We start from the raw sequence: 72089 nt of genomic DNA, 5'->3' as shown, positions 1-72089 counted from the left end.
GTTTAAGAAATTTCTTCAAAAATAAGTAAATGGGTCAAAAAAAGTCCTACTATATTAAACTTTTAGGGTTAGTTGCAAAATTACATGTTTTAGTTCTTTTCTGGATAGAAATTGGCTTTATGTTTTATAACCCCATTAGTTCATGTTTTCTTTTTCAGACCTTTTTTTAAATGTATTTGTTTATTTTTTATTGATTTTATTTTTTTAAATACACAACAGCAGAATGTATTACAATTCTTATTACACATATAGAGCAAAATTTTTCATATCTTTGTATAAAGTATATTCATGCCAATGCATGTCTTTATACATGCACTTGTTTTTTTTTAATTATAATTCTTATTACACATATTTATCACAATTTTTCATATCTCTGTTTGTATATAAAGTAGGTGGACACCCAATTTGTGTCTTTATACATGTACTTTGGATAATGATGTCCATCACATTCCACCATTCTTGCTAATCCCCTGCCTCCTCCCTTTCCCTCCCCTGCTCTTCCCTATCTAGAATTTATCTATTGATCCCATGTTCCCCCTCCCTACCCCAATATGAGTCAGCCTCCTTATATCGGAGAAAACATTTGGCATTTGTTTTTTTGCGGGGGGATTGGCTAACTTCACTTAGCATTATCTTCTCCAATGCCATCCATTTACCTGCAAATGCCATTTTATTCTCTTTTATTGCTGAGTAATATTCCATTGTGTATATATGCTACATTTTTTTTTTTTAGCCATTCATCCACTGAAGGGCATCTAGGTTGGTTCCACAGTTTATCTATTGTGAATTGTGCTGCTATAAACATTGATGTGGCTGTGTCCCTGTAGTATGCTGTTTTTAAGTCCTTTGGGTATAGTCCAAGGAGAGGGTTAGCTGGGTCAAAGAGTGGTTCCATTCCCAGATTTCCAAGGAATCTCCAAACTGCTTTCCATATTGGCTGCACCAATTTGCAGTCCCACCAGCAATGTATGCATGTACTTTTCCCCCCACATCCTCAACAACACTTATTGTTGTTTGTCTTCATAATAGCTGCTAATCTGACTGGAGTGAGATGATATCTTAGAGAAGTTTTGATTTGCATTTCTCTGATTGCTAGAGATGATGAGCATTTTTTTTTTATATATTTTTGATTGATTGTATATCCTCTTCTGAGAAGTATCTGTTCAGGTCCTTGGCCCATTTACTCATTGGGTTATTTGTTTTTTTGGTGCTTAGCTTTTTGAGTTCTTTATATACCCTAGATATTAGTGCTGTATCTGATGTGTGAGGGGTAAAGATTTGCTACCAGAATGTATGCTCTCTGTTCACCTCACAGATTGTTTCTTTTGCTGAGAAAAAAACCTTTTTAGTTTGATTCCATCCCATTTATTGATTCTTTGTTTTAATTCTTGCACTATAGGATTCTTATTAAGGAAGTTGGGGCCTGATCCCACATGATGAAGATCAGGGCCTACTTTTTCTTCTATTAGATGCAGAGTCTCTAGTTTAATTCCTAGGTCCTTGATCTATTTTGAGTCAAATTTTGTGCATGGTGAGAGATAGGGGTTTAATTTCATTTTGTTGCATATGGATTTCCAGTTTTCCCAGCACCATTTGTTGAATATGCTATCTTTTCTCCAATGCATGTTTTTGGCACCTTTGTCTAATATAAGATAATTGTAATTTGTGGGTTAGTTTCTGTGTTCTCTATTCTGTACCATTGGTCTACCAGTCTGTTTTTGTGCCAATACTATGCCATTTTTGTTACTATTGCTCTGTAGTATAGTTTAAGGACTGGTATAGTGATACTACCTGCTTCAATCTTCCTGCTAAGGATTGCTTTAGCTATTCTGGGTCTCTTATTTTTCCAGATGAATTTCATGAGTGCCTTTTCTATTTCTATGAGGAATGCCATTGGGATTTTGATCGGAATTGCATTAAATCTGTATAGTGCTTTTGGTAGTATGGTCATTTTGATAATATTAATTCTGCCTATCCAAGAGCAATGTAGATCTTTCCATCTTCTAAGGTCTTCTTTGATTTCTCTCTTTCGGGTTCTGTAGTTTTCATTGTAGAGATCTTTCACCTCTTTCGTTAAGTTGATTCCCAAGTATCTTTTTTGTTTTTTGAGGTTATTGTGAATGGGGTAGTTTTTCTCATTTCCTTCTCAGAGGTTTTTCACTGATATACAGAAATGCCTTTGATTTATGAGTGTTGATTTTATATCTTGCTACTTTGCTGAATTCATTTACTAGTTCTAGAAGTTTTCTGGTGAGGTTTTTTTGGGTCTTCTCGGTATAGAATCATATCATCAGCAAATAGTGCTAATTTAATTTCTTCTTTTCCTATACATATCCCTTTGATTTATTTCATCTGTCTAATTGCTCTGGCTAGTGTTTCAAGACATGTTGAATAGAAGTGGTGAAAGAGGGCATCCCTGTCTTGTTCCAGTTTTTAGAGGGAATGCCTTCAATTTTTCTCCGTTTAGAATGATGTTGGTCTGAGGCGTAGCACAGATAGGCTTTACGATGTTGAGATGTGTTCCTGTTATCCCTAATTTTTCTAGTGTTTTGAACATAAAGGTGTGCTGAATTTTGTCAAATGCTTTTTCTGCATCTATTGAGATGATCATATGATTCTTATTTTTAAGTCTATTGATGTGATGAATTACATTTCTTGATTTCCTTATGTTGAACCAACCTTGCAGCCCTGGGATGAATCTCACTTGATCATGGTACACAATCTTTTTGATATGTTTTTGTATTCAATTTGCCAGAATTTTATTGAGAATTCTTGCATCTATGTTCATTAGAGATATTGGTCTGAAGTTTTCTTTCTTTGATGTGTCTTTGATGTGTCTTTGTCTGGTTTTAGGATCAGGGTGATATTGACCTCATAGAATGAGTTACTCATAGAATTACTGCCTCTTTTTCTATTTCCTGAAATAAATTAAAGAGTGTTGGTATTATGTCTTCTTTAAAGGTCTTGTAGAACTCAGCTGTGTATCTATCTGGTCCTGGGCTTTTCTTGGTTGGTAAGCTTTTGATGGCTTCTTCTATTTCCTTGATATTGGTCTGTTTAAATTGTGTATATCTTCCTGTCTCAATCTGGGAAAATTTTATGACTTAAGAAATTTGTCAATGCCTTCAATGTCTTCTATTTTATTGGAGTATAAGATTTCAAAATAATTTCTAATTAACCTCTGCATTTCTGTAATGTCTGTTGTGGTATTACCTTTTTCATCATGTATGCTGGTAATTTGAGTTTTCTCTCTCCTTCTCTTTGTTATCGTGGCCAAGGTCTGTCAATTTTATTTATTTTTTCAAAGAACCAACTTTTTGTTTTGCCAATTTTTTTCAATTGTTTCTTTTGTTTCAAGTTCATTGATTTCAGCTCTAATTTTAATTATTTATTGCCTTCTACTTCTTTTGCTGCTGGTTTGTTCTTCTTTTTCTAGGGCTTTGAGATGTAGTATGAGGTCATTTATTTGTTGACCTTTTCTTTTTTCAAGGAATGAACTCCATGCAATGTATTTTCCTCTTTGTACTGCTTTCATAGTGTCCCAGAGATTTTGTTATATTGTGTCTATGTTCTCATTTACCTCTAGGAATTTTTTAATCTCCTCCTTGATGTCTTCTGTGACCCATTGTTTATTCAGTAGCATATTGTTTAGTCTCCAAGTGATGGAGAAATTTTTATTTTTTATTTTATCATTGATTTCCAATTTCATTCCATCATGATCTGATAAAATGCATGGTAGTATCTCTACTTTTTTGTATTTGCTAAGAGTTGCTTTGTGGCATAGTATATACTCTATTTTAGAGAAGGGTCCATGTGCTGCTAAGAAGAAAGTGTATCCACTTGATGCCGGCTGAAATATTCTATATATGTCAGTTAAGTCTAAGTTATTAATCGTGTTATTGAGCTCTATAGTTTCTTTATTCAACTTTTGTTTGGGAAATCTATCCAGTGGTGAGAGAGGTATGTTAAAGTCACCCAAGATTATTGTGTTGTAGTCAATTTGACTCTTGAACTTAAGAGTTTGTTTGATGAACATAGCTACACCATTGTTTGGGGGCATATATATTTAAGATTGTTATGTCTTGTTGGTGTATTGTTCCCTTGAGCAGTATGTAATGTCCATCTTTATTTTATATGAGTATGGAAATCCCTGCTTGCTTCCACAGTTCATGTGAGTGGTATGATTTTTCCCAACCTTTCACCTTCAGTCTGTGTATGTCTTTTCCCATCAGATAAGTCTCCTGGGGCAGCATATTATTGGGTCTTTTTAAAAAATCCAATCTGCTAGCCTATGTTTTTGATTGGTGAGTTTAAGTCATTAACATTTAGGGTTACTATTGAGACATGGTTTGTATTTCCAGCCATATTTGTTTATCTTTGTTATTTTACTTGAATTGGTTTTCCTCTTTGATTAGTTTTTCCTTTAGTGTACTACCTCCTACTGCTGGTTTTCATTGCTGTTTTTCATTTCCTCTTCATGAAATATTTTGCCAAGGATATTTTGTAGTGCCAGTTTTCTAGCTATAAATTCTTTTAAAATTTGTTTATTATGGAAGGTTTTTATTTCATCTTCAAATATAAAGCTTAATTTTGCTGGGTACAAGATTCTTGGTTGGCACCCATTATCTTTCAGAGCTTGATATATGTTGTTCCAGGATTTTCTAGCTTTCAGGGTCTGTGTTGAAAAATCTGCAATGATCCTAATTGGTTTTCCCTTATATGTAATATGATCCTTTCTCTTGTGGCTTTTAAAATTCTCTCCTCATTCTGTATGTTGGGCATTTTCATTATAATGTGCCTTGGTGTGGGTCTGTTGTGATTTTGTACATTTGGCATCCTGTAGGCTTCTTGAATTCGGATTTCCAATTCCTTCTTCACGTTTGGAAAGTTTTCTGGTATTACTTCATTGAATAGATTGTTCATTCCTTTGGTTTGGACCTCTAGGCCTTCCTCTATCCCAATAACTCTTAAGTTTGGTTTTTTTATGCTATCCCAAATTTCTTGAATGTTCCGTTTGTAGTTTCTTATTATTTTTGCTGTGTGATCTATGTTCTTTTCAAGATGATTTATTTGATCTTCGTTGTCTGATGTCCAATAATTTAAGTGGTCTACTCTGTTGGTGATGCTTTCATTTGAGTTTTTAATTTGGGTTACTATTTCTTTCATTTCAAGGATATCTGTTTGGTTTTTTCTATAACCTCTATCTCCCCATGGAGGTGATCTTTTGCTTCTTGGATTTGTTTATGTAGCTCATTATTGACATGATCTTTCACTGCCTGTATTTGTTCTCTTATGTCTACTTTGAGATCCCAAAACATTTTAACCATGTGTATCCTGAAATCTTTCTCTGTCGTTTTTTCTGCTGTAGCTGCCAATGCTTCTAATGTATGTTGTCTTGATTTGTTTGTAGCACTTTCTTCCCTTGTCTTTTCATGTTGCTCATGTGTCTTCCTTTCCAGCTCTGTGGATCTGGTGTGTTATTGTTTTTACCCTGTAGATTTGTAGTGCTCCTGTAGGGTTTCAAGATCTCTTCTTTGTGGGGAAGGACAATGTTAACTGATCCCAGTATCAACAATACATCACCTATGAACAAACAGTTGTCATTAAGACATTTACAGTTTACTCTCAATGTCCAGAAATGTTGGATTCAATTATTATTTAAAATATAATCAGTAGTTTCATAAAAAAAGTTTATAGTTTCTGGCGGTGGAAAATCAACTGGGGGTCAGGCGTAGGTGATATGTTGAGGGGAGAAGATGTGAGAATATATAGTTAATATATCTTAGGAAATGTGAAGGAGAAATCTAGTGAAGAGTATTAGTAGTAGGGGAATAGATAAGAGGTAATTTGGGGTAGACAATTACGTGGGAAGAGAGTAGAGTACATAAAACAAACACACATATGTTTTTAGAAAAATACAGGATGTTCAAATAGTATAATTTGGAGGGTGAAGGAAGAAGAAAGAGAAAAAAGGGAAATAAAGAAAAAAGAGAAGGAAAGAAAGAAAGAAAGAAAGAAAGAAAGAAAGAGAAATGAAAAAAAAGGGCTATGCAATTTCTCTATATTACATTATTTAGGTGATTCAGTCCTCAAAGTCCTATTTCATGCAACGTTCTTGGTTTTACATATGTTGGGGATATGAGGGCCAAAGGATAGAAAGGTAGAAGAGAAAGTAGAAGAGGAAAAAAAGTACTCTTAGAGATCCGTTTCTTTTTCTTCTCATCCAGTAGGTGGGGTTGGCTGATCCAGTAGGTGTCTCTGCCCTCAGGATGGTGTAGGTAACCAGGGTGTGAAGACTGGACCTGGTGTGGAGTGTCTGGAAGCAGGGAAATAGTGCCTCACGGTCTTTTTGTGTGACCACTCATCTGACTTGAGCCCCTGGTATCGTCACCCTCTCTTGCCTGGAGATTTCCCAAATCCTGATCTCTCTGCTATGCTCCAGTCTTTAGTCCCCTCCCCTCTCTTATTTATCAGGTCCCAACTGTGGGACCTCTCACCCCCAGGCTCACACCAGGAGGGCGGCACCCTGTTCGCATTGCACTCCTGCACAACTGAGAGCTGATCTTGTGTTGGGTGGCCCCTGTGCCGAGTTAAGGCTGTTGAGGAGGGGGAGGAATTGGAAATCAGGTACCTGCTCAAAAGGTGATTCGATCTGATAGCCACACCCACCACAAAATGGCTTGGAAGGTTTTCCAAGATGGAGTTGGTCTGCTCCAGCGCCGGGTGGGTGTCTGGTGATGTGAGGGGAGCTGGGTGACGGCCTTGTGCTGTGGACAGGTAGCAGCCAAGTGATCTGCATGGGAGGAGCGCAGTCTGGAGTTCTGCAGAGGTGCTGGTAGGTGGTGTTTCTACTAAGCCGCTTGTGAGCTGTGTGTGAGCTAGAACTGCAGGCTTTGGGTCCGGAGTCTGGAGACTTACGAGAGCCCAGAGGCTCTGATTTCTGTGCAGGTGGTCCCAGCGCTGGTGATTTCTGTAAAAATCCACTGGCCCCTGGAGATCCCATCTGGGAACCGCCCCCACCTAATTTGAAGAGAATATTGAGCCAAGATGGCAGCGGTCTGCTCTTTTTCAGACTTTTTAAAGAGAAGGGTACAGTAAGTAATCTAGAAATGAATTAAAGTAGACCAGAGGATGTGGGTAGGTCATAGGGAATTACTTTGCCATGTTATATAAGGAACTTGTGCATCTGCAGATATTCATACCTGTGGGGGTCGTGAAACCTGCCCTCTCATGGATATCAAGGGGCCATTGTATTTTATTTTCTTTTTCACTGCAGCCTAGCACAGCCTTGTCCAAATAGATACACAATAAATGCTGGTTGTATTCGTTGTACTCACCTACGTGTTAAGCTTTGAGAGGGCACCAGCAAAATTTCCCCGTCCCTGAATCCTCACCTAAATTCCTTCTAAATCAACTCTGCAATAGAAATTTTTCTTTAGAGCCTGGCCAGTTCATATTGAAGCAATCCGTTAAGAATCGTATTGGTAATAGTAGCAAATGAGTATTTTTTGAGTACTTGGTTTGTGCCAGGTGTTGTGCTAAGTCCTTTACTCACACTATGTAATCAATTCACATTAATGTAAAGCACCATTAATTAGATTTATTATTTAGAAGAGAAAATGAAAATTTGGACATCATGTTCGAGATTACTTGGAAGTTGCAGAGTCTGGGACTGACTGTCTCCAAACTTCCTTCTAATTTAAATATTGGTAGATGTAGGATGTGAGTGAGAGCCCAGGATGATGATAAGGGATAAAATTAAGTATCAAAGATGTGACTCTTTATTGTTCTGTTCACACCACCCTGGAATGTCTACCCACCATGTACCCTTGATGAGAGCTATGGATGGAAATCAACAGATCCATCCTTTTTTTCTTTCTTTTTAAATTTCAAAGAACTTTTTGTATTTGTTTATTTTTAGACATATATGACTGTACAATGTATCTTCATATATTATACAAACCCAATCTCAATAGAGTGTATTTTGACATATTATATATACGTGGAGTAAAATTTATTCCAATTAGGTTCCCAGTCTTGTGGTTTTACATGCTGTAAAGTTTCACTGGTAGTGTATTCATATGTGAATGTAGCAAAATTATGTGGAATTCATTCCACTATCTTTCCTATTCCTATCCCTCTTCCCTCCCCTTCATTCCCTTTTGTCTAATCCAATGAACTTCTATTTTCCCCTCCCCCACTTGTTGCGTGTTAGCATCCACATATCAGAGAAAACATTCAGCCATTGGTTTTTTGGGGGGACTGGCTTATTTAACTTACCATTTACTGGCAAATGTCATAATTTCATTCTTCTTTAAGGCTGAGTAATATTCCATTATGCATGTGTATCACATTTTCCTTATTCATTTATCTGTTGAAGGGCACCTAATTGGTTCCACAGCTTGGCTATTGTGAATTGAGCTGCTATAAATACTGATGTGGCTGCATTGCTATAGTATGATGATTTTAAATCCTTTGGATATATACTCAGGAATGGGATACTCGGGTCAAATGGTGGTTCCATTCCAAGTTTTCTGAGGAATTTCCATACTGCTTTCCAGAGCGGTTGCACCAATATGCAGTCCCACCAGCAGTGAATGTACCTTTCCCCCCACATCCTTAACAACATTTACTGTTCCTTGTATTCTTGAAAATTGCCATTCTGACTGGAGTGAGATGAAATTTCAATGTAGTTTTAATTTGCATTTCTCTAATTGCTAGAGATGTGAACATTTTCTCATGTATTTTTTGACCATTTATATTTCTTCTGTGAAATGCCTGTTCAGTTCTTATTGACTGGGTTATTTTTTGGGGGTGGGGGTGTTAAGCTTTTTGAAATTTTTTATTGATTTTATTTTTTTTAATACACAAAACTGGAATGCATTGCAAATCTTATTACACATATAGAGCACAATTTTTCATATCTTTATATATAAAGTATGTTCACGCCAATTCATGACTTTATTACATATACTTTGTTTGCGTTACAATTTGCATTACATTTATACCACAATTTTTCATATCTCTGTTTGTATATGAAGTATGTTGACACCCAATTCATGTCTTCATACATGTACTTTGGATAATGATGTCCACCACATTCCACCACCCTTGCTAATCCCCTGCCTGCTCCCCTTTCCCTCCCACCCCTCTTCCCTATCTAGAGTTCATCTAATCCATCCTTTCCTAGAGTTTTCCTCTCCCACCCTAGGATGTCCTATCTGGCTCCTTGTCTGCCTCAGGGCTTTGAGCTTCTGCCCCTGGACCTTTGCTCTGCCACTTCATGAAGGCAGTGCTGGGCCAGAGACTCCTGATGGTGCATGCTAGTCTGGATAGTTATTGAGCTCTAGAAAACGGTTATGTACCAGACTAGGCCAACTTTGAACTTCACATAGGAGTGGGTGTTCCCACTCGCTCTCTGCTGTAGGAAAGCAGTTTTTATTTTAGCTCTCTAGAGCTAAAATAAAACATCTATAGATGTTTCTCCTTCCTCTCTTGACTCACCGTTAAGCTTGAAGCCAGTGACTTTTCTGAACATGTTCCTCATCATGAACATGTGGATTCCTTTCTCCTTTCATACTGATGGATGCAATTTCCCATAGCAATTTCCAGGCTTGGAACTCTTTAGATGAGACCTCTGCAGGGGCAGTGGCTCAGGAAGCAGGCCACCTGAGTCTCCTAGTGAGTCACCTGCGGCAGTGTTGGCCTGGTTGGGGGAGCAGCAGAGGCCACTTTGGCTCTCCACGCAGTCTCTTTGCCAGGGCTTCCCCGGGGTCTCAGAAGTACAAATTCCCACCATATGAACCCTGGGAAGGGCAGCCACCTGACTTTTAAATGACTCAGTTTGATTGCACTGTATGTTTAGAACACCCGCCTTTCAGGAAAACGAACTTCATGAATATCCACCTCCAGTTTGCAGATTCGAATGCCTCCTTGAGCTGCTGTGAACTTGACTCTCGGAGAACACAAACAGCAACGGGTTGATGCGTTTTGTGGGGTTAGACCAGTTCTTTTGCTTTCTGTATTTAACCTGTCCTCCGCCGTCTCTCTCTGTCCTTATTCCTGCTCTCTCTGGCATTCTTCCTGGAATCAGACGCAGATCTGAAGTGATTCTAAATTTAGCTTTTCATACTGGGCCAAGCCAGATATTAAGTTTTTGCATGTATGAGGAAGAGCGAATGTCTCCGGAAGTCACCCGTGGAGTATGCACTGTCACATTAGGACCCAGGTGTCAGGTTGGCATCTATGACTTGTGTCACTGTCACGTTGCCTGTGAGGGTTCTGATGGCCCTTCTTAATGGTCTTCTGCACAACCCTGTCCCGTGAGATCCCTGCCTGGGGATTGAGGACGAGGCACTTTGTATTCTCAGGGTTATTCTTGACTTGCTTTCATCTCTACTATACTTTTCCATGGAAGGAATGAGATTATGATAACCACCATGAACAAGTGTAATAGAACCAGGAGATGCACAGAAGGTGGGCATATGGAAAGCAGCCTCTCTGCTTTGGTGTCAGGCAGGTCGAGTGGGTGACAGTGTCCACTGTATAGCTGGAAGCCCCAGGACTGGCCTAGTAAAAGTGGCTGCCTGGACATCTATAATTTCAATGGGCTCATGTCACTGCCCAGTTCTGGATGTGAGCTGTCCCCCTTGTTCTTGAAGACCTGCATGCCCTGGCCCCAGCTCTCTCTTTGCCGCCTTCTCCCCACCCTTCTGCATGCTCACACAACTCCTCCAACGTGCCGAATACGCTGTCACCACAGTGCCTTTGTAGGAGCTGCTGGTTCAGAACACTCTTCTCATTTCCCTGAGGCAGTTTCTCCAACAGCATTCCCTCAGAAGGCCTTTCTCAGCCACCACATCTAATGTAAGAACTACTCGGCACTCTTGGCTCTGTTGCTTTAGTGGTGTCAGACTCATTTGCAGGTCATTCATGGTAGGAAATGCAGTTCCTGCTGTGACCTCATGTTATGTATACAGGTAACTGCAGAAATTTCATGAAGTAGGACCTGTGTCTGCTCTAGGCAATACACAGTGATACATTCCATTCCCCCTCTCCATTTCGTCACATTCCACTCGAATTACTATAATTCATTAGAATCACACAAGCTATATCCCTGCATGTTGATTCTACCACCAACCTGCAGTTGGTTTTGATCATAAATACTGCCTTGCCCTGTGTTATTTTTTCCTTTACAATAGTTGTATTTTCATTTTCATATATATATATAATTTTTCCAGCTACATTGTAGGCTTTATAAGAGCAAAGTCTGCTTATTTTTTCATTGTTATATTCACAGGGATGAGAATCACATAATAGGAATCCAGTGTTTGTTGAATGGCTGAGTAAATGGATCAAGTTTTTATGGAAAAAAGATTTTGCTTTAAAATAATCGGGTAAAATCTTGTACATTATGTATCTCTAATTAAGACTCATAATACCCATTAGAATATTAAAAATTGAGATTTGGCTTTCTTAACCCCAGGATTTAAGAATCGAGTGGACTCCCTCCAAGCTCTCCTGTAGAATACATCTATTAATGCCTCTTGGGACATCAGTGATATTTAGATCACAGTTCAGAAGAAAGTAAATCTGTGCAAGTACAGCAGTCATAGATGCTGAGCACAGGTCTCTAATCCTTTAGCTACAGGTTATAACAGGGTCCTGGATGTATTGATTTCTCCCCCAAATGTGAGGCATTTTAATTATTCAGTTTCTGGCTGGAGGGAAGGCCCAGGGATCTCCAGAGAGAGTGGGTTCTTTGGCTCAGGAATCAGGGAACTTGGATGAACTGGAATGGCAGTGGCCATATTTGAACCCAAGGCAGATGTTCACACATTTGCAAAGTCTGAGCAAGCAGCACGGCTTCATTTCTCTAATCTTTTAGCTATAGGTCTGTGGGTAGAGTCTGAGGCCACTAGTAAGGTGGCCACGAAACTGGGGAGAACACAGAAGGCCAGCATCACCTCTTCCTTCCCTGGGCCTAGAGGAGGGAACAGGAAGGGTCTCTCAGGCTGCCGGAGGCAGAGGCAAGAAGTAGCCAGGAGCTGCTGTTCTGCCCAGCGTTTGTGTTCCAGAAGGGCTGAATCACCAGGAGGGTGATGAGAAGTTAGGTCCTGGGGGAACATCATGGTCATCATTATCATCATTATCATCATTTTGTTGTTGTTTTAAATCATTTTGTGCCCAGCCTGGGAGAGTACATGACTTATCTCAGAGGCCTCGAAATTCTGTATTTGCATTCTGAAAGTGGTATCTCACCGTTCATGGGTATGAATTTTTATTTTTTCCTAACCAACGTTTATTCTCTATTCCCTCTGTGTTGCTTTCCTCAAAGGCACACATTCCACAGTGGAGTTGTCTGTTTGCTGTCCCTGTTTCCCCAGTTCTGTGGGCCACAAGGAAGGACTGCACTTGTTTCTGTCACTTTGGACTGATGGGACAACTTGGTTTTATTTGCTGTGCTTCTGTAGTAGCATGTTAAGGACATTTGGGCAGCAATACGACACAGCCAATATTATTTTTGAGACAGAAGAATGTTTCAACAGTTCTGTTCAACAGTTCATCAGTTATGAAGAATAATGATTGCTGTAAGTGTGCCAAGATCATGACTGACCATCTTTACACGCTCCGTCTATTGTGGAATTAAAGGCATAAAGAGGGACAACTCCAGGAAGTACATTCTTTGAAAGGTGACACACTTAATCCTAAAAATATGGGATACACATTGTTTTTATGGATGGAAATATCATCTCCATGATGTCCCTAGTAAAGGGACATGTCTGAGAGTGGTAGGAGAAGTGTTTGAATATAATACCTCAAGCACACCTAAATAAATGAACCTGCTCCTCCTGCACCTGAGTTCATCTGCACTCCATTGCTGTGGCCGTAAGTCAGAAGGAGCAGGCTCTATGTCGACAGTCTGTGTTGAAATCTCATTTGGGCTACTGGTCAATTGTGCATGATATTGGCAGGCAGTTCCTGATGTTTGGTCTCCTTGTGTGCAGAAGAGAAATAATTAACATAGCTACATCATGATGTCCTTAGAAGGATAAAATTAAATAATGCTGTAAGCTTCTGAGCCCTGGAAATTTTTTAGAGTGGGTCCTTCATAAACATCAATTATCATTAATACAAATAATATTAGGACGAGGTTCATAGCAGGTGCTTAATAAATCTTAACTCTCTCATCTTGAAGATTTTCCCATCCAGGGGCTTGTTTACTTTGTTTTGCCTGCTTAAAAAAAAACTTTTCTGAATAAAATTCTCAGGGATGTTAACTTTGCCATTATTTTGGAAGCTACATACTTTTCTGCTTGAGACTTTGTGATCCTTTAGCTGTGAGAACCTCATGGGTCAGAGTCATTTTGGGATAAGTGACACTTTGTGTCTGATAATCTTGCTCAAAAAATAGAATAGGCCACGACTGATTTTTACCAGGAGTTAAGGATAATTGTGACTAAGATTTGGGAGCTGTGCAGGTAGGAGCACAGACTGAAATCAGAAGCCAGGGAAGAAAGCCCAGCTCAGCCTTTTTTAGCTGTATGGCCTTAAGCTAGGTTCCCCCACCCATCCCCTTTTCAAACCATCCTGGTCCTCCATCTCTTCATCTGGAAACCTGTAATGAAAATGATGCTTCTATGAAAGGTTGATCAAATGAGAAGGTTGATGTGAAAAATGCCTGTAGTTTGCAAACTATAAAGCATCATCCACAGACATTTGAGGACATAAAAATCAAAAGGAAGCTACTTCTATTACTTTAAATTTCTGGCATGGAATAATTTTCGAGATAAAAGGGAGAGTCCACATTATTGTTTTAATGGGTTGTTGTGGCACAGAAAATGATATGCTTGTTTAAAAGTTTTTTTCCCCCCATAATATAAGGTTAAAGATCAGAAGGCATTAAGATTCAAATTTGCTCCCTTCTAAAACTGCTTCTATATTTAACCTCATACTATGACATATTGCCTTTAAAGATAGAGCATGGGCAGGTATCTGGAATTTAATGCAAATTCAACTTTCCAAATAGGTCATAATATAAAACTTGAGGTACCTCAGACCAGACAGTGAGAAATGACATTTGGCGAGTCTTATTCCCTGTCCAGTGATTATATCATGGTTGTGGAAAAATGTTGCTAAATAACATTTCATTTCTTAATTTGAAAGTATACAGCATTTGCTTTTAATAGTGTGGGCTTTGGGAGTGCAGTAGACATTTTTGATGCTTGCCAAATATTTTCCACATCCTGGGTGCATGATTAGATTGCAGTTCCTGTTCCCTTTCCTTTTGCCCATGTGATTCATCTGGCCAATGAGATGTAAGCAGTAGCAACACTTCTTGCTTCAGGACCGCACTACTTTAATGACTGTTTGAGACCTTCAGAGGTCCACTTCTTGTCATATAGGTGATTGACAGAGTTGGAAATGGTGGCTGTTCTGTCTGCTTAGGCCCTGAATGACCAAGAAGAGTACCTTCCCTGACCTAGTTGATGTGAGAAGCATATTTTGTGTTATTCCCCTCTGAAGCCACAGGGGTTTGGAGAGTCAAAACCTTGCCCATCCTGACACAGAGATAGATTGGTATTTTAATGTTAACTTTCCCAAATACTGTGTGACCTGGGCACAACACAGTCTTTCCAAACCTCAATTTCCTCATCTGGTTTACTATTTTATTAGGAGATTATAATAATGCCAAATTAGTGAGGTAGTTGTAAATAAAGCAATGTAGGTAAAGTACTTAGGATAGGGCCTGTCATATGGCAAGCATTAATAAATATATTTCTTCTTCTTATTGATATTTCATTAGTTATAGGATCTTGGTACTTGAATGTAGTTTAGGTGCCTTCTTCCATGGTCATATGCTTTTTTATTTTTTCCATCATTGGCAGAGGATTGCAGTTAGACTAGTTGATCACTAACAGTCCTTACTACACCACACATGACTCCCTCTTAAATTGTATAAAAAGCTATGTGAACAGGGCTCCTGGCTCATCAGCTTTCAGTGGAGTTCACTTCCAGTCAAGTGTTGATTTTCACTTTTATAGGGTCTCTACTAATTCTCAGGTTTCATAGTTCTGATTGCCTGGTTTCAGTTGATCTACATCTACAATCTCCTTCTGATATCACTAACTAGAAAAAGGGAAAAAATTGGTTTCCCCAACATGTTGCAGCCTGCCCATTCCTTTTCCCAGTGGTTTTTCTGTGTCAGGAGCTGTCTGTCCCTTGGAGAGCCGCAGTCATACAGCTGCTCCTGTGTGATTGCCTCATGAGTGTCTCCAGCATGGGCTGTCATGAGGCAGCCAAGCTTACAGCATGCTGGGCCACTGTGGTAACAGCGTCTGTGAAAAACAAGAAGCAGAAATTTCACAAGAGCTGACCTTAGAGAAGGGTAGATAAACATGGAGAATATTATCAGTGGGGGTGGGAGAATGGTGATTCAGTTCTGGACTGGCATAAAACTCAAGAGTGGAAAGTAGCAAAAATTCCAGGGAGAGGTGTGATCGGTGGTGATGGAGGCTCATCAGGAGCAGACAGGGTTCAGCAGAGCCTAACAGTGCTCAATCACTCCCATGAAATGGAGCTAGAAGAAAAGAAGGTGCAGAGAACTAGTCAAGGCATATGATTGACATTCCATCCCAAAGGACGAAGATGGACAGATGCATGGACTTGGCCTTATTGACCATAGAGGGAGATGGAATGGCCTTCAATTTGCCATGTGAGTGTTATATACTGGAGGAGAAAATTAGCAGAGATGGGACAGTCACATGGTAGTGTTCTCGAAGAACTAGGCTTTTCAACTTTTTATTCCACAAATATTGACTAAGCATGATTTAAATGCCAAGCTTAAATTAATTACTCTATCCAAAGAAGAGAACAGAGACTACCTCATCCGGAAGGAACTCATTCTAGTTGGGGGATAAAATCAAAGTCATAGTGTCATTTCTTTTGGTAGGGCAGACAACAGAATTGACTAGTTCTGCTTTCTAACTGATAGGAGATAACATTACCCGATTTTTCCTCCCAAATAGTAGTGTTTCCTTATACCCATGCTTCTAGGATAACTCCTGGAGTTCTTTCCCGTTTTCCTAAGTGTGTGTTTGTAAGCTGGGATTACGTTACTCTCTAGGTGAAGTCACTCTTTAGGACCTAAGCTTGCTTATATGAGCTTCTGCTTCTATCTTTATTTTTTCTTGTCAAACAATTTCTAAGCTTATTAAGATAAACTAGAAAAAAATACTATTTCTTTAATGTCTCTATCTTCACTTTTGCTTGAAATTGTGAGTGATTATGTTACTTTTTTTTTAAGTCTTGAATTTATCCTCTCTGTTCCCTCTTTCTCTGACATTTTGCAAAGACCCACACAGATGGTCATGGTGGTTTAGCTCCCAACCAGAATATTGTCATTCTCCGTGTTCTTTAGATGACTTTCTATTTTCTTGAGTTTTATTATTTTTATGACATCTTAGGTAGGTCATTGTACAAAACAAAACAAAAACAACTTGAGGTCTGAGACTCAGACTTGACTTTGCTTTGTGGACAACAGTGTCATGCACTGCTCTGAGAGATCAAAGCTCAGCATCTATGATCTGTGCCCATTTCTCATCTATATTTATAAATATTCACTTCTCTGACACTTATGGAGGGTGGTGTTTTCAAGAACTTCCTGTGTATCCATTCAGCAATGGAGATGAGCAAAGAGAAATGAAGGACCTACTCAAGTATGTCTTCGTGGCTACAACGTTGGCGACAGAAGTAAAGCAGGCATGCTGGCACAGTCCACAGCAAGAACCATCATTGCTCCAGTAAACAGGCACATCTAAATAATCAGTAACACATTCCCATAGTTGCTTCCCGAATGTCAGAGGCATTTGGTTTTCTAAAACAGAATTCTGAAAACTCTAATATGTGTGCTCCATAACATAGATTTGCATCCATTTCCCTCCGTCCCTGCCTCATCTTTGAACTTCTGTACACAGAAAATGGATCTGTTTGCTCTCTTTGTTTCTTTGTTTGATTTGTAGCTTCCTCTCCTCTCTCCACCAACCTTTATACACCATGTCTCCCATTTTGGAGTTTCTAATTATCTTTGTCTTGCAGCTTTTCTGTTCAGACCTGCATCCTTGTACAACTGTGTGTCTGTTTGACCAAAGCCCTGAGATTTCTACAGACATAGGTATTATGTAAGGGTCCAGCAAGGAATCATCAGAACCTGTGGGCCTTGAGGTTTGAAATGACTTCGAACCTTTTGGGGACATATTGTGTGTGTGTGTGTGTGTGTGTGTGTGTGTGTGTGTGTGTGTGTGTGAGACTTGCCCAAAGAGGTTTTCTTTCTCTAAGGAGGGAAAAGCATTTCTTCATAAAAGCTCAAAAGACTGAGACATCAAATAAGTCTTACAAAACAACATTTTGATGAGTTAAGTGTAAATGAATCAGAAACATATGGATTGAATTTCCCTTAAAATACACATGGGTTTAAAAATTAAGGGGAAAAGTGCTTGGCAGAATTCTCTTTGGGTTTGGCCAAGTCTGATTCCTTTGAAAACTAGCTCAACACATGATGCCAATCTCAAAATGCTTCTGGGTTCACACATCTCTGGTTCAGAGTGCTCTCCTCCTCAGAATCCTCCGTGTTCCCCTTTGTTCACTGTTGTCAGGACTGTGTTCCCTCAGTCATCCTAATCAGAGTGACATCTAAGGACAGAGAGTGCATTCGCAAATCCTCTCCCATGCAGGAACTGCTAATGATCAGATCTTCATGGAGTTCATTGCACAGGCACAGTCTGACTAATTCACTTCTCAATCATTTATCGAATATCTGTGACGTGGTAGGCACCTAGATAACAAAGAGGCATCAAGTTCAGTCTTCCTTTTCAGAAAACCCCTCATCTGTGGATGAAGCAGATGCATGTGATGATAGAAGGCAAAGAGATAGATGAATGTCATATGGGCCAGAGTCCCTGGCAGGCCACAGAATTCACTCCAGATGGTTCATCTAGCTCTCTTTCCTTCTTAGTGGCATTTGGATAGTTGCTTTTTTGTTGCACAAGCTCCTGAATTTAATGTTGTGGCTGCTTAGACGCAGATAGGGTTAAAGAAGAATGAAAGCAAAAGTCTGTGGCAACCGTGGATCTCCTAGAGCTGAAAGAAGGGAAAAACAGAGTCAGCAGTGCCCCAGCAGAACTGGAACTATGAAGAGGTCAGCCTTGGGGACCTGTGGCCATGGGTGGATACAGCTACTGTCTGAGGCATAGCATTTGAGCAGGAAGGGAGCAGGAAGCAACTTTAGGGGAAGCTTGTGATGCACTCAGTAGCCTTGAGCAGGGCACAGAATTGGGCAGAAGAGGGTGGGGTGCAAATAGGGAAACTGGAGGTCATTGTTGGTATGTACCTGGAGAAGTCACTTCTGCCTCTGTGGTTTAGGATGACAGCGTGGAATACACGAATGTAGCGCCTCTTTACTGCACTTTGAAGACTGGTATATGATTTTTGTTAGTGACTATTGGGGAGTGGGAGCATTTTAGGCACAAGGTATGATGTAAAGAGAGCCCAAAGCACAAAGAATGTTGGGAAAGGGAATCAGTCCATATTTACAAAAGGACTGGTGTGAGGAAACGTTGCAACCCGACAGGGGAGATAACTGAAGGCAGGGAGGCCCAGCAGAAATTTGAATGCCAAGCTAAGGAAGTTTCTCTAATTCTCACTAGAGAAAGTGCAACCATGGATGGATGATTTTTGAGTAAGGTGGTAATAAAATCAAAGTCATGTTTTAGGAAAGTTAATCTGGTAGCTCAGTATAAACTAGTTGGAAAAGGGAGAGTTTGGTGATTAGGCAACTAGTAGGTACTTCTTATAGTTCAGGTATGAGATGATCAGGATTGGATTGGATGCCAGTTGGAAGATAAAAAAAGACCAGATCCTCCTTGACTTTATGCTTCAGAGGGCATTTACTACCAGGCCAGCAAATAGAAGCACTCAATCAATATTTATTATTATCATAGACATTATTATTAAACATTAAAATCTGTTCTATAATTTGTTAAAAGTATCACTTCCTCCATCCCTGACTCCTGGCATAACTTTAAAACTAAGAGAACATTCTAAAAGTTTTTATTTATTTATTTCTTCTATCAGTGCAATATATTTGTAATTCAAAATCAAACAATACCAAAAGGCTTATCCTGGACCCAGCTGCTGTTGGCCCAGTCCTTCCTCAGTTACTGGCTGCACCTTTCAGGGACTGACACCTTCATCTCCTCTCTGCTCCTTCTCAGTAGCACCCTCATGCAGCCTCCTGTCTCGAGTTATCTCCTTTGCACAGTGTTTATTGATTTCTTAATGAGAGATGGCATTTTAGTCATGTTAGCTCATAATCAGTGATTGTATCATCATGACTTATAAATATTGTTTACTGCTGAACTAAACAGCATACCAGGATTTCATATTTTTTTCTTAGTTTTGTTTTTCCTGGAGTTTCTAATTGGGTCAATGTTTTTACTTGCTAGCCACAAATTTTTAATTATTTTCAAATGTTCATCATCATCTTCGTTATTATCAAATTTCCCTTTCTCCTGGAGTCTTCCCTTTCAGAGAGTCCTGGGTCTTCCTCCTCCAATCAGGACTGCATAGTATTTATGGCTTCATCCTAAGAATTTGGTTTTGACTTTTCTGGAGTGGATTCTTTGCTTTCTTTCTTTATTTTTCTGTGAATAATCCTTCATTTTTTCTTTCTTTATTTAATTGCTGGATCACCCCTTTCAATGGAGTTACCAAAAAAAAAAAAAAATAGAACAGTTAGTTAAGTTCATCTTCTTCTTAGTAATATCTGGTCTCTCTGGTGTACATCTGGTTTATAGCCTGATTGACACTAGAATGTTTGGTCAATAACTTCCTCTCTAAAGCTTGAAGACAGCATTACTGTTGAAAAGTCTGTTGTCATTTTTATTCTTGGCCCTTTGTACTAAATCTGATTTATTTTTCTTCTAGGAGCTTCTTAGGTCTTTTCTTCAAGCCCAGGTGTTCTGAAATTCATAGTGATTTGCTTGGTGTAGGTGATTGTTCAGACATTGACCTGGGCATCCACCGGGTCTTTTTCAATCCTGACACTTTGTGCCCCTCAGTTCTATGATATTTGCATGTAATTTTCCTGTGACAATTTTCTTCTCTTTGTTTTTTTCATTTTCTCTTTCTGGAATTCATATTCACTGATCATTAGATCTGCTTTATTGATTCTTTAAATACTTTCCCCTTTAGATTTTTCTGTATTTTTATTTCTTGGAGATTTCTTTCACTTTACAAGGAGGAAAGGCCCAGAGGAGGAAAGCTGTTCAGCTCAGGGCAGGGTCACCAAGCAGAGAGGAAGAAATGGGGAAGGCTCCACAGAGAAGATATACCCTTCTAGGACACAACCCCCAGTGACCCACCTCCTCCAGCCATGTCCCACCATGTCAAACTAGAATGATTAACAGCCCACACAATATACTCATTTTACCTCTGAGTACTCTTGCATTAACAGAAGATTTGGAGGGACACCTATCCAAACCAAAACAAATGTCTATGTATTCTGGGGTACTAATCTTTAATCACATAGTTGGTTGCAAATATCTTATCTTAATCTCCTAGTCTGTGATTTTTTATTTTTTATGGTATTTTTGGTGAGTGGTTTTGGACTCAATATTGTGAGGTTTGTTTTTTTTTTGATACATGTGTATATGTGTAAATATACATATTTATATTTCAAAATTTTCTACTTTTACATTTTGCACCTTTAGTTTTTTATCTGGAATTATCTTTATTTATTGTATAAGGAAAGAAGCTCCTTTTTTTTTTTTCTTTATTTCCATTTGGGGAGGCAGTTACTGCATCTGTGACAGCCAAGTCTCCATTCATTTGTGCATCTGTTCCTGATATCTTTGTCCATTCTGTTGATCATTTGTCTACTCCAGAGCCACCTTTTTAATTACTTGAAATTTGTGGAAATTTCATTATCTTATAGGGAAAGGCTACTTGCCTGTTCTTCTTCAAAATAATTTCACCTCTCCTTGGTCCTTCTGGTATATAGCTTGACTTGTCTAGTTGGGTAGAAAATGAGTCCACATTTCTTTTAGTTGATGTTCTTTCTTTTTTTGGTATGGATTTTTTTCACTTGTAGTATCATGTGTGTTTATTTGGAACTCTTTCCTTTAGTAATAAAAACTTAAAGTGGATTCAAATAAATGAAGAAATAAATACCAACCAATGCAAATGGGGGTGGGGAGAGTTTGAAGGTATAGAGGAGAAAATTAATGCAATCATAAAAGTCATGAAATTATTGGTTTTAAACATAGAATTCTTTAAATTTTTTGCAGTGGTAAAGAGGTATGTGTAACAAATATTTGTCTCCTCTGGTAGAAGAAAACATTCAAGTTTTATGGTAGAAAATAGTATTTAACACCAAACAGTGTTAAAAAAAATCCTAAATAGAGCATTTCATAGGCAATATTGAAAAGCAATGTACTTAATAATAATTGATTGAAAGATGATATATCATGAGCTCTGTAATGTTTTGAACAATCATATAAAAATAATAATTGATTAACAAGTACAGAAATGCATTTCTTATAATGGTGGTGACTAACATATTGATGTTATAAACGCTGATAACAAATAGCTGATGTGATGTCAGCAGCCCATTCCAATGGGATTCAGAGATGGGAATATCTAGGCTTTTATGTAGATATCAGCCTTCTCTCAGCAGTTGGCAAACTAGGACTTGAGTCAACACCACCCTCCCACTACCTGATTTTGTAAATAAAATTCCACTGGAGGACAGCCACACCCATTTATCCACATGTTGTCTATGGCTGCTTTCTTGTTGCTAATGGCAAGAGTTGAGTAGTCATAAGAAAAACCATATGAACAGCAAAACTGAAAGATTTACAATCTGGTCTTTCCAAAATAAGTTTGCCACCCCCTAATCTCAATTACTATTCCTTAAGTTATTTTCTAAGTATTTACTTTGAATATATTTTAAAAATCTATCCCCCTTCTCCAATTCATTTTAGCACCTAGTGTCCAAATCTAAGAGGAGGAACTCTGGACACATGATATATTGCTGTCTTCATTCAGCCTGAGATTTCACTCTCATTCTGTACACTTTACCCAGGAATGTTATCAGCCCAAATAAACAAGTGGTGTACACACACACACACACACACACACACACACACACCCTGCATTCTGAATTATGGAGATACTCCATTAGCCTCAAGTGAAGACCTTCCTTTTATTCTGCCCAGAGAGCAGGTCTCTCTCGTGCTTTCCCTGTCTCACTGAGACACCAGCCATGGCAGGTCTTCCTGGACTCCCAGTGAGCCAGCCATGGCTATTCTGAGACGGCATCTTTCTCCACATCTGGACTTAAGTCCTGGTCAGCCCTGTAATTTTTTTGCAACTTCTTTTCCTAAAGTGCCGAATTCCTCTCTGCTCCCTGATGTTAAGTCAGCTTGGCTAAAATATCTTTTCTTAAGGACTGGTTAACTGAACTGTCACAACTCCAAACTGGCAATATGTTCCAGTGGAAAAAAGCACAGAAGTTAGAGCCAGAAGTTCTGTTTTTGAGTTCCCAACCTTGATGCTTACCAGATGAATGACCTTGGGCAGGTTGCTTAAACTCAGAGACTCAGTTTCTCATCTGCAAAGTGAGGATACTAATAATTCTTGTCACATCTACCTATTAGGATTATTGTGAGAAACAAATGAGAACATAATTTATAGATGACAAAATAGTGCACGCATGTTCATCATTATCACCAGCTCTCAGAGCCTCTGTCAGTGATTTTCCCCTAATCTCCAGAAGGCTTTCACTTGTGTTCAGGTACCTGTCCTGAGTTGTCCGTTCCAGTCTTCTTGACTTAGGGCCTCACTATTGCTTCAGCATCTTTGCTCCTTGGGAATGCACTGTGCCTCCAGGCACTGCCACTCCTCAGAGTCACTTCAGTAGGACCTGAGCATCTCAAAACTCTCACAGTTTGAGATGTGCATGGGAGAGGAGTGGCAGCTTAGACTCCTCCTCTTGTCTCTCCCTAGTTCCAAGTTATCTCATGGCCTTGGATCTCCAAGTAGTCCTGATTGTGCCCAGAGTCTCATATATTCTCAGGTGAACACTATAATTTCTTGTCCAACTTCTCTTGAATAAAGCTCATCAACAAGTAGGCCAGAGTAGGCATGGGGATGTAGGCAGAATGGCATTCCCAAGCAAATACTACCTATTATCCTCACTTCCTCCATTTCTCTCCTACAACTCAAATTTGTGCTCCAATCTCTTGCCTTCCCGAGTTTCTGCTATTCTCTCCACACCTTTGTCTCACCTTTTCCCCATCTCTTCCACTGTCTAGGAAGAAAAGTTGGTAATCGAATCCATCTCATTTCCAGACACGGGCAGCTCACCCAGAAGAGTAGGTAGGGTCATTCTGTATTCCTTATTTTCCTTCCTGGTACGTGCCATTTTAAGCGCATGCATTGTTTCTTCTATCACCAGTTTCATGGAGCCAGCTCAGGAATGGTCAGATTGTGAAATTTAGATTTGAGCTCCGGGGATGCTATAGGCCCTCACTGGCTTAGGGTAAATTTTCCATCTCAAGCCAGCTTTACCTAGAGCTCTGCATTGGAATGTTGGAGTATGATTAAATTAGATTAAAAATGAACAAAACTCATTTGCTTTTTGTTATTTCTCCTTCTATGGATCATTCATTCTCTCAGGGCCCTTATAAAGAAGGAGTAACTCAAGTGTGTTGGTTCCATCAGTAGCTCACATAGTTTTCTTCTGTGTCCTCATTTAAGCCAATGTCTAGAATCATCACTGGCTCACTGGTTTCTGAAAATGGCTACTTTCTATATCCTAGATTCAGCTCAACTAGGCACCATGTTGTAAACTGTAATCTAAATTTACTTCAATTTGAACAAACTGCTTTGTACAGAAAGGAAAAATGAAGATTACAAAAAATAAATTTTAAAAAAAGAGAGTGACCGCGATATCTTTGCCAGATAAAACATAATTTGCTTTATTTTTCCCCTTTGTACCATTAAGAGATTTATTGTCTTCTATTTATTTTCAGCACTTTTCTTCATTTCTGGGAAGTCTGACCTGCCTAAATCATTATTGCATCTGAACAGAGATTTGCAGACAGATTTCCAGTAATGGGTTCAAATAATGGGTTCTATTTGGCATTTCATAATGGCCCTTTATAGCACAGAGAGGGGCAGTATGTCTTATGTGTTTCCTGAGAAGCACACACGAGTGGCCCGAGGGTATAGTGGCATGGTCTGAAGCAGCCCACCACACATTTTGAGTTTCTGTGTAATCATACAGTATGGAAAATTTGCATTCCCATTAGAATGTATTTGTGATTTCTTATATTCAAGACTGTCTTTAAGTTTTAATTTATGTTTCAGGCAGATGTACCATTTTTATCCTACACACTTGTGCTGTTACTTTTTACTTTAATGGGTAAGTGCTCCCCCAGTTGTAGATATATATGACTTGGGAGATTCTCTAACTTTTAGACACCTGAACCTGGGCAAATCACTTAACCTCTTACAATGAAAATCCTCCTCTATAAAATAGACTACTAGAATGATTGAATCTACAACTGAGGATTCTTTTTTGTTGAGATTTTTTTCCATGCTGAGGGGAAGGACTGATGAGAACCAATGGGGAAGTTTGAACCACAGACAGCTTTGACGATGATTACGGATAATCGTTTTCATGAAACTTAAACTACGCTCATTTTGCAATAGCTCTACTTTCTCATATTAGTTCCTTGGGGATTTTTGTAGTGTTTTTCTTCATAGGAGTGAAAGAGCAATGTTAGGAATAATAATTCACATGATAATAGGAAACTTTTGAGACAGATACTGGCTCCAGGGTCCCAGGTTCACCCCTGGTGAACCCTGGCAGATTCTTATCAAAGATCGTTTCTCTGACCATCTTTCATCAGGCATTCTGAGCCATATGGAAAATTGCAAGAACTTGTCTTATTTGAAGAAACTTTTGAAGTAGTTATGGGAATTCTTCAATAAAAATACTTTGAAAAATAAAATATTTGAAAAGTAGTAGCACATATACATAAAGGACCGAATGAATAATTTAACACACTTATTAATAACAAAATAAGTAAAAAATAATAGTATGTATGTATCAAGAACCTACTGAATCATATAGCATCTTATTAGCGCATTTCTTCTAATTCTATTTTTATTTTTTTGTTTAGTATTATGAATTGAACTCAGGGGTGCATTCCACTGAACTACTTCCTCAGCTATTTTTATTTTGAGATGGCATGATGTCCCTAAGTTGCTTAGGGCCTCACTAAATTGCTGAGTCTGGCCTCAAACTTGTGATCCTCCTGTCTCAGCTTCCCAAGTCACAGGGATTACAGGCACACACCACTGTACACAGCCTCCCAGCTTCTTCTAATTCTCAAAACAACCCTGAAAGATTAAAACAAAATAAAACTATTTTGCCCTTATGGAAATCAGTACTCTAGTTCAAGGCTTTATGTTAAAGAGCCAAAAGGAAGTAGATTTAACAGTTGTACATCAACTACAATGTCTTACTTCACCAAGTTTTCTGAATAAATGGACTTTTCCTTAACTAATTATTGAATTGGAATATTTTGGGTAAAACAGAAGCAAGAATCATAATCTTGCAGCTTCTAGATGCAAAGCTGATATGAGATTTGCTCAGTATTTGTTGTGTTGGTCAAAGAGGCTGCTAAAATAACTTTAAACCCAGCATTAGGGCTTGTGTTCTTTGCACTCCTCCACTTCTTGCATGGTGTCTGTTCCATAGCCAGAAAGACAAACAATTAGTACTCACTACCTCCCATGTGCTCATTCACTTTCCTCAGTCTTTTGTAATTAGGTCATTCCTGTGACTTTCAGGCTGATGGGAAGACTGAGGTTGCTAACAATCCAAAATGCCTAGCCCATCCTCTCTTCTTCCTGTGTGTTAGACAGAATGACTGTGGCACCACAGATGGAAAACACTTGTGTATCTGCGTCCTTGCCTGGAGGAGAGCTCCCAGGGCAGCCATCCCAATAAGGACATCCACATTGGACTGTGTGCAAGCAGAATGCAAACTCTCAATGTGTCAGCCACTGAGATTTAGCTTGTTTGTGCAGCAGCTAACCTGTCTGACCAATACAGCAGGTCCTGGGTAAATATTTGCCATGTGAGAGACATTTATATGCTTCACATTAAAATAATTTGGGAAATTAAAAAAAAATCCTGGTGTACAGATTGCAGATCAACTAAGTAAAAATCTCTGCAATGTGGTATCTGATATTAGTCAATATTTCTTTTAACTTTCTGAGGATTCCTTTGTCAGTTTGAATAGCACTATGCTGTATCAGCACTATTCTAAAATGTGTGATCTATGGATCTTGTTAGAAATATAAATTATTAGATTTTCAGGACCATAGAATCAGATATTCTTGGGATTTGTGTTTTAGCAAGTTCTTGGTGGGGCAGGTTCTCAGGTATATTAAAGCTTCAGAAGTACCAAGCTACAATATTCTGTTCTAGTGATTCTCAAAGTGCTCTAGTGATTCTCCTACTACGCAATCTCATGGAAATCCTTCCTGAATGTAGATTTGTGGGCCCAATCCTAGGCCTACTAAATAAGATCGCATGAGAGAGTTGTCTTAATATCTATACATCTGAAGATTTTTCTAGATAATTCTGATTCACTACAATTCACTCTTATCAGTTATTATTGCCCTTTCCCTAGAATCTCCTACTTTCCCATGACTTTTCCTGACCACCTACCAACTTCCTCTGCATTTTGCCCACAAAATTCAGGGATTAGAAAGATGGTAATTTTTTATTTTCAATTTTACATCCAGTTTTCCTAGTAGTTTCTTTAAAAAGAAAACTCTTCTAGTGCTTTAAAGTGTTTTATAAATATTATATATTAAATATGGAAAGTCTGGAGCAGATAAACTTCAACTTAAAGGTTGAGAAAAGATGCTGGCAGATTTTCAAATCTGAAAATTAGAAATACCTAAAATGTCAACCTCTGATTCAACTAATCGAGTTTTGATTTCTACTGATTTTTTCAGGAACCATATCTACTGTGTGAAGAAAGATGATCATGGAACTAATTTAGATGAGGAATGGAGAGAACTTCAAAAAGAAATGGGAAATGCATTTCCAAAAGCAAGAGGTTGATTGAGAAAAGACGATAAGTCATGCACATGCATTAGGCAGGGCCTGGGGAGTGTTCTTTGGCCATGAATAAGGACTTTGCAGGTTTATAAAGAAAGAGTTTCTATAGCAGGACTATTTGATCAATGAGAAACACAATCTCAATCTCTCACTCTTTTTTTTTCTTGCTCTTCTATTTCTTGAAGGTAATTTATGTTAGTCTCTGGGAGGATACATTGGTAATTTACCTGGCTGGTAGAAGAAGGTGCTCTAATATTGTAGCCACCAGTAGACTTTGGTCTGCTGGGTTTGAGTCTATTTTGTTCTGCCCTTCTTCCTTCCTTCACTTCTATCTATGCAGTTGTTCAATACCAGTTCTGAGCTCGAGATCTGGAGGTGTGAGATATGAATAAAATCGTCTCTATATGGTACTAAGAAATTTACCTTTTAAAACAAATATGCACAGCAGCTCCAAGAACATAGGCTCTGAGTGGGGGCAGGCAGAGAGCCTGGTCTGAAAAAGGAGGTAAGCAGACTCACTTCTCTTTCTCTGTGAACTGAGGGGAAACACAGAGCCAACCCTTGACTTTCATTAGAATTCTCCCACTTGACTCCTTTGTCAGTTTGAATGAGGGGTTTGAGGAAGAAGGAGTCCTCCATATAAAAGATGTATGCAGGCAAAACTGAATAGAACAGAAGAGACTGTGGGTCTCCATGTTTGGTGGGACAGATCCTTGGGGCTCAGCCTTATCTGCAGATGTTGAAAGAAGCCTTCATCCGCTACACTATGGGTGGGACCTCGATGGTTTAGAATCCTGGTATATACTGGGCTGTGAAGCCTAAATCCTAGGAAGTAATTCCAAATTTAAGAGGTGAAGGAAACACCACAATGGGAAGTACTCAGGCTGTTAAGAAGGGGACCCAGGCCACTCTATTGGGAGTTAGAGGTCAATTTTCAACCCCTGGGAGCAAGCATGAGAAGAAGCTTATATAACATGGTAGCTGGAAGTTTGGAATTTGGAGTTAGGTGGACCTGAATAGAGATCTTCATCCTACCACTTCACCAATTGCTTGTCCTTGAACAAATTATTTGATCTGTTGAATCTTCTAATTCCTTTTCCCTGAAATAAGTACATACATGCATATGTATGCATTTTGCAAGGTACTTGTGAGGAGTAAAGAAAATATCTTTAAAGAACTCAGCAGGATCTCTGGCACAGAATGATAAAACCATCATCACTATTCTTTGGGACCACTGTAGTCCTTGGTGAGTAAAAATGGAGGACAAAGGCATGGAGAAAATGTGACTGAGGTGCTATGTGGATTGTAAGGAGAGTGGCCAGAATAGAGTCCTGATTTTCCCTAAGGGATGAAATCACAACACACAAATGAAACAGAAATTCAGTTACATTACATTGGCACCCAACTCTACCACGCGACCTGCGCAGTGGTTTCATTAATGAGGTTCTGGCATTAAGTTAGTTAGAAGAGATCAAAATAAAACACACAGACAGTACCTTATTTTAATGCTAGGTCCGAGACGGCTCGCCTCCCTGTTTCCCTGCCTCCAGCCGCCCAGCAGGGCAGCGAGGATTACTCTGGGCTAGCAGGAGAGAGAGAGAGAGCGAACACGCCGGGGATCAGCCTTTTATTTGGGGGAAACAAGAGATTCAGGGGAGAATTCCATCCAATGAAGGTTGAGGGGGGGCTGTACTCCAAGGTCAGGGTCAGTGATTGGGTCTCCGGGGTCAGTGGTCACACACACCCCCACACGGATGGGCTCTCTCATCAGGAAAGGGTCGGGATAACTCCGACACAGCCAGAGTGCCTCAGGCCCTTAACGGGAGTCACCCAATCACGTGTCAGAATGGCTCCCCACACCCAACTAGAGGCATAATGACAGCTGCAGTAAGTTATTGCTGATACTTGGCAGTGTGGGTGGGGCCCCTAATGTATCCCTCTGGAGGAAAGTGTAGAGAGCTGGAAAGTGCATTGGGTTTGCACCTAGGTACAAATTTCATCTTTATTCTGAATTAGCGTGTGACAAGTTCCAGTTACTTAACTTGTACTTGTGAAAAAGGAGGTGAAAATGCTTACCTTTCAGAACTAGAGAGGAGAGCCTGTTAGTATCAACACAGTTGAAAGTGGCAGTGATCACTGAGTAGAGTTGGGGTGGAGCCTTCACAGAGCCACCTGGTTGCTCAAAGTATGGGAAGAGGAGACACAGAAATCTGCACAGCGAGGAAGCCTGGCATTATTACTTAGGGATGCTTAGAAATTGGATGTAGTTTTTTTTACAATTTCCAGTGTGCCTTCCAAGGTTCTCAGTATTGGCAAAAATCACCAATAGCTGTATACATCTTCTTTGAGTATGCAAACAAGTTGGGTTCCACACTGTGAAGGCTGACCACTGCTTGCAGTTCTGATTAGGACTCCCTTGCTCTCTGCTTTATACAGAACTTCAAAGGCTATTCTTCATCCAAGTTCAAGTCCTAAATTCAAGTTCAGTTTCCAGTCTATCCTATTAAGGGCACTCCACTAAAGAATACCTTTCTTTATTTTCTTCTTTTTTTTTTCTTCCCCTAGCTGACACAGGGGCTTAACAGATTAATGCATTAGTCCTTAATACCTTCTCCTTCTAAGGTCTGGTTCAAGTCTGAATTCTTTGATTAGCGTTATCTCTTCTAGTGCTGTTTTGAGCTAGTTTGCTTCTCAGTTCTGCTGGTATTTTTTCCTGAGAGGGAGGTGAAAAGATAAAAAAGATTAAAACACACACACAAAGTTTGCAAGATCATATCATCTAGTGATAAACCATTTCAGATGTTCATGTTTTCTGTCTAAGCAAATGTGGTCAATTTCCTACAAAAGCAATTTATTTAAGAAGGGAAATATAAATGAATGTCCATAAATACAACTGCTGGAGGGTGCTAAACAGTATGGTTTATTTCATCTCTAGGTCCTTGAAACTTAGTAGTTTTGCAGAATTATTGGTGTAATAAACTTCAGCGGTTTGTTACAGCATTAACTGCCCACTATTTATTTTCAAGCCATTAATCAATATACCAGCCATCAGTTACCAGCTACTTAGGATATTTTAAGGATTATTACCAATGCTTTTTGTTACAATTTCCTTCTTTTCTTTCTTTCTTTTTAATTTTTCTTTTTCTTTTTTTTTCCTGGCTGTGTTTAGCAGAGAGATAGGAATCTGTAGCTGATGAGATGTGTTCTCACACACAAAGTGTCACTGGGATTTAATAAGCAGAAGAGATTTACTTAGAGAAAACATTTCTTGAAATCAACCAGCCAGAAAAACATCCTTCTAAACAGAGAAGAAGAAAAAATGAATTGTGAGTGTTTCATATAGTAACTCTGCTGCAAACATATGTTTTCTTCCTGGGTGCCTCATTTGTAAATGCCACTGGGAATGGTAAATGGATGACCATAAAACCACCTTCCATGAATGTCCACAGTATAATTTGAAGGCATGCCATTTCGTAGGAAGTATTCCCCAAAGACATGATCTTCTGAACCCTGGGAGTTTTTCTTGTTTTAATGTTTGCTTTTTTTATCTGTGAATATTTGTCTCTGTTTCTTTCCATATACTCTGGCATGGTCTCTGTTAGAATAACATGTAGTTTATGCTTAGCTTTGGGGTCAGGTTGACTATCAAACTGCAAATCAGCAGGCCGAGAAGAAATGCTGTACAGCCCTCTGCTTTTCAGAGAAGAACAGCCCAAGCTGGACTTCATGTCTAGGCACAGAAAGTATGTTGGTTATTTCTTAGCATGGGGAAATTTTCTCTTGAAGGCATGTTTGACTAATGCATGTGTACTAATTCTGTGCTGCAGAGTTCAGTCTCTAAGCCTGCTCCAGTAATTGAGTACTTGTTTTATGGCGGGCTTATTCCTTCTCTTCTCTCCTTTTTTATGCTAAGTTACCAGTTACTGCAGGACAATTCCTTCTTGCCATATTAGTAACAGCAGTGCCACTTCTTGAGATAATAATAGTGTCAGGCAGTGGCCAGACATGGTACACTCAAAATTTCTAAGTATTAGTGGTCTTTATGTCCAGAGGGAGTAAACTGCATTTTCTTAAAAAATGATTCCAAGATCAGCTCTCACATGCATTTGAGCATCCTCAGAATTAAAAATGAAGTTATCAGAAAAAAATAAGGTATTTTCATTTCCTAAGTAAATTATTGCAGCTTTTTCTCCATTACTAGGCTCCATGACCCAGGAATAACTTTTCTAATGTTCTAGAATTGAAAGTTTGGTTATCTCAATTGGCCATTAGTTTGAAAATATTAAATAAATATTAATGACAAATTAATAAGAAAGGAATCTTAAGCAGAATTAAATCGCTGCTAAAGTGTTTTTTTCCCCCTGGCTTTTAAATTTGGAGATAATGCTTTTACCAGTACATAAGATTAATAATAAAGGATGAGTACCAGGTGCTTAAGAAACTCCTGGTGACATGCAACATCATGCTGATAAAGGCATAGCATATCACAGATGCAAGGGTGGGGGAGGTGGATGGAGGCGAAAATTAGTGTCTCATATTTAGCTGTGAGTCCTGATGCAATAGCTATAGATCACAGCAAATTCCCCAATGTTCCTCTCATGGGATAGAATACTGACCCAATCCCCAAGACCTGACGGATGGACTGGATTGTCACAGTAATGGTAAATGGCTCATAAAGTGAGGCTGTCCATATTGCTAGATGTATTAGTCAGGGTTCTCCAGAGAAACAGAACCAACAGGCTATACTATATTAATGGATAGATAGAGATGATATAGAATAGATATAGAAATAGATGAACAGATTTACTATGGCAGTTGGCTTACATGATTATGGAAACAGAAACTTAACCCTTCATTACCTACAAACTGAAAACCAGAAAAGCCAATGGCATACATCAGAAGTCTGAGAACCAGGAGTGCCAATGCCCGAAGGCAGGAGAAAATGGATAATCAAGAAGAGAGAGAGAAAAAAAAATTCACCCTTTCTGCACATTTTTGTTTTACTAAGTTCCTCAATGAATAAGATGATACCAGTTCACATTGGTGAGGATGGAGTACCTTTACTCAATTCACCAATTCAAATGCTCATGTCTTCCAGAAACACCTTCCTGCATGCACTCAGAAACAATGTTTTACCAGCTCTCTGTGCTTCCCTTTTTTCATGTTGACACAAAAGTTAGCCATTACACTTAAGTTTGGTTCTCTGGGGAATCACTGGCCCAGTGCAACAATTTTGCAACTCTTTTGCATACTATACCTGAGTTTCTGTCTCCATTACAAGAGAATGTTCTCTCTTTGGTGGTTCTGAGTATGTTAATTCTATTGGCATTTAGTATATGATATTAGTTTTAAGTATTCATATTACTCAATCCCAAGCACCAAGACTAAGTTTTAGCCTTTTCATCCAATATCTTCTTATCATCCTGCATATTTTTTTCTGCCCAATGTGTATTTTTTAAAATTTTGGAATTAGAGTATCACATGTAATTTGTTCATGTGTAACATCTGCTTCATCTCTTTCCTATTCTTATTTATGTAGGTTCATCTAGATTCTATATTTATTGCATTTACCTTTTAGAGTCTGACAATCTAAGGAAGAGTTAGTTAGTTGTATCCTCTTTAAATCAACTAGAAATATGACCAGATTTAATTGAGACTCTCAGACTTTCAAGAAAGTTTTAAGAGAATTTGGGTAAATGTTAAAATATGTTTTCAATTATCTATTCTGAGCATGTGAGGTTTGTTATGCAAATTTCAACAATAAGTGGACATACAAACTAAGTATGTCCATACATTTAAATAATATTTTTATTTAAATGTCTATTTTGACCATATTAATAGTTCTGGCTGAGGAAGTTGAATGACTTATACTGAAAGGCTTGGAAACATATTTTTTAATCTTTCCTTGATCACAAATATTACTGCATCAGATGTTTGGTATTGTTTAGATTAATCTATTTTCACTTTTTATTTATTTATTTTTAACAACATAACCTTGTCTCTGTTCTTGTTCAGCTTCAATCAAGGATTATTTTTTTCTTGAAATAGTCTCCTGAACAGGAAAAATCATTCATCTTGATTAGCAAGAAATTAGTAGTCAGCTGCAATTAAATAGCCACTTTCAAACTTGAGTTTAATTAAGTTTTCTTACTTACTTTAAGATTTAGTGCATTTTTAGTTCCTTGGGTATTTTTTAAATTTTATGTTATTTTTCCCTTTGCTCCAGATCCTATTTTTCTATCACTGCTGTGTATCTGAATATGCAGGGTTTTTTTTCTTTGCATCAATAGAATTTCATTTTCTTTGACAGTGTCCCTCTCAAGCACCCTTTTCTTCATTCCTAATACGCAAGTCAACTTTTACTACAATCTCTTATCAAGAAATTGTTGATACTTTATATTTCTACTTTTACCTGTGGCATGTAAAACCGCTTGACATTTTCCTCCTATCTTAAGTGGATTATACATATAAAAGAAAGCTTGGATTTGAGTCTTCTTTTTTTTAGTTAGGATACACATAAGCTTTGTGAAAATTCTGATATGTTTTAAATGTGCTTTCCAGAACGGTTCGAAATGAGCTTCTATAAGCCTATTCCGATTAAATTAACTTTTCAGTGACTTCTTGTTTTAGACTAAGTTTTCTTTTAATAAAAGCACCAAATAAAACTAGAAATATCAACCAACTACTCTCTGAAAAGGAAAACAATAGAATTATAAAAATGGAACCATTAAGATGTCAGTTAGATGTGTTCAGGGACATTGGGAGCAAGGAGTGTTAGCTTCTCTTCTCCTTCCCTGAAGAAAAGCTCAGCCAGTGATAATAAAATGTTATAACCCCAGAGAAAAGATGAGAGGAGTACAAATGGTACCCTGGAAGTATAGTCCTATACTCCTCTGAATTCTCTGAGGAGTACTCTCAATATTTCATAAACTGATACACGATAGTGTGTTTTAATTTTTTTTAAGATTGAGAATAAAAGAAGAGAAAAAAAATAATATCTAATCAGAGCACCCCCAACTACTCATCTCAGTTAGGCTGCTTATTCAGTTGGCTCTGACTCCAGATCTTTGGAAGCAGTTCATTGTGGAATTCAGGAGCATGTCAAGATATAGGGATTCTCAGACCCCTCCTCTTGCTGTCTTCTTGGATTCAACAAATGCCATCTCTACTCTTCCAGTTGTTCTTGCCAAGACTTTTTATGTAATCCTGAACTCTATTCCTCCTCATATACAATCTATTATTTCATCCTATTTTTTACCCTGATCATCAAAGTAAATCCACAGTCCTCCCACAACTTCATGACTTTCCCCACTACTTGGAAAATTGAATCTAAGCCATCATCCTCTTTTCCTTACATATTGACAATAGTTTCCTTACTGCTGTTTTAGCTCCTACACTTGCCCCATTATCAAACTAGAAATATGAATAATGTGATTAAAATAACTCAGATCATCTTTCCTCAGCTTGAAACCTTCTGCTTCCTTTCATCTCGCTTAGAGTAGAAGTCAGTCTTTACAACAACCATCAGGCCCTCACTGCCTACATTTCTATGGCCTTTCTCACTTGTTTCCTATGAATGTCTCCCTCATTTGCTCTGCTCCATCTATTCTGGTCTCCTTGCTGTTCCTTTAACACGCCCTGCATGCTTCCTCCCAAGGCCTACACCATTGTTCTCTCAGTTTAGATAGCTCATCTGTCTGGTATTTGCAAGGTTTTCCCACCAAACTTTCTTTAGTTCTCTCTTCCTTCATTCAGAGGTCTTCCAGGATTGTTCTGAAATAGTCATTCTCATGCTCTCCCTATCTCAGATTGGGCTCTTCCTGGGGGCTGCTATAAGAAGAGAGTTCACATCAATCCTATTAAATAGAAACTGCCCCTACACATTTTCAAATGGGCATACAAAACAGGCCACAGTCCCAGTTCATCTTCAGCAGAGGGGCAGGGTCTTCAGATCATGTCAGCAACATTCACAGGCATTTCGTCAATCTGAGTGGAAATTTTCACTGCTTTGACTAAAGGATTTGAACAGAACAATTTTACGCAAAGAAAAATTTATTTGAGAGCTCACAGTTTCAGAAGTCTCAGTTCATAGAGACAGCAGGCTCCATTCCTTGGGGCTCAGGATGATGCAGAACATCATAGCAGAAGAGTATGGAGAAGAGAAACAGTTTACATGATGATCAGGAAGCAGGGAGGGACTCCATTCACCAGATACAAAATCCATACCCCAAAGCCACACCCCCAATGACTCACTCCTTCTAGCCATACCCTTGTAATCCAATCATTTCTACTCTAAACCGTTTTATATTGTCTCACACATGAGTTTTTTGGGGACACTTCACATCCAAACCATAACATCTCCATATCTCCCACAACAAACTTTATTTTTCTTCATAAAATATTATCAGTTCCTGATACCTTATGTATACATTTGTGCCTTGACTTTCTCTCCCTGTAGAATACAAACTCCAAGACTTTGTTGATTTGCTACTTCATTTACAGACACTAGACTAGTCAAAAAAAACTTACTGAAGCAACTTATATATGATTAATATATAATATTTTATTTTAGAACTTTGTATATTTAAGAACAAGATTTTCTAATCTGCAAAAAAAAATCAGTGAAATGGTGAATTTTGTATTATGTATTTGGGTTCTTTTTTAAGACACCTTAAAAGAAAGAGGTATTTATAGTATTAGCATGCATAGAGTTTAAGAGCAAAGAATCTTAAATATTTCTATCATTTTGTTAAATAACCATCATATGCTGGGCACTATAAGAGGTTTTGTGGTTTTTTTCCTTATATTTTATCTCATTCATTCACCAAAGGAATTATATGTGTATGTGTGTGTCTCTGTGTATGTGAGCACACATATCATATATATCTATAATTCCATTTTATAGATGAGAAAAACAAGAGGTTAAATAATTTGTTCCAAGTGATATATTTGGATTAGAACCAGATTTACTGGATTCCCAAAATTTCTACTGATTCCATTATACTATTATTCCTGTCAACCAAGAGAAATCATAATATTATAAAAACTCACCAATTTTAAGAGTAATCTCTTTATTCTTATTATTTCTTGCTGAGTTTTTTTTAAATAAAAGAATCATACTCTTCTCAATGGAGTATTGCTGTTTGCCTGAAATTTGACTCTACCATTTGCCTTGATGGTAATGTATTAATGGTCAAAAAATAAAAATCCCATGAGCCTTGTGTTCCCTGTTGGGAAAAGAGTAGCATGTAGGACAGTACCCCAAATACACAGGTCATGTGGCCCCCCTTTTTATGGATGTTGTGGTAACTAACTGTGATCATGAACCTGTGTTTTTTTTTTTTTATCTGAATATATGTTATAAGAGATCCTAGGTTGGAAAATCAGGTACCCTATAGGCCTCAGGCAGTGGTGGTATCAGAAGGTACCACTTACTGGAAAGATAAACTTATGAAGAGAATAGCTGTGAATTCCAGTGAGAATAACTTGTTGTCTCCTCTAGAGTGGGAGCAGTCTAACAAAATCAACCATTTGTCCACTGATTGACCATTTTTCTTGATAGATGGTGCCATATTGAAGATGCAACTGCTGAGCTATTGTATAATCACCAACAGCAATGCCTAAGTTTGTCTTGGTGTGAACTAATGAATCTGTGCATAGTCCACATCCCTGCCACCAGGGTATTTTGTTCATGGATTGATTGCACTAGCATTGGAGTGGGCAAAGAGAGGCCATGTGAGAGCCACAGGTAAGTCATCATGTTACCTGGTTATTGGGTACCTGCTTTGCAGTTATCATGGTCATTGTCAAAAGGCAAAAATACCTTTGTGCTTTGTGTGCATAAACAGAGTTTTATTTATGCACATCTTACCCACATTTCCCTGCCTGACAAATGATTCAGTTGTGCTATTTTTCAGGTCCCATACAAATCAGCTAAGCATTTTTCACACTCAGATTCTTGTATATCTGTGTGTTAAGTCACTTTTTCTTATATAAAAATTGAACAACAAAGTATTCTCCCATCCCCAAGCAGACTGTAATAAAAGGATTGACCAAATTAGCTTAGTATTAATACAGCATAGTCCAGGTCTATGTTTTTGTTCTGTCTGATTTAACTGGATTTAGCAAATCATCTATGAGGCTACAGGGAAAGGCAAGCTTCAGTATACTGCAGGTATGTGATAGGAGAATCTATTTAAACAATGGACTTGTGCATTCTGGATTTGCTAGGCTGCTGCTGCACTTATCTGAATGAAAGACTCACTAAATCTGATTTACTCAGGTCATGATGGGCATTGCATGATCATCATGATCATGTAGTGTCAAATGGTGAGGTATGCATTCTCCACTAGGTCTAGCACGATACCAGGAACTGTTTTTTAATTGGTAGAAAATTCTCTATTTGATTACATGAACTTGAGACATGGTGTCTGTATGATACCTGAATCAGGGTTTATCAGGGACTCTGCACAATATCCTAACCTACCTGCAGTGCCATCAGTTTGCCATGTCAAGCATCTTCAGTGGCAGAACACTTTGCCCCATAGTCTGGATCATGCTCAGCCCTGGAAGCTTTCTGAGTTACCCAATAAATAATTTTCTTCATGGCTTTTTGTTTCAAAACATCTCTATTTCAGACATTAGAGAACCATCTTGAGGATTCTGTCAGGTGCTAAGGATATTCATTTCAATTATCCACATAGGAACTAGGCAGGCACATATGGAACCAGTTATGATCAACACCATTCCAATACCACTACTGCCACATAAACCAGTCTGCTATCTGCATTTCAACCAACTCGCCATGATTGAGTGGTTTGCAGTTTTGATGCTCTGGCATGCCAGGTGTTACCATCAGTGAAAGGGGCTTTATCAATCTCTGGCCAGTGAGGGAAGCCATTTCTGAATACCATCCCAATGATTGTCTAATCTCCAGGGTAAGAATGGTCTCCTTGTCTAATCTCCTTGTAAGAATGGTCTTATCTTAAGTTTCTCTAAAAGAGAAAAGTTCAAGAAAAGGGTTTTGTCCAGTTGGTTTCTTTTGGGAGTGACCCTCAGAATGGAGTAAGGGAATACATCAAATGAAATAGAGAAAGGGAGAAAATGAATCTAAGAGTGTTCTGCCCATCTGATCACCACTGTGGGCGCCAGAGACTTCCGAGGAGCAGTGCAACACACCATGGCACAACATACCCGTTGAAAAGACTGGTAGGCTTTAAAGGTGATGTAAAAAAATTGATAAATTTTATCTTTTAATGGTATGGGGTTCACAAAGTAAGTGGAAGTCACAGAAATTTCGCATCTATCCCTTCCTGCTTAGCTTTTTCTATTATCAACCAACATCTCCTACTGGAGTGGTACTTTTGTTACAGTTGATAAATTTATGTTGTCACATCATTATCACTGTGAATCCATGGTTTATATCAAAGTTCACTTTTGGTGATGCACATTCTATGAGCCTGACATGTATTCACCATTATAGTATCATGCAGAGAAGTTTCACTGCCCTAGCAATCCTCTGTACTGCGTATTCATCTTCTCCCCCATTTAGGTCCTAGAAATCACTGATCTTGGCACTGCCTCATAAAGTTCGCCTTTCCCAGAATGTCCAGTAGTTAAAGACAGTGTACTTGGATTTGTAATAATTTGAAAGAAAGATAGACTGATGTCAATCATGAAAAAAGTAACCCATGATGGACCTTGAGACTTTACAGTACCAAATATTTTTCAATGTTATGTTTGAAAAGTATAATATATTTATTTGTTGAAAATGATTGATGCAAAGGAAGCATGATTGAGTCAAGAATTAGAATCTGGACTGGGGATATAGCTCAGTGGTAGGCTGCCTACCTAATATGCTCAAGGCCCTGGTTTCCATATTCAGCTCCACAAAAGAAAAACAAAACAAAAAAAATAAAGAATCAGAAAAGCCTAGCCTCTCCATTCCTTCTTTATTTTTTTCATCTTCTGTTGATTTTCATATTTTGTGCTTTATTTTTTTCATCTTTCTGCCTGTTCTTGCTTTCTAGAGCAACATTGTTCAACAAAAAAATAATATGAGTCACATAAGTAATTTCAAATATTCTAGTAGCCATGTTAAAACAAGTAAAAAGAAACAGATGGAATTAATTTTAACAATGTTCTTTATTTGATCCAAATATATCCAAAATACAACTTCAACATGTTACCAATATAAAAATTATTAATAAGACATTTTACATTCTTTTTTACTAAATCTTCAAAATCTAATGTGCATTTTATATTACACCGCACGTTGCAGTTTGGACTGGCTGCCTCACAAGGGCTCAAGAACTGTTTGTGGCTTGTGGCTAACACGATGGACACTGCAGTCCAGAATATCCTTAATCTGTCCTTGGCCTGGTTAATTTCCATTTACCTTCAAGCACACATCAATATCCCTTCTTCTGAGGAAGCTTTAGGGTCCTGCCTTTTTATTGATAGGCTTTTTTTTCCTACTTTCGTAGATTTACAATGAAAACAACAACAACAGAGAACAGAGTACATCCCTTCTCTGTGTTAATAATGAACTTTGTGCTCACCAATCACAGCACTTGACATCCTGATTTATAATTCTTTGTTAACTTATTCATCATTCTATTAGACTGGAGAGAAAATAATGTATCTTTCATCCATATAGCCCAGAATCTCACTGTTTAAAAATTGAACAATTAAGGGGAATTGATACAACAAGAAATTAGTACATATACATATAGTGAGACTAGGTTTCTTTCTTTCTTTTTTTAAGTACTCTTTTTTTAAAAAGATGTTGATGGACCTTTATTTTATTCATTTATTCATATGCGGTGCTGAGAATTGAACCCAGTGCCTCGCAAATGCTAGGCAAGCCCTCTGCCACTGAGCCATAACCCCAGCACCTAGTGAGGCTAGGTTTCTAAAACCATCCCCATAAATGCAAGAAAGGAGGATTGTGGTTTAGAAGCAGCTCATTTAAATAAGGTTTAAGGGGGGATCCAACATGGCCGCCGGCGAGGAAGCAGCGATTCCAATGTCTCCACATTAACGGGATCAGAAAGACCCATTGGAACAGCGGCAGTCTACCTACTGAGGAACTTCTAGCAAAATTCCATTAAGAGGGGACCTGCCGGGAATTGGTAGGTTTATTAGAAGTGTCAGTTTGTCCCAGACAAGTGGATCTTGGCCGGCCACGCAGGCGCGGAGGTCCAGTCCTGCAGCCACCAGCCGCTTCTGCAAGCGGCCGGTGGCCCAGAGCGGTGCGGCCTGCCCAAACCCGCAGACGGCACCCGCCATAACGCCGTCCCGGGGAGGCCCTGCTCTCACTCTGCGAACGGCCACCATGCCTGCCAGGCTCGTAGCCACGTGGCCGCAGCTGCCCGGCTCTACAGGCGGCCCCCCGGCGGGTGCAGAGGTACAATCCCGCGGGCACCAGCCGCTTCAGAAAGCGGCCGGCGGCCCCGAGTGGCACGGCCGGCCCGAACCCACAGACAGCACCCCCCATCCCACCATCCCGGGAGGCCCCGCTCTCGCTCAGCGAACGGCCACCCCGCCCGCCCGGATCTTAGCCACGCTGCCGCAGCTGCCCAGCTCTACAGGCAGCCCCTGGCGGCCTGGAGCAGGGAGAAGTGTCCCCGCCTGGCCCAGCAGACAGCCCGTGCCCTCCCGGCTCTACTAACAGCTCCGCCCACCCGGCGAACGGCTCCCCCCCCTGAGACAGCGTGAAGGGAATCTAACCAACCCTTTACGAAATAGCGAACTGGGAACTAAAACCAGAGATTGTGTCAGACCAGAGACAAGCCAGTTCCACCCCTCCCTTCTGACACTCTGGCAAGGAGCCAGGGGCCCGCCATAGCAGAGAGGGGAAGTCACCAAAGTTCGGCCAAAGAGATTCCTTCCCAGCGGAATCTAATTTAGCAGGTGTGTGACTCCCACCCACACCAGATACAAACAACCGGGAAACTTCAAAATCTCTCCGTGGGCATGACCGTAAGGGCCAAAGGACTCTCGACCCCCAACTCCCCCTACTGCCAGTGACGAGGGCGTGACTGTAGGGGCAGAGGGAAGCAGAGAAGACTCCCCACCCCAACTCCCCCAACCGCGAACTGAGAGGGTGTGACGGTAGGGGCGGAGGGAAACAGAGGACACTCCAGACCCCCAACTCCTCCTACCGCCAGCAGTGTGGTTGTGACTGTACGGGCTGAGGGAAGTAGAGGGGATCCTCGACCCCCAACTCCTATTACCAACAGCAGCGACACCAATGATCTTAGCTGCCAGATTCCGAAGGTGTGCCCACCAAAGGGGTCCGGAAAAATTAAACAATTGACTCCCAGACCACAGCTCCACAGCACTGGGGCTTAGATGAATGACAGCGAGAGTGCTCAGTAGTTAGGGAAATAGAGCACTCGGTGGGGCTGAAAGTGTAACCAAATCCTTGGGGAACTGCCTCCGGTGAGCAGGACCTGGCTGGCTGGCAGGAGGAAGGGGAGGAGGGTCCGTAGAAGTGAAACGGCTCTGGACCAACAGGATTGAGAGACTCCCAGGAACCGCCTTACAGGGATTGCTGTTGACACATTGAGGGCAAAACTCAGCCCGGAGGGCACAGCTTTGCCTATGGGAAGAGAAGAAAATGGATCTCTAAGACCTAATTTTATTTCCTATTTCATTTTAATTTTTTCTCTCCCTTTTCCCTCTCTCTCTCCCCTTCCAAGTTTTACTGCTCTTTCCATTCTCCTCTATGCTATCTATCTCCCTCTCCTTCTTTCTTTTCAAGAGCACCTACCTTCCCATTCCCCCCAACTTTCATCCCAAGCATTACGTCCTCCATTTCGCGTAACTGTCTAAATACAAATAGGTGTGTGCCCTCCCCCCGCGCCTGCAAGGTAGCCGGACCTGCAACCCACCAGCAGGTCAGGCCCAGCAACCTGGGAGTGGCAGAGCCGCCCCACGCGCCTGCAAGGTAGGCGCACCTGTTACCAACCAGCAGAATAGGCCCAGCGGCCTGCCGATGTGGTAGGCACAGTGCCCCAATTGGAGGAGGAGCAGAGCCCCTGCCCGTGCCTGCGCGGGAGACTTTGCAACTATACAAGAGTAATACAAATATATAGGGGGAAAATTCAATAACACAACAGTCTCAGTAAGCAGAAAGAAACACGAACAGTATGAAGAGACAAGGAAAGAAAGGACCACAAGCAATGCAGGTCAACTCAATGTTAGAAGAGGTAATATCTGCAGCAGATGGAATGTCAGATAAAGAATTCAGGAGATACATGCTTCAGATGATCTGGAGTCTCAAGGAAGACATTAGACAGCAAAATCAGACAATGAAAGATCTCTTCAACAATGAAATACATAAACAAATCCAGGAAGCAAAAGATCAACTATACAGGGAGATAGAGGTTATAAAAAACAAACAAACAGAAATCCTAGAAAGGCAGGAAGCAATAAACCAACTTAAAAACTCAATTGAGAATACTACCAGCAGAGTAGAACACTTAGAAGATAGAACATCAGACAATGAAGACAAAGTATTTCAACTTGAAAAGAACATAGACAGCTCAGAAAGACTGTTAAGAAACCATGAGCAGAACATCCAAGAAATATGGGATAACATTAAAAGACCAAACTTAAGAGTCATTGGGATACAGGAAGGCACAGAACTCCAAACCAAAGGAATGAGCAATCTATTCAATGAAATAATTTGAGAAAACTTCCCAGACTTGAAGAATGAGACAGAATCCCAAATCCTAGAAGCCTACAGGATGCCGAATGTGCAAAATCATAAGAGATCCACACCTAGACACATTATAATGAAGATGCCCAACATACAGAATAAGGAGAGAATTTTAAAAGCTACAAGAGAAAGGAAGCAGATTACATTTAGGGGTAAACCAATCAGGATAACAGCTGATCTCTCAACACAGACTCTGAAAGCTAGAAGATCCGGGAATAACATATTTCAAACACTGAAAGAAAATGGGTTGCAACCAAGAATTGTGTATCCAGCAAAATTGAGCTTCAAGATGGAGGATGAAATTAAAACCTTCGGGGGGAGGGGCAAGCAGAAAAAATCAAAACCATAGAGTGCCGGGGATCCCAAAAGCCAACGGTGTGACCCCGGAGATCCAGGCTGTCTGATACGCGCGGCCTGCCCCGAGGCTACAGAAGGCGTGGCGCCGCAGAGAAGGGGTTAACCAGTCAGCAGGGAATTAAGTGGCTGCGACACGGTGGTATCCCACCAGCCAAGCCCAAGCCCGCACTGACCCCCGGGCTGAGTTCGGGATTGCAGTCGGGGAAGGAAGCCGGTAAGGCCCGGCCCCCCACAGGGGACACTCCGCTAAGGCAAACAGCGGCCACCATCTTAGAGGGCTGAAGTACCCACCGCCACTCTCCGACAGATTGCAGCAACAAAACAGGTGTGTGTGACCCAGCCCAGCCCCCAAACTTAGGGGGATTTCGCATAAAATCTCTCCTAGACTTTCAGGGGGAGGCAGTATCAGAGTGAGCCTGCATAAAGACTAAAGGGGAGCTAGAGGCACCTGACCCTCAACCCCCCCTCTCATCAGCGGACAAAACAAAGGCAAACAGCGGCCACCATCTTAGAGAGCTGAAGTATCCACTGCCACTCTCCCACAGATTGCAACAAAACAGGCCCAGAGTATAGCTTGAACTGCCGAGAACCATCACTGAGGGGAAATCTGGTCTAGCAGGAGAACCCAAGCCTAGCAGGAGAGAACAGGAGACTAGAGGCAAGGCTCTCGTGACTGGGCAGCTGTAAACTGCAGGCCCGCCGGCGACAGTTCATCCACTGCCAGGGTAACTGGGCGGTAGGAGAACGCCCTCCCGCTGGCGATGGATCACCTGCCCACGGCCTGAGATACTGGGCGGCGGGAGTCTGCCTGCCTGCCACGACCGGGTGCTGAAACCAAACAGAGACAGTCCACTCACACCCCCCCATTAGGGCACCCCGGCAAGGAGACTGGGGCACGGCATAGCAGAGTAGTGTCGTCACTGGAGCTCGGACGTCGGAATTCCTTCCCAGCAGAATCCACGTTAGCAGGCATAGTTCAACAACACAAAGGAGAGACATCAGAGTAATACAGAAACAAAACAAATCTATAGAAGAGAGCAGAAACACGACAATCAAAAAGAACTGGAAAGTAACGTGGACAACATGAGAAAACAAGGGAAAAAAGGATTTCAAACAATGCAAGACAACTCAATTCTACAAGAGGACATAGAAACTTCAGAAACAGGGATATGGAAAGAACTCAGGGGATACCTAACTCGAATGGAAAGGAATATTAGAGAAGACATGAGACAGCAAGTCCAAGAAATAAAAGTATATTTTGAAAATGAATTAAACAAACAAATTCAAATGGCAAAGAACGAGATCTACCAGGAGATAGAGATCTTAAAAAAAAATCAAACAATAATCCTAGAATTGCAGGAAACTATAAGCCAAATTAAAAACTCAAACGAGAATATTACAAATAGACTTGATCAAGTAGAAGTCAGAACATCAGATAATGAAGACAAGGTTTATCAACTTGAAAAGAATATAGTCAACACAGAAAAGATGCTTAAATCCCACGAACAATCTATTCAAGAGTTATGGGATGTCATAAAAAAACCAAATCTGAGAGTCATAGGGATAGAAGAAGGCACAGAGTTTCAAACCAAAGGAATGGACAACATATTAAATGAAATAATTCTAGAAAACTTCCCAGAGATGAAAGATGGAATGGATTGCCAAATCCTGGAAGCCTACAGGACCCCAAACATTCAAAACCATAATAGACCAACCCCAAGACATATAATTATGAAGATAGCCAACGTACAGAACAAGGAGAGAATATTAAAAGCTACGAGAGAAAAGAGGCAGATTACTTTCAGGGGTAAACCAATTAGGTTAACGACCGATTTCTCATCACAAACTTTGAAAGCGAGAAGATCCTGGAATAATGTATTTCAAACGCTGAAAAATAATGGATTCCAACCAAGAATACTATATCCAGCAAAATTGAGCTTCAAATTTGACAATGAAATTAAAATCTTTCATGATAAACAAAAGCTAAAAGAATTTGCAGCAAGAAAACCAGCTCTGCAAAGCATTTTGAACAAAACACTACAAGAAGAGGATTTGATAAATAGTGCCCAAAACTAACAGCAGGAGGTATCTCAGTAAAGGGGGAGGAAAACAACCAAAAAGCAAAACTAGCCAAACTAAAATAAATAAATAAAGAAGCATGACTGGAAATACAAATCATATCTCAATTGTAACCTTAAATGTTAATGGCCTAAATTCACCAATCAAGAGACATAGGCTAGTAACCTGGATCAAAAAAACAAATCCAACAATATGCTGCCTTCAGGAGACTCATATGATAGGAAAAGATATACACAGGCTGAAGGTAAAAGGTTGGGAAAAATCATACCACTCATATGGCCCTCGGAAGCAAGCAGGAGTGGCCATACTCATATCGAATAAAATCAACTTCAAACCTAAGTTAATCAAGAAGGATAAAGAAGGTCACTATATACTGTTAAAAGGAACCATCCACCAACAAGACATAACAATCATCAATTTGTATGCACCAAACAATGGAGCTGCAACGTTCATAAAACAAACTCTCCTCAAGTTCAAGAGTCAAATAGACCACAACACAATAATTATGGGTGACTTCAACACACCGCTCTCGCCATTAGACAGATCCTCTAGACAAAAGCTGAATAAAGAAACTATAGAACTCAACAGCACAATCAATAACCTAGACTTAACCGACATATATAGAATATATCAACCATCATCAAGTGGATACACGTTCTTCTCAGCAGCACATGGATCCTACTCAAAGATAGACCATATATTATGCCATAAGGCAACTCTTAGTAATTATAAGGGTGTGGAGATAATACCATGCACCATATCTGACCATAATGGAATGAAATTGGAAATCAATGATAAAAGAAGGAAGGAAAAATCCTACATCACATGGAAAATGAACAATATATTATTGAAGGATCAATGGGTTGTAGAAGACATAAAGGAGGAGATGAAAAAATTCTTAGAGTCAAATGACAACACAGACACAACATACCAGAATCTATGGGACACAATGAAAGCAGTTTTAAGAGGGAAATTCATTTCTTGGAGTTCTTACCTCAAAAAAAGAAAAAACCAACAGATAAATGAACTCACACAACACCTCAAAAACCTAGGAAAGGAAGAGCAAAACAACAGCAAATATAGTAGAAGACAAGAAATAATTAAAATTAGAGCAGAAATCAACGAAATTGAAACAAAAGAAACCATTGAAAAGATAGATAAAACTAAAAGTTGGTTCTTTGAAAAAATAAATAAGATAGACAAGCCCTTAGCCATGCTAACGAAAAGAAGAAGAGAGAGAACTCAAATTACTAACATACGGGATGAAAAAGGCAATATCACAACAGACACTACAGAAATACAGAAGATAATTAGAAAGTATTTTGAAACCCTATATTCCAATAAAATAGAAGATAATGAAGATATCGATAAATTTCTTAAGGCATATGATTTGCCCAGATTGAGACAGGAAGACACACACAATTTAAACAGACCAATAACAATAGAAGAAATAGAAGAAGCCATCAAAAGACTAAGAAAAGCCCTGGACCAGATGGCTATACAGCGGAGTTCTACAAAACCTTCAAAGAAGAATTAATACCAATACTTTTCAAGCTATTTCAAGAAATAGAAAAAGAAGGAGCTCTTCCAAATTCATTCTATGAGGCCAACATCACTTTGATCCCAAAACCAGACAAAGATACTTCAAAGAAAGAAAACTACAGACCAATATCTCTAATGAACTTGGATGCAAAAATTCTCAATAAAATTCTGGCGAATCGAATACAAAAACATATCAGAAAACTTGTGCACCATGATCAAGTAGGATTCATTCCTGGGATGCAAGGATGGTTCAATATACGGAAATCAATAAATGCTATTCACCACATCAATAGACTTAAAGACAAGAACCACATGATCATCTCGATGGATGCAGAAAAAGCATTTGACAAAGTACAGCATCCCTTTATGTTCAAAACACTAGAAAAACTAGGGATAACAGGAACTTACCTCAACATTGTAAAAGCTGTATATGCTAAACCTCAGGCTAGCATCATCCTAAACGGAGAAAAACTGAAGGCATTTCCTCTAAAATCTGGAACAAGACAGGGATGCCCTCTATCACCACTTCTATTCAATTTAGTTCTCGAAGTACTAGCCAGAGCAATTAGACAGACAAAAGAAATTAAAGGCATAAAAATAGGAAAAGAAGAAATTAAACTATCGCTATTTGCGGATGACATGATAATATACTTAACAGACCCAAAAGAGTCTACAAAGAAGCTGCTAGAGTTAATAAATGAATTCAGCAAAGTGGCAGGGTATAAAATCAACACGCATAAATCAAAGGCATTCCTGTATATCAGCAACAAAACCTCGGAAATGGAAATAAGGAAAACCACTCCATTCACAATATCCTCAAAGAAAATAAGATACTTGGGAATCAACCTAACAAAAGAGGTGAAAGATTTATACAATGAAAACTACAGAACCATAAAGAGAGAGATAGAAGAAGATCTCAGAAGATGGAAAAATGTACCCTGTTCATGGATAGGCAGAACTAACATCGTCAAAATGGCAATATTACCCAAACTTCTCTACAGATTTAATGCGATGCCAATCAAAATCCCAATGGCATTTCTTGTAGAAATAGACAAAGCAATCATGAAATTCATATGGAAAAACAAAAGACCCAGAATAGCAAAAGCAATTCTAAGCAGGAAGTGTGAATCTGGAGGCATAGCGATACCAGAGGTCAAACTGTACTACAAAGCAATAGTAACAAAAACAGCATGGTACTGGTACCAAAACAGGTGGGTAGACCAATGGTACAGAATAGAAGACACAGAGACTAATCCACAAAGTTACAACTATCTTATATTTGATAAAGGGGCTAAAAGCATGCAATGGAGGAAGGATAGCATTTTCAACAAATGGTGCTGGGAAAATTGGAAATCCATATGCAACAAAATGAAATTGAATCCCTTTCTCTCGCCATCCACAAAAATTAACTCAAAATGGATCAGGGAGCTAGGTATCAAATCAGAGACACTGCGTCTGATAGAAGAAAAAGTTGGCTACGATCTACAAATTGTGGGGTCAGGCTCCAAATTCCTCAATAGGACACCCATAGCCCAAGAGTTAACAACAAGAATAAACAAATGGGACTTAATTAAACTAAAAAGTTTTTTCTCAGCAAGAGAAACAATAAAAGAGGTAAATAGAGAGCCTACATCCTGGGAACAAATCTTTACCCCCCACACCTCCGATAGAGCCCTAATATCCAGAATGTACAAAGAACTCAAAAAATTAAACAATAAGATAACAAATAACCCAATTAACAAATGGGCCAAGGACCTCAACAGACACTTCTCAGAGGAGGACATACAATCAATCAACAAGTACATGAAAAAATGCTCACCATCTCTAGCAATCAGAGAAATGCAAATCAAAACCACCCTAAGATACCATCTCACTCCAGTAAGATTGGCAGCCATTATGAAGTCAAACAACAACAAGTGTTGGCGGGGATGTGGGGAAAAGGGTACACTTGTACACTGCTGGTGGGACTGCAAAATGGTGAGGCCAATTTGGAAAGCAGTATGGAGATTCCTGGGAAAGCTGGGAATGGAACCACCATTTGACCCAGCTATCGCAGTTCTCGGACTATTCCCTGAGGACCTTAAAAGAGCGCACTATAGGGATACGGCTGCATCAATGATTATAGCGGCACAATTCACAATAGCTAGACTGTGGAACCAACCTAGATGCCCTTCAATTGATGAATGGATAAAAAAAATGTGGCATCTATACACAATGGAGTATTATGCAGCACTAAGAAATGACAAAATCATAGAATTTGCGGGGAAATGGATGGCATTAGAGCAGATTATGCTAAGCGAAGCTAGCCAAGCCCTAAAAAACAAATGCCAAATGTCTGCTTTGATATAAAGAGAAAAACTAAGAACAGAACAGGAAGAAAGAGCATGAGGAAAAGACTACAGTAAACAAAGACGAATGGGGGGAGAGAAACGGAGAGAGAAGGGAAAGCATATGGAAATGGTAGGAGACCTTCAAGGATACATAAAATTATAAGAGGTTATGAGGGGCAAGGGGGAGGGAAAAAAAAAAGGGGAGAGAATTGAACAACAGCAGGGGAGGTAGAGAGGGAAGATGGGAGGGGAGGGGAGGGGAGGGGGGATAGTAGGGGATAGGAAAGGTAGCAGAATACAACAGTCACTAATATGGCATTATGTAAAAATGCGAATATGTAACAGATGTGATTCTGCAATCTGTATTTGGGGTGAAAATGGGAGTTCAAAGCACAATTTGAGTCTAATGTATGAAAGATGATATATCATGAACTATGTAATGCGATAAATAATCAATAAAAAAAAAAGAAATTAAAACCTTCCACGATAAACAAAAGTTAAAAGAATTTGCAGCTAGAAAACCATCTCTCCAAAAAATCCTCAGCAAAACATTACAGGAAGAGGAAATGGAAAATAACAATGAAAACCAACAGTGGGACGTAGGACAGTAAAGGGGGGAAAATAATCAAAGAGGAAAACAAACCATATTCAGTAACATAAATAAACAAATATGTCTGGAAGGATAACCCATATCTCAATAATAACCCTAAATGTTAATGGCATAAACTCACCAATTAAGAGACACAGGCTAGTAGAATGGATCACAAAACATGACCCAACAATATGCTGCCTACAGGAGACGCATTTGATAGGAAAAGACATACATAGACTGAAGGTGAAAAGTTGGGAAAAATCATATCACTCATATGGACTTCGGAAACAAGCAGGAGTGTCCATACTCATATCAAATAAAATAGATTTCAAGCCAATGTTAATCAAAAGGGATAAAGAGGGACACTACATACTGCTCAAGGGAACCATACACCAACAAGACATAACAATCATAAATATATATGCCCCAAACAATGGTGCAGCTATGTTCATCAAGCAAACTCTTCTCAAGTTCAAGAGTCTAATAGACCACCATACAATAATCATGGGAGACTTCAACACACCTCTCTCACCACTGGACAGATCTTCCAAACAAAAGTTGAATAAGGAAACTATAGAACTCAATAACACAATTAATAACCTAGACTTAATTGACATATATAGAATACACCACCCAACATCAAGCAGTTACACTTTTTTCTCAGCAGCACATGGATCCTTCTCAAAAATAGATCATATATTATGTCACAGGGCAACTCTTAGACAATATAAAGGAGTAGAGATAATACCATGCATCTTATCTGATCATAATGGAATGAAACTGAAAATCAACGACAAAAGAAGGAAGGAAAAATCAGGCATCACTTGGAGAATGAACAATAGGTTACTGAATGATCAATGGGTTATAGAAGACATTAAGGAGGAAATTAAAAAATTCTTAGAGATAAATGAAAACACAGACACAACATATCAGAATCTATGGGACACATTGAAAGCAGTTCTAAGAGGAAAATTCATTGCATGGAGTTCATTCCTTAAAAAGAGAAAAAAACCAACAAATAAATGATCTCATACTTCATCTCAAAATCCTAGAAAAAGAAGAGCAAAATAACAGCAAAAGAAGTAGAAGGCAAGAAATAATTAAAATCAGAGCTGAAATTAATGAAATCGAAATAAAAGAAACAATTGAAAAAATTGATAAAACTAAAAGTTGGTTCTTTGAAAAAATAAATAAGATCGAGAGACCCTTAGCCATGCTAACGAAGAGAAGAAGAGAGAGAACTCAAATTACTAGCATACAGGATGAAAAAGGCAATATCACAACAGACACTTCAGAAATACAGAAGATAATCAGAAATTATTTTGAATCCTTATACTCCAATAAAATAGAAGATAGTGAAGGCATCGATAAATTTCTTAAGTCATATGATCTGCCCAGATTGAGACAGGAGGATATAGACAACCTAAACAGACCAATATCAATTGAGGAAATAGAAGAAACCATCAAAAGATTACCAACTAAGAAAAGCCCAGGACCGGATGGGTATACAGCAGAGTTTTACAAAACCTTTAAAGAGGAACTAATACCAATACTTTTCAAGCTATTTCAGGAAATAGAAAAAGAGGGAGAACTTCCAAATTCATTCTACGAGGCCAATATCACCCTGATTCCTAAACCAGACAAAGACACTTCAAAGAAAGAAAACTACAGACCTATATCTCTAATGAACCTAGAGGCAAAAATCCTCAATAAAATTCTGGCGAATCGGATACAAAATCATATCAAAAAAATTGTACACCATGATCAAGTAGGATTCATCCCTGGGATGCAAGGCTGGTTCAATATACGGAAATCAATAAATGTTATTCACCACATCAATAGACTTAAAAATAAGAACCATATGATCATCTCGATAGATGCGGAAAAAGCATTGGACAAAGTACAGCATCCCTTTTTGTTCAAGACTCTCGAAAAAATAGGGATAACAGGAACATACCTCAACATTGTAAAAGCAATCTACGGTAAGCCCCAGGCTAGCATCATTCTGAATGGAGAAAAATTGAAGGCATTCCCTCTAAAATCTGGAACAAGACAGGGATGCCCTCTCTTACCACTTCTGTTAAACATAGTTCTTGAAACACTGGCCAAAGCAATTAGACAGACGAAAGAAATTAAAAGCATAAAAATAGGAAAAGAAGAACTTAAATTATCACTATTTGCAGATGACATGATTCTATACCTAGCAGACCCAAAAGGGTCTACAAAGAAACTATTAGAGCTAATAAATGAATTCAGCAAAGTGGCAGGATATAAAATCAACATGCATAAATCAAAGGTATTCCTGTATATCAGCGACAAACCCTCTGAAATGGAAATGAGGACAACCACTCCATTCACAATATCCTCAAAAATAATAAAATACTTGGGAATCAACCTAACAAAAGAGGTAAAAGACTTATACAATGAAAACTACAGAACCCGAAAGAGAGAAATTGAAGAAGATCTTAGAAGATGGAAAAGTATACCCTGTTCATGGATAGGCAGAACTAACATCATCAAAATGGCGATATTACCAAAAGTTCTCTATAGGTTTAATGCAATGCCAATCAAAAACCCAATGGCATTTCTTGTAGAAATAGAGAAAGCAATCATGAAATTCATATGGAAAAATAAAAGACCCAGAATAGCAAAAACAATGCTAAGCAGGAAGTGTGAATCAGGTGGTATAGTGATACCAGACTTCAAACTATACTACAGAGCAATAGTAACAAAAACAGCATGTCATTGGTACCAAAACAGGCAGGTGGACCAATGGTACAGAATAGAGGACACAGAAACTAACCCACAAAACTACAACTTTCTTATATTTGATAAAGGGGCTAAAAGCATGCAATGGAGGAAGGATAGCATCTTCATCAAATGGTGCTGGGAAAACTGGAAATCCATATGCAACAAAATGAAACTGAATCCCTTTCTCTCGCCATGCACAAAAGTTAACTCAAAATGGATAAAGGAGCTTGATATCAAACCAGAGACAAGGCATCTGATAGAAGAAAAAGTTGGCTACGACCTACATACTGTGGGGTCCGGCTCCAAATTCCTCAATAGGACACCCATAGCACAAGAATTAATATCTAGAATCAACAAATGGGACTTGCTCAAACTAAAAAGTTTTTTCTCAGCAAAAGAAAGAATAAGAGAGGTAAATAGGGAGCCTACATCATGGGAACAAATCTTTACTCCTCACACTTCAGATAGAGCCCTAATATCCAGAGTATATAAAGAACTCAAAAAATTAGACAATAAGATAACAAATAACCCAATCAACAAATGGGCCAAGGACCTGAACAGACACTTCTCAGAGGAGGACATACAATCAATCAACAAGTACATGAAAAAATGCTCACTATCGCTAGCAGCCAGAGAAATGCAAATCAAAACCACCCTAAGATATCATCTCACTCCAGTAAGATTGGCAGCCATTATGAAGTCAAACAACAACAAGTGCTGGCGAGGATGTGGGGAAAAGGGTACACTTGTACATTGTTGGTGGGACTGCAAATTGGTGCAACCAATTTGGAAAGCAGTATGGAGATTTCTTGGAAAGCTGGGAATGGAACCACCATTTGATCCAGCTATTCCCCTTCTGGGTCTATTCCCTAAAGACCTAAAAACAGCATGCTACAGGGACACTGCTACATCGATGTTCAGAGCAGCACAATTCACAATAGCAAGACTGTGGAAGCAACCTAGATGCCCTTCAATAGACGAATGGATAAAGAAAATGTGGCATTTATACACAATGGAGTATTACTCTGCATTAAAAAATGACAAAATTATAGAATTTGGAGGGAAATGGATGGCATTAGAGCAGATTATGCTAAGTGAAGCTAGCCAATCCCTAAAAAACAAATGCCAAATGTCTTCTTTGATATAAGGAGAGTAACTAAGAACAGAGTAGGGAAGAAGAGCATGAGAAGATGACTAACATTAAACAGGGATGAGAGGTGGGAAGGACAGGGAGAGAGAAGGGAAATTGCTTGGAAATGGAAGGAGACCCTTAGGGTTATACAAAATTACATACAAGAGGAAGTGAGGGGAAAGGGAAAAATAATACAAGGGGGAGAAATGAATTACAGTAGAGGGGGTAGAGAGAGAAGAGGGGAGGGGAGGGGAGGGGAGGGGGGATAGTAGAGGATAGGAAAGGCAGCAGAATACAACAGACATGAGTATGTCAATATGTAAATCATTGGAAGTGTAACTGATGTGACTCTGCAATCTGTATACGGGGTAAAAATGGGAGTTCATAACCCACTTGAATCAAAGTGTGAAATATGATGTACCAAGAACTATGTAATATTTTGAACAACCAATAAAAAAATAAATAAATAAATAAGATTTAAGGACCTTAGATTTAACTATTAGTTCAGTTGGAACAAATATCATAATTTTACTGCTAAAAATAGGGTTTTCCACCTAATGCACTTTAATAAATGTGGTAAGGAAAAGAGAGGAGCTAGACTTCCCTTTCAATTGGTCAAACCATGTACAAAACAATACTTTTGGTCATCCCATTTTGGGAAGACATTAAACAAACTGGGATGGAAGGGGAAATATAAAGCCGGGTCACCTGAGCAATGGGTATAAGGATGGGATATATTTAGACAGAGGTGAGAATGATCCAGGAAGGTAGCATTCCTGTCAGACACTTAAAAAAACTATTATATAGAAGATAAATGAGATGAATGGGCTTCTAAGAAATTTAAATCAAATTTACTAATATAAGCTATAAAGATGCTGATTTCACCTTTATATAAGCAAATCACTTTTTTATAAAAGTCCCAAATGATGCCTGAATATCTTGGAGGAACTTTAAAATGCTTGAATGAAATGAATTTATGAATGAAATCAAATGAGAATTGATTCCTTTGGTATATGGGTGGGGGGATTCTTTCTCTGCATGTTATCCAAATACACACTGGATAATGACTAGGGAATGTGGTAATGGAGATCAATGGTGAGAATTGATATATTCTATGCTTCCTTCCAAGCCATGAATTCTTCTTTTCAATAACTCTATTCACTTTAGAGAAAAACAATATTGCTTTTATATAAGCCAGTGTACATAGCTGATTATATATCATTCATAAGGGACGGTCCAACAAAAACAATAATGTCATTTTCCCTGGAGTAGTTCTTAGTAGGTTTCCACTTTTTGAAGAACCATTTGGTTAAAGAAAGTTTATATTCAGTGTTTTCAGAATACATTTTGGGACATGAAGCAAACCTCATACCAACAATGCATTATTACTCATTTATTTTTAGCTATTAGTCATGGAACAACACAGGTGCCCAGAAGAATTTCCTGGGCATATAAACATGTAGCCTCTGCCTCTGAGAGCTTCCAGTCTACATTGAGACAAAAGCATAACAGAAAATCTGAGCTTTACCACAAGAAGATGAATGGGCATCATTGATGTCTTAATGTGAGTCTTCTTCCAAAAAAATTGTGCTTTATTTATTAAGAAAGCTTCAACTAAAATGCAGCTCAGAGCATATTTAATCTTCTAAAAAATTAATAACCAGTGTCACTTCAGTTGTTTAGAATGAATGGAATTTGCTCTGAGAATTATAAGTGGTCCTTTCACCTTTATCTTTATTGTCATCAATCAAAAAATTTAAGTGCTTCTTATGTTCCAGGCATATGGGATATGCAGATGATCAAGACATTGTTCTTGCTCTAAGTAGAGTTTGCATCTAGGAAAAGAAAAATGTAACATGAAAAGTTGATTCAACACTAGCCACAACGCCTGTATCTAGTATTAACCTCCAAATCTCTAAATGTTATTGAAGTTTATATTCTTCCTAGTTGTTTTTTTTAGCATATTCCTATTGGTTTCAGACAGATCTTAGTTTGAAACTCAATTCCACCTCTTATTTGACCTTGATCAGTATATTTTCTTTAACTGTTGTTGTTTCATTGGTAACAAGATATCACCTAACTAACGTGGTTGCCCTAAGATTCAAGTGAGATCTATCAAGAAGGAAAAAAAAATATATATATATATATATATATTTAAGTGATAAATGGGTGAACATGATCAGGAGTTAGCAAGCTGTTTTGATAAAGGGACTGGTAACAAACATTTTAGGTTTGGCAGATTGTACGATCTTTATCACAACTCTGCTGTCACAGTGTGGGAGCAGCCATGGACAATATGTGAATGATTGGCACGACTGAAGTCTAATAATTTTGTTTATCAAAACAAATGAGCAGGACTATAATTTACCAACCCTGGGATAGAGAGCAAGGGCTCTAAAAGTCAAGAAGGAAAAATTATGATTAAAAAACTGTGAATGTTTCTTCAAGGAGAAGAGGGGATGTTTTTGTTATTTGTTTATTGTGGATTTCATTTTTCATCCAAGTTAAACTTGCCCAAAATATGAAGAGTCAATATGTTCTGCAAGATTTACTGTGAAAAAGTATCCATCTCCCATTCACTTGTCTGAGAACCAATCATTTTCAACTTCTTTAGCTCAATCTTTCTGGGCTAACTTTCATATCTTTAAATATTATAGATATATATTGCTCTTAATGAATGTTTCAGATACTATCTTCCGAGTTTCTACTGTGTATGATGGAGAATCTCCATGCCCTCCCAACCCTCTAAACCCCACCAAGTAAGCCCACTTCTTGTCACTCACCCTGTCTCCCAGCATAGTTACATCTCAGTTTCGTTAGGTCAATATTTGGTATTTACATGATTGTGACTAAGTGTGTGAGTGAAACTTGAGTCACAAGGTAGACCAAGGTTACTTAGTCTTTTTGTTAGAACATTTGCTTTAGCTGAATTTACTTATTTTCATTTCTTATCCTTTTCTTGGTATCTTTCATATTGCACTTATGAATTCATTCCTAAACTCGTATACAATTTCCTAATTTTCTTCATAAGATGTTCACATGTATCAGATGCTGTAAGGATTTTATCTCCTTGAAGAATGACCTAAAGCAGTAACTTCCAAGCTTGAGGAATGGCTCTTCACTTACTTGGATGGCTCATTATGGCACTGTTTCCTTGGTTCCAATCCTAAAGGTTCAGGTGTTTTGAGATAGGAATTTGTATTTGTAACCAATTTTAGATAATGATGATATTGGTTCCCCTATCACAATTAAAGAAGTATTGAAAAGCCAAATCAAGAGCCTACATCCTGCTACAATCTGGATTGGATGCCTTTGACATTGGCTTCAGCTGCTAACCCTGAGACTGCTGTCCACCAACACCTTGGAATTTCTATGGCTTTCCTCTGGTGTTGCTATTGGGAAGTCCAAAGCCATTCTGAATTCTGATGCCTTGTGTGTGATATTCAGATAACAATGCTTAGCATTGTGGAATCACTTTATCATAATGTAACTTCTTTAACTTTCCTATATGTGAGCTCATTTTAGGAAAAGAACAATGTCTTACTCATCTTTTTATCTCTTATGTCTGAAAATAGAAACACTCTGACCAATTGTGTTTGGCTAATGATTTAAAACAGAAATCTCTTTTTTCTCAGTAGTTTGAGGAGGGGATCTGTTAACAAGTATCCCATGTATAGAAAACAGATTTGCTTAAGTTTTCTATCTTCCTTCTGACCCATAAAGCCTTTCTTATTTAAATTTATCCTGTGTTCTTCCTTCTTCAGAATTTCCTTCTTAGTGGACTTCATTGTTGAAAATATAGGTAATTGATAAGTATTCATTGATTGCTTTGATAGACCCGTGTTCTTTAAGAGCATTGGCACCAAGTTTTCTATCTCGTCAGAGACTCCTATAAAGAGTTCATTTTCTCCTAAGAGATGGTTTACATGTTTGTATGAAGTTGCTATGGTAAATCAACTTTTCTGATTTCTAATTGCATATACTCTAAATGCCACAGTCTCTGGCCAGATAAAATTTCTCTCATCTCTACATGGACACTGAATTGTGTTCTAACTTAAGCGAAACTTCATACATTTTCCTATGCCAAACCATGGTTTTCTACTGGTAGCCATGCAGTGAGATATACATACCATTGGCATTTTAGGGCAAAAAGTAAAATAAAAATGTTATCAAATAACTCATTTTTTTCTATAATGAAATTAATGGCAAGATCCACTGGTACTACATGAATCAGCACTGAGTTTCATAAGGGATTTCTAGCTTTCATCCAATCACATCAATATCCAAGTGCCCTGTCACACATAAATTATTATCCATTGAGGAAAAAAAAAAACAGCAGAAGTAGATTAATTGTATACAACATCAACTTTAAGATATCATCCCGGGAACAAGTTACTTTACTTGCTTTTCTTTTCAAGTAAAGTTTATGGACCTGTCAAACCCACTTTGCATATGGGATGATAAAATCTTATACACCTAGCATCGAGGGAGTGGACCTGTATGCAGAAGATAACTGAGGCAAGTAAATGATAAACATGGTGATAGAACTGTCATTACTTTCCTCAAATGGAAGATAAATCTATGAGAGCAAATGTCATATGTTGAATCAGTGAACAATCATTCTGTCATCCATCACTGCCAGTTCCTTCCATGTTATCTGGATTGTTTTGCAGCTGAGTACATCGTATGAGTTATATAGCAGTTTCTTAAAGATGAAATTATGTGTTGCAACAGGCCAAATGTGTTTGTTGTAGGCCCATCTGTCTCAGTAGTTCTTGTTCACACACTAGCTATTTTTTCATATTTAAAGATATTTATTGCATATAAACACCCCAAAGCACAAATAACAGGCAGGAATATTTTAGACAAATCCATGACATATATCAAAGTATTAAAAGAGAATCAAACAAGAGGGTAGTATGTCTCTGTTGAGTGTCAATAATGACTCTTTCCAAGTCACTTCCACAATATTTAGTAGATGGCCATCAGGGTTTTCAGTTCTTTAAGAAAAAAATGGTGTTGGCAAGATGGATTGGAGATAAATCTGAATGTGAAATTCTTTCCAATGGGGACACGATACTTTTCCTCAGAAAGTATGAAATCCCAAATTTATCCAAATTGTATCTGAATCTGAACTGAAAGCACAGGGACCTCAGAGTTCATTGCACACGGACCTCCTGCTGTTTTGAAACCCTGCAAAGCACTGAGGTTTACCATTTGCCTAGGCTTGCTTAAATATTGCCTGTGGTAGAGGGACCTTCCTGCCACCATGCTAGGCTGTCTATGCTCTGGTTGAACCATTTGATCATTCCTGCCATTAATATTTATCACATGCTCACTGTTCTCACGACGTGTTCTGAGAACTGGAATTCATATGGTTCTGTATCATTCAGTTATCATTTATTTACAAGTACCAAAACCCATTACAATCAACCCAAATACATTATTTAAATAAAGAAAGGGGTTGGGGTGTGTGAATAAAAACACTCATGTTGGTGAAAAACTCACAGGTAGTTGACTTTTGGATATCTCTGTTATTTACTAATCATTTGTGAAATAGACACATGAATGAATGCATGATTAACCAGATGAAGAATCTGGAGGTCAACCTCAGTTTTGAATAATTCCAAAGTTCACAATCTTTTCACTCCTTCAATATCTCTAGTTATTTCCTACTATTCTGTGTACAGTTAAGTGACAGACAAGCAAAACACACCAAAAACAAATCACAAATTCAGTGTGTCAGGGCTGTAATAGGTGATATGGGAAAGCCTTTTAATGCTTTTATTAAAAAACTAAATATTTCAGAGGTTTTATGATAAGAGTATGCCATGACTATATACTAGTAACAGGCTGTGTTGAAAGAGCTTATACAAAATTTGGGAAAATTGTTGGCAAAGTTACGTTTTCATCAGTTGTTTATGTTTCAAAAGTTATGTCCTTAATAAACTGAGAAGAACTAAGCAATGGTATAGTGAATCAATTAAATTTTTGTTCATTTTCTTTGACTTCTTTTTTTAAAAAAGTGATTGAAATCATAGCAGGTACTGGAGCTATGTCATAAAATTCATGACTCTTCCCTCAAAGAGTATCATGAATCAGATAAATGAAGAGCCCATGGCTTGGTATGGGCTTGCATACCTGTAATCCCAGCAACTCAGATGGCTGATGCAGGAGGATTGCAAGTTTAAGGCCAGCCTCAGCAATTTAACAAGATCCTTAGCAGCTTAGCAAGACCCTGTCTTGAAATAAAAAGTGAAAATGGATAAAAAGATCCTGTTATGGTACAATATTGTTAACAATAAAGCATAATTTATTATGGGGGTTTCTTACATAGTCTCTGGGGATTGGGGATAGAGAAGAGGGTTTGGAGGACTTGACAGACTAGTTGAACACTTGAGTCCTGCTGTGCTTGTGAAGCAAGCTCAGAGTTTGAGATTTGTAAAGGTACCATCTAATATATTTATTGTCGTTCTTGATCCAGTTTCAGTTGGGTGCCTGTCACATGTAACTAAAATATCCTGCTCAATACACTTGATTACTTTGGATCTGGTCTCGACCTAGTTAGTGCTCAGGAATACAAGGATAATTAACCCTGTTTTATTGTGGCAAATGATGGGATAAAAATAGCAGAGCAATTAGATACTTCTTGGGCTGGCTCTGTGTTCAACTGGACTGGATAGAACAATGGAAATGTATGGACTTCCAAGCATGATCACAGGGCTTTGAATACTAGTTCTATAATTTGTTTTAGTGTTACTTTGGGCAAGTAATTTAGAATTTGCAGTTTGTTAACATAAAATCAATGGCTCTATGCATTAGATTTGTGATGTGAGATTTTTGTGAACATAAATATGATGGGATTATATCAATAATGCTGCCTCTTGTGATCATTCATTCATCAAGAAACTTTAGCACCCAGGAAGTTGGGTCAAAAGAACTACTGGAGTCCTCCAGGGTACAATTTACTAACTTCCTGAGAAGTCCCTGAGAATACTGAGATACTCCAAAGGCACTAAAGAGAAGAGATTCCAGTGGTGGAATAAGCAAGAACTATCTACTATCTTTTTTGTTACCCTCCATTGGAAGAAATCTAAACAGTATAGTTGACACTAAAATATTATAAAGAAATTCTAGTACATCAGATAATTTAATCTCTAGTATACCTCTTTTTTTCTAAACACTAATTAGCTAGGTTTTACTGAGTGCTTATACTGTGTCAAGCACTGTAAATTAGCCCTTTATGTCAATTAATGCATTTAATCCTTATGACAATTTATTAACTAATTTTCACAGTTGAAGGCTCAGAAAACCTAAGTAATTTGTCCAAGGTTACATAGCTCATAAGAAGTGGAATTGGAATATGAATCCTGGCACCTGATCCCTGGGTTGTGCTTTTAGCTTCTATTGGATACTCGTTTCTGAGAATGGTTTCGTGATATAATGGGGTTGGGTTTGACTGGATTTGAATCCAAGGTGTTGTGGACATTATCACTCATCATTGGCCTTCAGTGTTTGAGGCTTTTTTAAGTGAATCAAGCCAGTTGGGTCTAGCTCCCTTCGGTTACATTCCCTTCAGAGAGGATCTGTAGGAACACACGAAAAGGGATTTCTAGTAAAGGAGGGTGTTGTAATCAGATTACCTGCTCATTACACATGACCTGGAATGTCTAAATCTTGCTAGGAGCCACAAGCATATATACGATGTATGGCACCTTTGGTTGTAAAGTGACGCCAGCTAGCCACTGAGATGATTATGTTAAAATTTACATTCATATGCAAACTGGACTCCCGCTGTTCACCTTGGCCTGCTACCGGACTCAAGTTACGGGACTTTACGGGACTGCTGGAGAGTTCCCATTGGTTGGGGAAGGATAGTAGGAGGGAATTCCGGAGGAGGTGGGAGGAGACGGGGGGGGGTTCCGGTCGGCGCGCGGTTCCGGTCGGACACCCTCGTGGGAGGACCGGTTTTTGACTTGCTGGCGCTGAGAGTGTTAGCGGCTTTTTCAAAATAAAGTTTTGTTCCTGCTTGATTGGCTCGTGATTCTGTGCCCAGCCAAGACTGCGGCATTTGGCGGCCCGTGCGGGGAACGCCTGAAGCTTAGAGGTGAGTAAATTGCTCGCCCCTGAGGGAAGGCGACAGGATGGATGACCTTCTCAGAAAACAATGTGTTCTTGTTTTGATTTATTTTGTTTTCATTTCGAGCTCCCTAGCCCTAGAATTTTCTCAGGCGAACTGGAAAAAATGGTTGGCTCAAGGTTTGAAGTTATTCAGCCCTGAGAAAGAGAAAATTGATACAACCATTGTCTGCTCCGTCTTTGTTTCATTCTGCTTCGGCTTTGTTTTATCCTACCTTATTGGGTTAGGTTATAGTAGATTAGAATCCAATAAAAAACAAACCGAAAAACTGTTAAGTAAATTGTTAGAGGTCCAGACTATGGTAGAAAAAACGCTAGGTCAAGCAAAAGAGAAGGTCTCTCAAGCTAGTCAGACAGAGGAGAATTTAAAGAAAGCAAGCTTAGAGGACAAGCAGCCATCAGGTGGAGAATTACAACAGGAGGTTGCTACCAACTCCGTTCTATCACCAGAGGGCGTAACTCAGCCAACAGCTCCATCTACCGCTGAGCGGCCCTCAACTCCCGTAGTTGATGGACGGAATTCTGAGGCAGGACCCCAAAGATTAGCATGCCCTGTACTTGAGCAGGCAGGAGGGCAACGAATTCACCGTGCTTTAGATTTCAAAACAATAAAGCAATTAAAGGAGGCTGTAACGACCTATGGGCCGCAAGCTCCCTTCACAATAAGCATGGTTGAATCTGTTACCAACTTGGACATGACACCAGCAGATTGGGCTAACATGTGTCGATCTGTGCTAAACGGAGGACAATATTTGTTATGGAAGGTTGCCAATGAGGAATTTTGCATGGAGACAGCTAGGCGAAATGCAGAAGCTGGGTACCCTCAAAGAAATATGGACATGCTTTTGGGGAAGGGACCTTATGAGGGTCAAAGACAACAAATTGAATATGACCCTGGTGTGTACGCACAAATTGCTGTAGATGCAGTTAGGGCATGGAAAACTTTACAGGGGCATGGAGACTTACAAGGTCAATTATCTAAGGTAATACAAGGAACTAATGAACCTTATGCTGAATTTGTAGATAGACTTATTCAGTCAGCCTCTAGGATATTTGGAAATACAGAACAGGTAATGCCATTTATAAAACAACTGGCTTATGACCAAGCAAATCGTTGCTGCAGAGAGGTCATTAGACCATGGAGACATGAGGATTTAAACACATATATTAAATTATGTAGAGACATTAATGAACAGGGGCAAGTCTTAGCAGCAGTACAACAGGCTTTAGATGCCAGGCCAAGAACATGCTATAATTGTAATCAAACAGGACATTTTAAAAGGAGTTGCCCCATAAGAGGAGGGTTTAACAAAGCTGGATATCAAAGGAATAGAATACCAGGTATTTGCCCACGATGCCGTAGAGGGAGACATTGGGCTAATGAATGCCGTTCTCAAACCACCATAGAGGGTATTCCGTTATCAAAAAACGGACAAGGACCAAGTGTTTACCCACGATATCGTGGAGAAAGGTATCAAGCTCCATTGCCAAAAAACGGACTAGAGGGCCCAATGCCCCGGGGCCCCAAACCACAAATATATGGGGCAATGGAGGAACCCAACAGCCCCATCAAGGTAGTGCCCAGGACGCATTATCCATTAAATCCCTCATCAGACAAACTAGAGGGAGCGCAGGGCTGGACATCTGCGCCTCTGCCAGAGCAGTACTAACCCCAGAGATGGGAATTCAAATCATTCCCACAGGAGTAAAAGGACCTCTTCCCCAGGGAACAGTAGGCTTATTATTGGGACGCAGTTCTTCTACACTAAAAGGACTTATGATAAGTCCTGGGGTAATTGATCCCGATTATGAAGGTGAAATAAAAATTATAGCTAGTTCTCCAAGAGGTATATCAGTAATTTCACCAGGAGATAGAATAGCACAGTTATTAATAATACCCAGCCTGCATGATAAATTTTCCAGTTGTAATGTAGAAAGAGGTTCCAAGGGATTAGGCTCCACAGGTGTAGATTGGGCTATGCTGTCTTTAAATTTAGATTCTCGCCCAATGCTAAAATTAAAAATTCAAGGACATGACTTTAATGGGCTGCTGGACACAGGAGCTGACCTCAGCATCATATCTCGTCAAGAATGGCCAGAACATTGGCCATTACAACAAGCCACTCAAACGCTTCGAGGCCTAGGAGTGGCAACAAATCCCCATAGAAGTGCTATGGTATTAGATTGGAGGGATCCTGAAGGATGTGAAGGAACTATACAGCCCTATGTATTGGATCATCTTCCTGTAAATTTATGGGGACGAGATGTCCTAGATCAATTAGGATTGACATTAACAAATAACATCAATCCTAACGCGCCCACTACTAGGGCTAAACAAGGCTTTAGGAAAGAAAAAAGATTAAGAGAACAAGAACAAGGTATGACAGCACCTATTCAAATAGATCAAGAAATAAATAGACATGAATTGGGTTTTCAGAAAGGGCCACTGAGACAATCAAAATTACTTGGAAATCAGAAAGACCAGTGTGGGTTCCTCAGTGGCCCTTGACTAAAGAAAAGATACAAGTAGCCCATGACTTGGTCAGACAACAGTTAGCGGAAGGACATATACAACCTTCCGTATCCCCCTATAATACTCCCATTTTTGTCATTAAAAAGAAATCTGGTAAATGGAGATTATTACAAGATTTAAGAGCCATTAATAATGAGATGGTTATTATGGGACCTGCTCAATCAGGGATTCCTCAATTGTCTGCTTTACCAAAAACCTGGCATGTTTTAGTTATAGATATTAAAGATTGTTTCTTTTCAATTCCAATTCATCCCGAGGATAGTCCACATTTTGCATTTACTATCCCTGCACTGAATCATGAAGGTCCTGATCAGAGATATGAATGGAAAGTACTCCCTCAAGGGATGGCTAACAGCCCAACTATGTGTCAAATTTATGTTAATAAAGCAATCCAGCCACTTAGAAACCAAAATCCTGAACTACAAATATTTCACTATATGGATGATGTGTTACTGGCACATAAAGATAAAAACACATTACTAGAATGTTATGCCACACTTACAAATTTATTGAAAAATTATAATCTAGAGATAGCAATAGATAAAGTACAATTAAATCTTCCAATTAATTATTTAGGAGTTCTATTATCCTCAACCATGGTCCGTCCACCAAAAATTCAAATACGAGTAGATCAACTCAAATCACTTAATGACTTTCAAAAGTTATTGGGAGACATAAATTGGATAAGGCCTTATCTAGGCATACCAACAGGAGAGTTAGGACCTTTATTTGATATTCTAAAAGGTCCATCAGATCCAAATTCACCCCGCATGTTAACGCCTGAAGCAAGAAAAGTATTAAAAATCATTGAAACATATATGGAAAATATGCATTTGGATAGAATTGATATAAGTTTGCCTTTATTATTTATTGTACTACCAACAAAAAATATTCCTACAGGAGTATTTTGGCAAGAAGGTCCATTATTGTGGATACATTTATCTTATTCCCCTAACACTATTCTTACTAGATATCCTGAGGCTGTAGGACAATTAATACTCAAAGGAATAAAAGCAGCTAAGGGAGTGTTTGGGATTTCTCCCAATAAAATTATTACTCCATATACTATGGATCAAATTGATGAGTTAGCTAATGAGTTAAATACTTGGGCAATAATCCTGTGTAAAACTAGTGTTTCATTTGATAATCACTTACCATCTAATCCTTTGTTGTCTTTTTGGTCTAAGCATCCTGTAGTTTTTCCAAAAATGACAAGAAAAACCCCTATCATAAATGCTCCAAATATATTCACTGATGGGTCAAACAATGGTACAGCAGCAGTAGTTACTCCTGATCAAACTTTTACATTTTTAGTACCCAAACAATCAGCTCAAAAGGTAGAGCTTAATGCAGTATTACAAGCTTTTATGATGTTTAAAGATTCTGTATTTAATTTATTTTCTGATAGTCAGTATGTAGTTAATGCTATTAATTCCCTTGAAGATGCTGGTAGGATTTCCCCTTCCTCTACTGTTTTCTCTTTGTTTTCCGCTATACAAAGTCTAATCTGGGACCGAAAAGATCCATTCTTCATAGGTCATATCAGGGCACATACAGGATTGCCTGGAGCCCTTAGTATGGGCAATGAACTAGCAGATAAATCTACACATGACATACATATTTTCTCCACAATAGAAGAAGCTATAAATTTTCATAAAAGGTTCCATGTCAATGCTAATACTTTACAAAAGCGTTTTAAAATAACTAAAGAACAGGCCAGACATATAATAAAACAATGTCAAAATTGTGTGACATTTTTACCACAAGTTAATCTTGGAGTCAATCCTAGAGGACTAATACCTAACCATATTTGGCAGATGGACGTCACACACTTGCCAGAATTTGGAAAATTAAAATATTTACATGTTACAGTTGATACCTCTTCCGGATTTTTGATGGGCTCCCTTCATGCCGGAGAAAAAACTAAAGATGTTATAGCTCATTGCTTACAAAATTTTGCCACTGTGGGCGTTCCAAAACAGTTAAAAACGGACAACGGTCCTGGTTATACTTCCTCCTCTTTTAAACAATTTTGCTCATCATTTGGTATTACTCACATAACAGGAATTCCATACAATCCACAAGGACAAGGCATAGTTGAAAGAGCTCATCAAACTATTAAAATGTACTTATTAAAACAAAAGGAGGGAATTGGAAAGGGGTATATATCCCCCAAAGATAAACTTAAAATAACCCTTTTTACTCTAAACTTTTTAAATTTAGATTCATCGGGACTTAGTGCTGCGGAAAGACATTTGTACCCCAAAAATGTACATAAGCCTAAGGTACTTTGGAAAGATATTCTAACAGGACAATGGAAAGGCCCGGATCCAGTGATAGTCTGGAATCGGGGCGCTGTCTGTGTTTTCCCACAGGATGAACAGCAACCGATTTGGATTCCAGAGAGATTAACTAAAACAATTTCTACAGAAAAAGAAGATGATTTGACTCAAATCCATAACAGCTGACATCCAGAGCTCCAGCTTGGCTATTCTTACATCTGCGACAGTGATTAACCAAGGTTTTTTTTTTTTTTTCAGTATCTATTTTATTATTGCATTTTTCCACATCATAAAGTTCTATTTTATTTTTGAGCTCATACAAACCTAGGTTAATGTTTTTCTGATCAGTTTTATTTTTTGACTGTGTTTTATTTTTTATTTATTTATTTATTTATTTATTTATTTATTTTTTTTTTTTTGACTGTGGAGTTTTTAAACATTGCAATGGAGATTTCACCTAAGTATAGTTACAAGGCCTTTATTTACTATTGTCTTATGTGTTGTATGTTGTGTGCACACTTCTGTTTTGTGTTGTATGTCTGTATGTGTGTATGTCCATATTTCTTATATGAGGAGCGCTCATGAAAAAATGGATCCGAATTTTTTCTTTATTCACGTGATTTATATGGTTTAATTTAAATTAGGTGAACAGCTGTTTATGATTGTTGTTAAAGATGGTTAACAGATCTGTTTGTTTACTAATTTAAATTTGGTAAACGGCTGTTAAGGATTGTTTTTAAAGGAGTTTAACAGATCTGTTTGTTTACTTTCACCTTTTCTTTTTATTATATTTAATAATTCTGTTCAGGATAATGTCTCTTTACCATCATTGCCAGAATTTCCATCTCCATCCCAATTCCAGTGAAGACTGAGATAAAACCAAACTACAGCTTCTATGATAGCTATCACAGTAAACTGTATAAACTGATGCATCAATGAATATAACTCAACAAGTAATGCTATCAAGGACTTGATTTACTTTGGGAGGATATGGACATATTGATAGACTCCTCCAATTTGAACTGCTTGCAGAACTTGCCTGGACTATATATCAGTTGCATACATTGTGAAATATCATCTGGTGCACCGAATTGTGGTACTGCTGGCATATTTTTGCTGATGGTGTCACCAGTGATGCAATTTCCTTGCCAGCTCACCCCATGTTTATTGTGGTAATACTGGCATATCTTTGCTGATGGTGTCACCAGTGACGCAATTTTTCCAAAGGAGCCGTCAATTGGCTTGGTGTCGTGGCATTTCTGTATCCTCCTCCCTTCTACTAGTGATGGTCTAAATTTGGGGGCCAACAGAGGTGAGGCAAAGAACCTCACCCCCCCACTGGCACCAAGGCTAAATTTGGGGGCCAACAGAGGTGAGGCAAGAACCTCACCCCCCCACTGGTGCATAGGCCTATCCACAAGCATGGCTGAATGCTGGACCGGTAGTCAGCGACGGGTTGCTCTGATTACAGTGGATTCAACCTAAGACAGGAAGCTGACGCCTAAAGGTCAGTTCTCCCATGACGGGTAAGAACCATATGTTAAATTGGACAACCTACCAGGCACGGTCCCTAGCCACATTGCTTGTTGCTTAATTAAACAGAAGGGGGCAGATGCTAGGAGCCACAAGCATATATACGATGTATGGCACCTTTGGTTGTAAAGTGACGCCAGCTAGCCACTGAGATGATTATGTTAAAATTTACATTCATATGCAAACTGGACTCCCGCTGTTCACCTTGGCCTGCTACCGGACTCAAGTTACGGGACTTTACGGGACTGCTGGAGAGTTCCCATTGGTTGGGGAAGGATAGTAGGAGGGAATTCCGGAGGAGGTGGGAGGAGACGGGGGGGGGTTCCGGTCGGCGCGCGGTTCCGGTCGGACACCCTCGTGGGAGGACCGGTTTTTGACTTGCTGGCGCTGAGAGTGTTAGCGGCTTTTTCAAAATAAAGTTTTGTTCCTGCTTGATTGGCTCGTGATTCTGTGCCCAGCCAAGACTGCGGCAAAATCTCATTTGAGGGTTTAGTTGGAGCCCTTGCTAAGAGATTTATAGGTTTTGGGTGGAGAAGGTAAATATATGAGTATCTATGAGGTTCCCAAGTAAGCCTCTTCTCAAACTTGTGAATAAAGAAAGGAAAAATGTTCTTATTAATTGGGTTGACAAAAGTGTCATCCGTTCATTTGTATTTTAATAATTTCTAGTCTTGATCATTGTTTTCCTAATTGTGAGCACAGGTCAAACCTTTCAGACTATTTCTAGGATTAATCCATGAATCCTAATTCTTATGCCCATGGGTATGAGAGAAGTATATATATTTGCTAGTGCATAGAACTCAGATGACTGGTGATGGAGGTTTTGCTTTCTCCTTCAACATGCCATTTCACATCTACTTAAAAAAAAATCTTACCTCATTAGCAAAATCAACTCAGGCTCTTCTAGCTCCCAGGTATTTCTCTTTCTCACCTTAGAACTACTATAGCCTTACCGCCTAAGCCAGGAATTGGTTATGGGGCATGTTCTTTGCTTTGTAGAATATTTAACTGTATCTCTCACTTTTACCCAATTGTGTCAGTAGAACACATTCCCCAAGTTGTAACAATCAAAAACCTCTTCCGATATTGCCAAATGGTCTGGGGGAGCAAAATAACCCTTGTTTGGGACCATTGGTGGTATAGTTTGACCATGTTCCCCCAAAAGTATGTGTTGAAAATTTAATCCCTACTGCAACAATGTTAAGAGGTGAGGTCTAATGTGAGTGCTTAGATTGTGAGTTTCATTCACTCTCATAATCCATTAGTGTTGTTGTGGCTGAACAGGTTTTATAAAGGGAAATTTGGTTCGCTCCCTCCCTCTCTTAACCTTCTGCCTTTCACCATGGGATGACACATCACAAAGGCCCTTGCCAGGTGCTGGTGCCATATTCTTGGATTTCCTATCCTCCAAAATCATGAGTCAAATAAATTTATGTTCATGCTAAATTGCCCAATCAGAACTGTAATATTATATTATAGTAGCATTATAGCAGCATAAAGCAGACTGAGACAACTTGTCTATGTCAAACAATTTTGTTTTAAATATACTTTCATATAATTCTCTAGTTGTCATCATTGTTTAGATTTCTTCAATAATATGACATCTCTCTGAGGCAGCAACTATACTTTTTTTTGTATACTCACTGTCCTCCTAAATATAAAGGCAAAAGGAAAAAAAAAAACAGAGTAAACCAATATGTGCTGAGTGCTGACCTTGTGGATGAATATTTCTAAATGCTTAGTGTGTGCTATGCCATTTCATCAAATTCATTCCATAAATATTAGTCTATGGCATGAAAAAGTCAGTGTTCAAATTTTGGCTCTTAGCATAACCTTGGTAATCCAATCTCTCAGTGCCTCAGTTTCCTCACCCACAAAGCAGGGAATAATATCACCCATTACATAGGACTGTGAGGAATACGTGGTTTGAAATGTGTGAAATATTTAGAACAGGATCTGGCACAGCGTTAGGCATCTGTGTTGCTATTGCTGCATGGCAGGTTCAGTACTTGGTTCTGAGGGCTCCGCAATGGTAAGATGCCTTGTTCTCTTAAAGCTTATATTCTAATGCAGTCTCCACAGTGCTCGTAAAAACTTTATGCAGTACAAGTGGACCCATTTCACAGGTGGGGAAAGTGCAGCTCCATGAGAAGTAATTAACTTCAGGTCATATAACTAGTAGGTCCCAGGGCCAGGATTTGAACCCAGCTCTCTCACAACAAAACCATACTGAGCTCTTTATTGGTTCCCAATATACTTGTTTATGATCAAATGGGAAAAAAATTAGCATCCCTTTTCTTTCATTTTCTACTCCTCTGTGTTTTTGTTTGTTTGTTTGTTTTGTTCCCCATTTTTTTTCTAAAGACCCTTGGTATCATCTTTTAAGTTTTTGAACAGTTTTAGATTCCCAATTTATATCATAATAAATACTTGGGGACATTTATTTCACTTGTGGCCACACTGATATCTCTGCTGATGGGCCAATTCTGTCCTTTAGACATGAAACTTCATTGAAAATGAAATGTCTGCAGTGATTCATCTTTGCAAAAAAAAAAAAAAAGGGTAATGTGTACTTTGGACTTAAAAATAGAAATGAGTCAAGAAAATCATATGTTTCCTATTTAAAAAAAAACACAAAACTCCTCAAAGATTTAGGTGCCCCTCCACCCTTGACCATCATCTTACACAGGATGACCATAATTGGGGTACACATCCAAGTAGAACCTAAAATAGCTCATTCCTTTCCAATTATAACATTTGGAAATACTATTTATCAAAATAATAATTTTGCTATTTCTAACCAAATGTCATGTTGGCTTGGGGACTCTTCAGAGTGTCAATAATCATCATCCTGGACCTATCACCACCTGGAATGTGGTCAATGATTGGATAACACTGTAATACTCCTCCCCACCCTCCCTCCCTCCCTCTCTCTCTCTCTCTCTCTCTCTCTCTGGACGTGGGTAGTGAGGCGTTGGGGTCACAGACATGGACTGCCTTCTTGCTGAATGATTCTTCTGTTATTCTCCTTCCAGGACTCCACCTGTGTGGGTTTACATGTGCTACTGCATAGTGGGTGTGGATGAAGAGCAGCAGCCAGGCTGGCTAAGGCTGAAATCTGTGTTTTTTTACCTTTCAAGTCAGCTTCCACCTCAGTGGCAAGACCAGCCCAGTGGCTGCCACCCTCTGTGTCCTTGGCTCACCTCTGTGCTAGTGAGATGTTGATATGGAGATTAATTGGAGATAGTTTATTTTCATGAAGTGTTATCAAACTGTATCTTGAAAGAAAAGGCAGTGCAAAAAGAATTACCCTTTTTAGGTTGAAGATGGAAGAGATGCAGTTTCCAGAAAATTCCTCTGTGTCTGATATACAGCCAAAATTGTTTTTGAAAAAAGACTATTTCTACCTTTGTAAATAAAAGCCATACCTAAAACAGAAAAAAAGGAGGGAATTAAAGAAAGATTGGAGGGCATAAAGATGACAGAATGGGTGACAGAGAAAAAAATACTAACTGTAAGTTGCGTTTCTGCAGCCTTCTATCTCCTTCTCTTGGGACTGGTCTTCACTCATGGGGGTGACCTTGAAATGTTCTCCTGCATCTCTTTGCAGCCCTGTCTGCTTCTCTCCTCAGGCTGATTACTAAGTTTTGAAAGTCTACCTTACTTTCTAGTCATATTTCCGAGTCAATGATCCAAAATATTCCAGATGAAATCTCTGGTCTGAGCCCCACCTTCCATCCCAGATCAACAGCTGGTCTCTTAAGGCAGGTACATTGCCCAACAGCTCTGCAGTTCAGTGGTTAGGCATTCACTACCATCCTGTGGCACAAGTCCTTGAGGGTGGGCCTTCAGCTGCCAGAACTCTGGAGAACAGACACACAATATTG

This window comes from Spermophilus citellus (genome assembly GCF_964194105.1).
Source record: "Spermophilus citellus genome assembly, chromosome: 14".
Taxonomy (NCBI): domain Eukaryota; kingdom Metazoa; phylum Chordata; class Mammalia; order Rodentia; family Sciuridae; genus Spermophilus; species Spermophilus citellus.
Note: the sequence above shows the minus strand (reverse complement) of the source record.